Raw genomic sequence first — 72089 nt, forward strand, 5'->3', positions numbered from 1 at the left:
TCTTCGGCCCTCCAGACCTCTCGATCATACCACCAAGCATTGGGTCCCCTTGACCTGCTTGGATTTGCACCTGGGTTCCACGATCTGCTAAAATTTCTCTGCCTAGCCTCAAGCTAGGGCTTTCTCGGTTGAGTAAACATCCTTCACACTCAGTCAACTTGTTAGATCACAACAAGACTTAACTTGAACCTTTGACAACATCAAAACTCAGGTTTGATTCTGGTGCAGCTTGCACCAACACTAGCAACATTAGTGTAACTTCCCCCATCTATAATCATACTGCATACCTTGTCTTTGATGTGGCAACGGGTATGAAATATGTTGTCTCGTTGTTCTTCATCTTCTTCCTTCACTTGCACATTTAGAGCATGCCTAGTGACAAGGGCTTCACCTTCGATGGGATACTCTTCTACATCACTTTTCATCAATGGTGGTATGACATTATCATCTTCGGACTCACTCTCAGTTTCAATATCACCATTTTCTTTCAAAAGCATAATTCTTTTGTTTGGACATTGTGAAGCAATATATCCTCTTTTCAAACATTTAAAGCATTTAATATCTCTATTTCTTGAAGATTGGATAGGTTTTTTACCTTTGACCAATGGAGAACCAGCATCTTTATTCTTCAAAAACTCAGTCTTACTCGTTGATACAAATTTATCATCTCTTTTGTTCCAACTAGATTTCCAAGTGGATGAATTTTGACCATGTTTGATTGAACCCTTCCTTTTGAGTTGCCTTTCAACTTTCATGGACATATGCACCATATCTTCCAGCTCCACATAATGTCACAACTCCACTACATTTGTAATTTCTGAATTCAAACCTTGTAAAAATCTTACCATTGCTTCTCGGTCATCTTCCACATTGGCTCGAATCATGGCAATCTCCATCTCCTTATGATATTCCTCCACAGTTTTGGATCCTTGGGTTAGACTTTGTAGTTGTTGGTACAAATCTCGATAGTAATGTGATGGCACGGACCTCTTTCTCATAATATATTTCATCTTTTCCCAAGTGCCAAGGGGTCTCTCATTGTTTCTTCTCCTGCTTAGAATAATTTGATCCCACCAAATAATAGCATAATCAATAAATTCAACAGCAGCTAGTTTTACCTTCTTCTCTTCAGAGTAGTTGTGATAATCAAACACTAATTCAACTTTCTTTTTCCACTCCAAATATACGTCTAGATCGCTTTTGCCTTGAAATGAAGGAATCTTCATCTTGATATTTCCCAAGTTTCTATCAACATAATCATTCATTCTTTCTCTTCTACCACCAATTCTAGCATGACCAAATCTGCCACTAGAAACTCTATCATCAATGTCCTCCGATACGCCATCATCATCATCATTGTTGTCATCACGGTTATATTGCCTTGAATTTCGTGTAGGAACTCTACCAGCTTGGCTATTTTGCAATCCCGAAATTACAACATCTTGTCTCTCTAATCTATCGAGAATTTGATTGAATCTGATTTTCATGCATTCCAAGTGTTGTCTCAAGGCTCGTTGTTCAAGTGGTTCTCTCGGGCTTGCTTCCTTTCCACTTGTCGCCATTAATGCAATCGATTGACACCCAATCACTCAACTCACTAATGTTAGCTCTTTAAAGAACTTAGAATTGTGACAATTTCCCTATAAGCGTTCGTTGACTAATTTAAACTCCCAAGGGTATTAGGATAAAAGATAGGAATTGATATAAAAATACAAATTGCAGTATTGAAAACTGATATTAAGGACTGAAAGAAAATTTGCTAGAATTAAATCTTGGCAGAACTTAAAAGGAAAATACGGAATTGGAAATGCAAGTATACTAGGTAAGACTTTAAACGAGATGCGAAGTAAACTAGGCAAACTTTAAAGAAAATATGGAATTGGAAAACGCAAGTATAGTAGGCAAGACTTGAAAGAAAAAACGGAATTGGAAAACGCAAGTATACTAGGCAAGACTTTAAAGAAAATATGGAATTGGAAAACATAAGTATAGTAGGCAAGGCTTGAAAGAAAAAACGAAATTGGAAAACACAAGTATACTAGGCAAGACTTTAAAGGAGATGCGGAATATATTAGACAAGACTTTAAATAAAAATACGGAATTGGAAAATACAAGTATACTAGACAAGACTTTAAAAAAAATGCAGAATTGAAAAATACAAATATAAAAATAACAATTCTTTATACTTACCTTCTTTTTTTTTCTTTCATTTTTTTAATTTTCATCCTTTTTTTTTTGCTGAAAATATGTTTTTTTTCTTTTTTTTTTTAATTTCAATCTTTTTTTTGCTGAAAATATTTGTTTTTTTAATTGCAGCCTCTTTTTTTTGTTTTTTTACTGAAAATAATTTTTTAAAATTTTGACCCTTTTTTTATAGCAACAAGACGACTAAAAACTCACTAAGATTGAGATGATAATGATAAGTAGATAATGTTGAACAAAATAAACAAAGATTCAAGCACAACAGAAAAAGGATAACGAAATCAATTTAGAAAAATCAAAGCTCTGATACGAAATGATGTGAATCCAAATAGAAAGATATCTAAAAAACCCACAACGAATGAAAGAAGAAAGAAAGAAAAAACTAAATCGATAAGTTTGATGAAAAGAACCTCGACCCAATGCTTAAGAAAGCATGAACCTTGGTATAGAAGATGGTAGACGCCACAACCTTGGAATGGAGGTTGATAAGTTTTCGAACGCCACAAGGAAATGTCTTGATAAGTTCTAATTCAATGAAAAACCAACAAGTGAGAGCCTCACCGTGCTTTAGATTGAAAAATATATCAAAGATACATGTGTGGTCGTCACCCCCTTTATTTATAACTATAAGGTAACCAAAAATGCCTAAAAGGCCAAAAGAAAGTTCATTTAGTAAAGGCCTATATAGACTACTTATCCATTTTAAACTTATGGCTTTATTATAAACCAAATAAAAGTAAAAAATTGAGTCTAAATTGGACCTACATATCCCTACTACATAGTGGCCAAAAAGGCGAATACGCTCGCCCCCAGCGCCCCCGCCAACCCGTCCCTGCTACATAGACATGAGACTTAAGTGCTAATTAAGCTCATCTGAGGTTTGAACTAGGTTGACTATGTCGAATAACTTACTCTTGGTCAAACCTTCTTTAATGGTAGCTTTGACCTTCACATCTTCAATTACTACATTAAGTGCTTCCTTCATCTTTCTAGTCTTAGCCCTTATAATTGAACCTCCATTAATACATAATAGATCATCATTAATATCTAGAGTGGGTTGATCATAATTCATATCATTAACTTATTGTTCTTTTTATTTGACTCCATCAAATAGCTACAAACTCTCTTGATATTTTGGTGTTTTGTTGTTAATAAGTTGTGTTGAGATCTTGAAATGTATGGAGTGGAGATGTTTTTTTGAGTATAAATATAAATCCTTGGTGGCCTGTAATCTTAATATGAGGGCTATGGACCCTTTTCATATATGAAATTTCTTTTTAAATTTAAAAAAAAACTTTTTAAAAGAAGTTTAGAATTAAATATTGTATTTAAAATTACAACGTCCAACTTTTATACAGTACGTAATTAATCAATCTATAGACATAGATAATGATAAAAAAAATAACTTTTGAATTAAAAGTTATAAGAAAAGATTTACATGAGAAGATCTACTGCGTATAGCATATAATATTATATATTGAGAGATTTAACATTAATTTCAATGGAACTGGATTCCTCGGAGGACTTAATTAGTTATTCTAATAGAAAGGGCTCATATTATTGTTGCCAAATAGTTATACATATTAATATTTATCACTAGTCTCCCCTTTATTGTTATTATTTGAGTTAATGCATCTTTCATAATTCAATCGTAATAGAAACTAATCGTATTTCCTGAAGTTCATTACAAATTATTATTAACTGAAAAAAGAAAAAGCACAACTCATATGTTATAATTCACTACAACAATTAAAAAGCTATACAAAGTCGAAATTATTTGAAATTGTTATGCAAGACGAATACGTTAATATTATGCAGATATTATTAGAATACTAATAGAAACTAAACTAGACTGCAGTTTGGTGAAGTTTATACCGCAGATTTAAATTATTAGTGTTGCCAACTCCATTCCATAAGTTTAAAAAAAAAACAAAAAAAAAATCTATTTGTAAAGATAAGCCTGGGATTATAGCATATTTTATTAACCGGACACACTCACCAAGTGAGAATGAGTCCAAAGAATAATTTCAGCCAAGCATACTACAAATATCAAGAGATTGTACGTTCACAAATTCTGGAATTTGAACAAGTCATCAAAAATAATTAGCAGCATGCAAATCACCAGATGATTATACAATTGAAAATACAGTCCATGCGTCCATTACCCAGAATTCAAGTATTTAACTATAAACGCTCTGAAAAAGAACCTCAAGGCAAGTTTTCTATGCAAAGAAGAAAATTTTGATGAAAAGTGCTAAAGCAAATTGCAACACCACGGCGCTGACAACAAGAAGCATCATATTACTCCCCTCGGTAGAAATCTTCAGGTTCAGATAGATGAACCAAGACGATGCAGAACCAGCGAGACTAATAATGATCCATCTAAAGATCTCCCAAGGAACAAGCAAGAACAACTAGTGGATAGTTCAAAAGAAACTCGTATCACTTATACACTAGAGCTTTGAAAAGGAAAACCATCAAAAATTGCAAAAGAATAACAGTATAGTTATGTAATGCATTGAGATCCACCAAAATTGCACTTCAAACAAATGTCAGTTGTTAAAGACATGCTTTGCCCAAGAAAACATTAGTGTACATTCAATCAGATTCTAAGTGCGTAGCTATTGTCATTACTCTGAGCATGCAAAACAGGTATATTAGCAGGCCTTTGTAGGTCTTCTATCAATCAAACGATATCAGAACATTATTATCTTACATTTACACAATCATATCCTAATTTTCCTACTATAGCAAAGATTTCCAATGACAAGAAATTATCAGGTGGAGAATGGTTTAGCAAACTGAAGTGGCTTTGTCGCAGTCGATGTAAAAAGTATATGAAGTATTGTTCCATAAGATTTGGTTGGTGCTAGAGATGCAATAGATTGCTAGATGAAAAAATCCACAAAATGGAAACAATAAATTAGTGGTTGATAAAAGACCAAGATTCTTTCTTCGTTAGTTGCAGATCACACATTCATCATACATTCTCATAAGATAAAGAGAGGATAGCAATCAATAAACAAAAGCATTAAAGAAGATAATGGTTGAGCAAATATCAGCCAAGTATGACACTTGAATTAACACCATGAAAAGAAGCTCTATAGTCCATGCGAAGAAAGAGAGATGTTGTTTTAACATGGATTTTCACAAATTTTGATACACAACAGTATAGTAAATGAAAAAAAAAGAAACGACATCATCTTTACTTGCTTCAATAAGATGATTAATAAGAAGTCTAACCTTAATACTAGGGCTTGGCTGTTTCATGTCAAACCAAAGCAATATACAGTAGGAACAATGAAAGATAAATTCAATTGTATGGATATGGAGAAAAGAAAGAATATCTTACTGAAGTGGGTATAAAGATGAACAAAGAGTAGCCCCACAAACACCAGAGACGCACTAGGCTTGCAGTAACTCCAAAGTACTGAAGCAAGAAGTAGAATGCAACTGGCACAACAACTTCATACCCATATATCACACATGCAGCCCAGTTTATATAATTGACATCAAATTCCCAATCAGCATCTTGTTCACTTTTTTTATGAATTAGATAACTGGCATAGTTTCCCAGGGCAGCAAGAATGAAGACCAATGTAGTAGAAATCCAAACAGGGCCATACCTGAAGTATTAGTTGCATGGTGAAACCATATACAACTCTCATAGCATATAATATAGAACAAAGCCAATATGCTAAAGAAAAGATATATTTGTCAGATTGCTTTGGACAAAGAGTGCAATATTACGTATTAAAAAAAACCATTATTGCATGAATATTGAATTTGTTAATTCTAGATTCCATAATGCAAACCAAGAAATTATTTTCTAAAAGTTTTAAAATTTATGTTACATTAGTAGGTTCTCCACTTTAACAAATATGAATGGAAGTTCCAAGTAGGTAAATGTTGTATTTAGACAGTATAAAAAAATGTATAAAGGTTCAAGTTACTTTGGATTTTTTTTTTTCCTTATTTGTAAATTGATTTATTTCATAAATCCTAAATGAAAATTTCCAACTTGGCAATTGTTCTATTTAGGAGCTTAGAAAGTGTTGGTACAGGTAAAAATAATTAAGTCTTTTTCCTAATTTGCTAATTGATTTATTTCATAATTTTAATGAAACCTTTAAGTATACAGGAAAATTAATTATATCCTTAATTGTTTTTTGGAAATGGATTGATAGAAATTTTTATATGGAAATGGATCTGCAGTGTTGTTGATCCATCAGTTGAGACGGTTAGTGTAGGGGCTCGTGTGTTGTGAATGTTTAAGTTAGAAAATTTAAATTATTAAAAGCTAAATCGTTGTTTTCTAAGGCAAGGGTGAATCAGTGATGAAAGGAAAACGGGGAGAAAAAAACAATGGTTCATGCGAGTTTTATTCAAGGCTAAGCAAAGATTTTCTAGGGGAAAAAAAATACTAGAGGGGTTCTAATTTAAATTATGGGCCAGATTGGGGTATGGGTTTATTAGTGATGCTTGGGGCCCAAATAAAGGAAGAAGAGGTTAGTGCCCTAGGGGGAGAGGATGTGTGTGTGTGTGTTGGGGCAAGAGCCGATGGTGGCCGATTTTTGCTGGGGAGAGCTCGACGGCGACGCAACTCCCCTAGGTGTGAGAACTCCCAAAGGTAAGGCAAGTAGCTTCCCTTATAGTTAGGGGTGAGTGGTTTTGGTAGGCTAGCAGCAAGTGTCGGCTACCATCTCTGCTTCAGTTTTGGAAATGTCGTTTGGTTTTCGGTGGATTTCTTTGCTCCTTTGCTTGGTTTTGATTCATCGGATTGGATTTGGGCATTGGCTAATTGATTATGTTTTCTCGCATTGTCTTCTGGAGGAATTCTGTTTGCTAATTGATGTTGGACAGAGGGGTTATTGGTGTTGAACAGAGGGGTTCGGATTTGATGAAATTCTTGGTTTCTCAAGCTAGTTGTGATAGTGGACAGATTCAGGAGGTTGTAAATGGTTTCAACATTGTTCATGTTCGTGTGAAAGTTCGGTATTGTTCTTGAAACAGTTTTAGGTGGGGTGTTCTGCATTCGGTTTTGCTCTGGTGATGGTTTCAGTTCTTAGACTAGATTTTGGGTGGTAAGTGTTATTGTTTTGTGTTAAGTTCTTGCTCTTTGTGACAGTGCTAAACTCTCGGATCAGTATGATGGAGTATACTTGTTCTATTTCGTGCTTTATCTCTTGGTGTTGATTTCAGAATTTGGACAAAGGAAAAAGGGGTGATTCAGTTCGTAGTGTGTGACCCTTGAGTGGATGTAGGATTTCTGTTTCTTTCTGAACTGATTTGGAAATGGGGGTTAGATTCATGATATTGTGCTTTACCTTTTTCTTTTGTCGTAGATTTGGGGCAGTTTTGATAGAATCCGAACATGTGTTGCTTAAGTAAATTGTTCCTCCATTATTTTCTTAAGATACTTAGATTGAATATGCATTGCTTGCAATTCCAAATGGATCACTGTATGAATGTGTATATGAACTATGCATAATTAAGTATGTGTTTAGATATGTTTCAAATCATGTTTTCTCCAAATGGTTAGCGAGCGCTCAAGGGAGGGTCCTTCTAAATATGAATGATAAAGAAATGTAGAATGGCTACAGATAGATGATTTATGCTCTCCTAGGAGGTGCCTCCCAACCAATCATGAACAATGACCAAATGAATGTGCTCTAATAGAGATTACCACTATTACATCATGTTTATCTTTTTATGCTATATTGAAGTTTCCTTTAGTGGAATCTACTTGGGTCCGTGGACTCACAATGTAAATGATACGGGTGGGAAAGATGGCATCGAGGATATGATAGGGAACATAGAGGTGGAGTAGCTGAGGAGATGAGGTGAAATGTACGACATACTGTACGGGGATCCTTAGTACTTGTATACTATTCAGACTATTGAATTGTCATGTGGATTTAAGTTGGAAACTATTTGTTTGATTAATTTAGCAAGAGTTCATAACTGTCATTAGAACAGTATATGCCTGGGCTTGTGGTTTAATAGTGATGCAAGTTTTTTTTTTTTTGAGGTAATTGTGGTGTTACATATTTTGGTGTCCTGGGTAAGGAATATGGGCTATTTCAGTTGGTATCAAAACGATCGTTCCCAAGGGACAGGGTGTGGATGCAATCTCATCAAAGACTCGGATACTTCCACCTTCAAGTCTGTAAGATTTATCTACCCAAATTATAAACATGAATTTAACTATGTTTATGAATATACGTGAGGCAATGATATAAATATTTTGGATATATAGGGTATAGCGGCTAGAAGAAACAACGACAAGGTTGGGGGTTAGAATAACCAGTTCTTGGTTGGACTTACTGCGCTCTTGCAAGAACAGAGTCAAATTCACGGGAACAGATTCAACAACTACTAAGAGAGAGAGCAAAGCTAGGTATTATACCTGATAGAATGATTAGGAGATATAGTATTTCCTTACTCTCAGGGGAGGAATTGCACAGCAATAGTATAGTAAAGAACTGTAAAAAGCTAATGCAAAACCATACTGTGTATGCAAAATTTATTGTCCTAAGTATGATAGAATTTGATGTGATCTTAGCGATGGACTGGTTGACTCAATATGAGGCTATCATCGATTGCAAACGACAGAATGTTAAGTTGAAATTACCAAGTAATGAGTCCATTGTTTTCAAGGCTACCTCAAAACCGAATTTACCATGTATCATTACAGCGTGTAAAGTCTAACGTATGAGTAAAGGGTGTGAGTGCTTCCTGGCCAACATCTCAGTTGACTCGAAATCACATAGACCAAGTCTGAGCGAAGTAGAAGTGGCTCGGGATTTTCCAAAGGTATTTCTAGATGACGTTTCGAGATTGCCTCCAGTCAGGGAAGTGAAATTTGGGATTGAGCTAATATCGGGAGTTACTCCAATGTCTAAAGCACCGTATATATTGACACCTACAAAGATGAAGGAATTGAAAGGGTAGCTACAGGAGCTACTTAATAAGGGTTTTATCCAACCGAGTGCGTCCCCGTGAGGAGCACCGGTGTTGTTTGTCCGCAAAAAAATGGGACAATGTGTCGGTGCATCGACTACCGAGAGCTAAATCGAGTCATAGTTAAGAATAAGTACCCTCTGCCCAAGATTGATAATTTGTTCGACCAAGGAGCAGCGGTATTCTCAAAAATTGACATACGAATAGGTTACCATCAGTTGAAGGTGAAAGATGAGGGCGTCCCTAAAACCGCATTAGAACTCGTTATGGCCACTACGAGTTTCTGGTTATGCCATTTGGGCTGACCAATGCTCCGACAGAATGATAAGGCAATTGCCTATGCTACCGTACATGAGCAAAACTATCCCACACATGATCTAGAACTAGCGACAGTTGTCTTTGCTTTAAAAATTTACAGGTATTACCTTTATGGCGAACGTTGCAAGATCTTCACTGACCACAAAAACTTAAAATATTTCTTCACATAAAAGGAATTGAATATGAAGCAGAGTAGATGGCTAGAGTTGGTAAAGGACTATGATTGTGACATTAACTACCATTCAAGTAAGACTAATGTAGTGGCAGACGCTCTAAGTCGCAAGTCTGCGACGTTGTCATAGTTGACAACCCAGCAACAATTGATTCAGAATTTCAACGGATGAGTCTGGAAGTGTTAAGACCAAATGAGCAGATTGGTTTGTCAACATTGGCAATTACATCGAACCTACTTGACCAAATCTGGATGGGACAAGCATCAGATCAGCAACTGATAGAATAGAAACGCATAGATGAAGCTAAAGGTAGTGTTACCTACACGACTGTTGATGGAATTGTGTGATACAAGGGTCGTACATGGATGCCTAAGGTAGGTTCGCTCAGAGAAGACATTATGATTGAGGCACATACCACTCTGTACTCCGTTCACCAAAGTAAGAAAATATACAGAGATATGCAGCTATTGTATTGGTGGCCGAGCATAAAGAAGGACATAGTCAAATTAGTTCATGAGTGCCTTGTCAGCAGATGAAGGTCGAACATCAGAGGTCAGCTGAACTACTAAAACCGCTTCTAATTCCTACCTGGAAGTGGGAAGATATCGCTATGAATTTTGTGAATAGACTAACAAAGGGGATCAAATGTCATATGGGTTATTGTGGATAGACTAACAAAATCGGCACACTTTCTACCGATAAACACAACCTTCACTATGATACAATATGCAGAAATATATATACAAGAGATTATTCGACTACATGGAATTCCAACCCAAATCGTGTCCGATTGAGATCTAAAATTTACCTCTAGATTCTAAGAAAGTTTGCACCGTTGTTTAGGTACGAAGCTTACTTTTAGTACTGCGTTCCACCCCCAGACGAATGGTCAATCCGAACGAGTCAATCAAATCCTTGAGGATATGCTCCAAGCTTATGTGACCTGACTTTTAGGGAAGTTGGGAGTCAAAATTGCTCCTAGTGGAGTTTACTTACAACAACGGCTATCAAGCTACAATAGGTATAGCTCCGTACGAAGCATTGTACAGGAGGAGATACAGAACTTCGTTACATTAGGATGAGATAAGTGAGAGAGCAGTTCTGGGTCCAGTGGCTAAGATCTGAGACAAAATGCAGACGGGTCAAAGTTGCCAAAAGAGTTATGTTGATTGACGGCGAAGAATATTGGAGTTTGAAGTGGGAGATTATGTTTTCCTTAAGGTGCCACCAATGAAAGGAGTGATGAGATTCGAGAAAAAGGAAAAACCCAGCCCCAAGTACATCGGTCCATTTGAGATTCTAGACCGGATTGGAACTCGAGCATACCGAGTTGCCCTACCACTTAATCTATCGGGAGTTCACAATGTGTTCCACATTTCCATGCTTAGGAAGTATATCCCTAACCTTGCTCATGTGATTTGCCATGAACCGGTTCAATGGACGCCAAATCTGTCGTATGAGGAAACGGCGATTCAAATCCTGAACAGACAAATCCGAAAATTAAGGAACAGAGCAATCAAAATGGTTACCCCGAGGCGGACATGCGCAACCGTTACCCCGAGCAATTTGGTAAGTCCAAAATTTCGAGGACGAAATTCTTTCAAGGAGAGGAGAGTTGTAAGGGCTTGCATGCTGTAAATGTTTAAGTTAGGAAATTTAAATTATTAAAAGCCAAGTCATTGTTTTCTAAGGCAATGATGAATCAATGACGAAAGGTAAAAAAAAGAAACAATGGTTCATTCGTGTTTTATTCAAGGCTAAGCAAAGATTTTCTAGGAAAAAAAATACTAGAGGGGTTCTAATTTAAATTATGGGCCAGATTGGTGTCTGGATTTATTAGTGATACTTGAGGCCCAAATAAAGGAAAAAGGGGTTAGTGCCCTAAAGGGAGAGGAAGTGGGGAAAGGAGAGGGTGGTATCTGCAGGGGCAAGAGCCGACGGTAGACGATTTTTGTTGGGGAGAGCTCGAAGGCGACGCACCTCCTCCAGGCGTGAGGATTCTCAACGGCAAGGCAAGTAGCTTCCCTTGTAATTAGGGGTGGGTGTTTTTGATAGGCTAGCAGCAAGTGTCGGCTGTCATCTCTGCTTCTGCGCAAGGTTCGTTCAATTTCTGCTTCAGTTTTAGAAATGTCGTTTGGTTTTCGGTGAATTTCTTTGCTCATTGCTTGATTTTGATTCATCGGAATGGATTTGGGCGTTGGCTAATTGATTATGTTTTCTCGCGTTGTCTTCCATAGGATTTCTGTTTGCTGATTGGTGTTGGACAGAGGGGTTCGGATTTGAAGAAATTCCTGGTTTCTCAAGCTAGTTGGGATGCAGTGGACAGATTCAGGAGGTTGTAAATGGTTTCAACATTGTTCATGTTCCTGTGAAAGTTCGGTATTGTTCTTGAAACAGTTTAGGTGGGGTGTTCTGCATTCGGTTTTGTTCTAGTGATGGTTTCGGTTCTTGGACCAGATTTTGGGTGAAAGTGTTATTGTTTTGTGTTAAGTTCTTGCTCTTTATGACAGTGTTGAACTCTCAGATCAGATACAATGGAGTATTCTTGTTCTATTTCGTGCTTTATCTCTTGGTGATGAATTCAGAATTTGGACAAAGGAAAAAGGGGTGATTCGGTTCATAGTGTGTATGACCCCTGAGTTGATGTAAGATTTCTATTTCTTTCTGAACTGATTTGGAAATGGGGGTTGGGTTCATGAAACTATGCTTTACCTTTTTCTTTTGTCGTAGATTTAGGGCGGGTTTTGATAGAATCCGAGCATGTGTTGCTAAAGTAAATTGTTCCTCCATTATTTTCTTAAGATACTTAGATTGAATATGCATTGCTTGTAATTCCAAAAAGATCGTTGTATGAATGTCAGTATATGAACTACGCATGTTTAGATATGTTTCAAATCGTGTTTTCCCCAAATGGTTAGCTAGATGAATATGGACATGAGTGGTAATCATACAAGATGGGTGTCCTCGGATGAACTTCAAGGAAGACCCTTCTAAATATGAATGATAAAGAAATGTATAATGGCTACAGGAAGATGATTTATGCTCTCCTAGGAGGTGCCTCCCAACCGATCATAAACAAAGACCAAATGAATGTGCTCTAATAGAAGTTACCAATATTGCATCATGTTTATCTTTTCATGCTATATTGAAGTTTCCTTTATTGTGAATGTAAAACCATGCCCAAAGTTGTTAGTATTTAATTCTTTTTAAGTTAATATTACCTTGAAATAGGGATAAGTCCTAGCTCCATATTCCCTAGTTTTGTTTCTTTTTGTTGTGCTCTCGTGTTGCCATTCCTATTAAGTATCTACTGGTGGAATCTACTTGTTGGGTTCGTAGACTCACAATGTAAATGATACAGGTGGAAAAGATGGCACCGAGGATATGATAGGGAACGTGGAGGTGAAGTAGTTGAGGAGATGACGTGAAATGCACGACACACTGTCCAAGGGTCCTTAGTGCTTATTCTATTTAGACTTTTGAATTGTAATGTGGATTTGAGTTAGAAACTATTTGTTTGATTACTTTAGCAAGAATTCATAAAAACGTCATTAGAATAGTATATGCCCAGGATTGTGGTTCAATTGTGATGCAAGTTATTTTTTTTTAGGTAATTATGGTTTTACATATTTTGGTGTCTGGCTAAGGAATATGGGTTGTTTCAGTTAGTCATCTCGACAATGAGTGAATGACTCAAATCGGTGGAGCTCGATATGGCGACGTGGATCTTTGTCCCGTTTATACTCTCGACACACCCTTTCAGTTATCGAGGTACCTCTTCGAGTTGGTATCGTCATTACCAATTTAATCTTATTGGTTATCTGAATTATCCCTTCGGTTATCAACACATCCCTTCGGGTAAGTTTATCCTATAGATAAGAGTATTAAGGTCGAGACGAAGATGATATTGCTCCATTCAGGTGCTTCTGATATATCAATATTCGTCTCCCAAGATACGACTTACGTCTCGAAATAGGAGCACTCCAAATTTCAAACTTTGTCGAACAATTGAAGCCTTGAAACTCGTAAGAGGAGAGAGAAGAGAACTCAAAAAGAAAATTCAAAACTTGAGAATTGAGTGATTTGAATCAATGGAATGGGGTTTCTATTATAGGGATAAAGAGTTACTCCCAAGAGGTGAAAGATTTCTTCCAAAAGGTGAAAAGACATAGATGTATCTTTTCACTTAAACATTTTCAAATATCATTCATGAATTCAATTGATTAATTTGATTAATTACTACTTAATTTATTGTAAATATTAATTAAATCAATTAATTAAAATCATAATTATGATTAATCTTTTAACCAATCAATTAATCAATCAATGAAATTAATTAAAATTCACACATCTCAGTAGTTCTGTATATTTGAGTTAGCGTTCATGTAATCTCATCCATGAATCTAACTTGTATACGAGTCAAACTTTCGTCCGATCATATCGGACCAACCCTTCACTAGACATTAATTTCTCATTCACTTGTGAAATTGATTTACGAGGGTCTACTCACGAAATAACCATTTTATCCCTATTAATTTATTGGTCATCAAAATCAATCTTTCAACAATCCCTTCCATGAATGAAAATTATGAATAAATTTCAAGTCCAAACAAGAGCTTCATCGAAAGACTATCGCATCAGGAAAAATAGTTGTGGCTTTGAACCTTCTGTAGTGGAATACGATCGGATTTACTTGGCTGTCCAATGAACTATATCTTGAATTGTTTCGTCGTTGGTGCAAACCAAGACAATCATATCCACACAATAGCTTTTACCGGTTCTCTATCTTGTCTGTTTTGGCCATGGACAAAGCTTGGAATTCATAACTGTTTCATTGAAATAGCTCGTCTTCACACTTATATGAAATATAGGAATCAATAAAAAAAATTTATTCATCTTTTACTCATTTTACAAGTTGCACCTTTTGTCTTAAAAAATGAGTTGGAGTAATTACTCCTAGGTACCTCGAATTTTGTAGCTTAGTTGTCCCTTTTAAACCATGATCTTGGAATCTCCGATCAACATGGTTAGGTTACCACTACTCGATTTAAATATTGAATTTTAGACTTATTCCCCTAAACATGCAGAATAATTGATCTCTCAATAGGCCTTTTTTTAACTAGATCCGCACAATTCTTCATATTCAATGAAAACTTCACCACTAGAGATCTACTACTTTAATGGTATTAAGTCATTTCAAAACTAACCATTTTACACTAGTGCTCTTTTCATAATTTTCTTATATACCATAATGTATCATATATATTGGCACATATCGATGTATTTTATGTAATTAATTCTTTAGGCTCTCAATTTGGATATTTATACTTTACCCAAATACCCCCACATTTATTAGTTCACCCCACATTTATAGACTCCATTGGAAGGTTCAATGTATCATATATATTGTCACATATCAATGCATTTTATACAATTAATTCTTTGGGCCCTCAATTTAGGTATTTATACCTTACCCAAATATCCCCACATTTGGAAGGTTCCTACCTTTCAATAACTTATAAAGATTTTTCATTTTTATCTCATTAGGACTTGTAGTTTGTTGAGAGGACAACTTCCCCCATAATTTTAGGATAAACCCAAAACTTATCAACATACCCTTTCTCATCTTCTCAATGTTTAGCCACAAGATTGTTGAATTGAGGTGAATGGGATATAATCAATTATTGAATGTTGTTTTTTCTCGAAAAACATTCCTTAAACAATATTCTGCATTCTCTCCCTCAATCATCATAAATAATCTTGCTTAGTAGATTTTTTTCAACCACATTTTTAGTGCTTTTAAACCATTTAAAGGATTTCAATTTTACTTAAAAGCAAGTCTCCATAACTCCAATCTTCTGATTTCACCAAGTTAAAACTATAGTTTTCTATTTAGGATGATTTACTAAGATTGCACTTGTTCTAAAAAAGCGTTCAATTTAGAAAATATACATCACTTGGTCTTCCAATTTCACCGAGTTAGAGCAATGCTGACCAAGATTGCAATTATTCTTTAAGAGACTCAATTCAAAAAGTATATATCTCTTGGTCTTTCAATCTTATCGAGTCAAAACTGTGGTCGTTTGATTGGAATGCTGATCAGGATTATATTTACTCTTCGAGGGATGGTCTTCCAATCTCATCAAGTCATAGCTATAGTCATCTAATTGGAGTAATGCCCATGATTGCATTTAATCTTCAAGAGACATGACTCAATTTCTTAGTCAATTGGAACACATGATGCAATCCTTCTAACTCATCTATTTTGACCTCCATTTAGATCTCATTGAGTTAAACTCAAATCTAGCTTTTTGCCAAGTGAACTTGATCTTCTATTTGAAGACTTTCATTAGCCCTCTTTTTAGATAGTTTAAACTCATTATCCTCAACTTTATGATTTTAGTCAAATGACCCCCACAAAGCCTTAATCATCATTGTTACATTATACCCATGGTATAATTTTATTCTCCATCCTTTTAAGGCGTGATTCTCACATAGGAAAAATTTATTCTTCCTTGTCAATAACTCTCCCATCGCTTAAAGTTTACTTTTAGATGCACTAGGACATCTTTTGATAGTCACCTTAAAACGTACATTTTTTTCAAGTAATACACTATAACACTCCGATCAAACGACCACGGCTTTGGCTTAACGAGATTGAAAGACCAAGGAATATATATTTCTTAAATCGAGTGTTTATCGAAGAGTAATAAAATCCCGATCAACAATCCAATCAGGCGAGCACAACTTTGACTCAAGGAGATTGGAAGATCAATAGATGTATACTTCTTGAATCGAGTGTCTCTCGAAGAACACATGATCAACACTCCGATCAAACGACCACAGTTTTGGCTCGATGAGATTGGAAGACCAATGGATGTATACTTCTTGGGTCGATTGTCTCTTAAAGAGTAATACAATCCTAGTCAGCACTCCAATCAGACAACCGCAGCTTTGGCTCAACGAGATTGGAAGACCAAGGATGTATACTCCTTGAGTCGAGTGTCTCTCGAAGAGTAAATACAATCCAAGTCAACACTCCGAACATACGACCACAATTTTGGCTCAATGAGATTAGAAGACCAAGGAATATATACTTCTTGAGTCGAGTGTCAATTGAATAGTAATGCAATCCTGATCAACACTTCAATCAGACGATCGTAGTTCTAGCTTGATAACATTGGAAGACTAAGTGATGCATATTTTCTAGATTGAGTACATTTGAGAACAAGTGCAATCTTAGTCATCTTCCTGATTAGACAACCACAGTTTTAACTTAGTGAAATCAAAATATTGGAGTTATGGAGGCTTGCTTTTAAATAAGATTGAAGCATTTGAAGTGTTTTAAAAATACTAGAAATGTGGTTGGAAAAATCAACTAAGCAAGATCATCTAGGAGAGAATGCAAGATAATACTCAAGAAATGTTTCTGGAGGAAGAACAACATTCAATAATCGATTATATCGTATTCATCTCAATTCAACAATGGTGCTTACACATTGAGAAGATGATAAAGGTTATATTGATAAGTTTAGGATTTATCTTAAAATTATGGGATGAAATTATCCTCTCAGCAAACAAATAAGCCCTAATGAGAAAGAATGAAAAATCTTAATAAGGCATTAAAAGGTCAGGAACCTTCCAATGGAGCCTATAAATGTGGGGGTATTAGATATAAATACCCAAATTGAGAGCTTAAAGTATTAATTGTATAAAATACGTCGATATGTGTCAATATATATGACACATTATGGCATATAAAAAATAATGAGAAAGGCACTAGTATAACATGGTAAATCTTGAAATGACTTAATACCATTAAAGCAGTAAAATACCATTAAAGCAGCAGATCTCTAGTAGTGAAATTTCCATTGAATACAGAGAAGTATACGGATTCGCTAGTTAAAAAAGGCCTACCGAGATATCAGATTGCATGAGGGCAATGAGTCTAAAACTCAACATTTAAATCGAATAGTAGTAACCCAACCATGTTGACTAGAGATCTCAAGATCATGGTTCAAAAGGGACAACTAAGCTACAAGATTCGAGACACCTATGAGTAATTACTCCAACTCATTCGTGGAGACAAAAGGTACAACCTGTAAAATGAGTAAACGATGAACAAAGTTCTTACTGATTCCTATATTATATCGCAAAGGGAATAATAGGGTATTACGGGATACTCTTAATAGAAGATCACCTGTATATGTGTGAAAATGAGTCGCTTCAATGAAACACTTATGAATCCCAAACTTTGTCCATGGCCAAAACAGACACAATAGTAAATCGGCAAAAGCCTAGAGGGCTATTGTGTGGATATGATTGTCTTGATTTACACCAACAGTTGAACGATTCAAGGCATAGTTCATTGGACAACCAAGTAAATCCGATCGTATTCCACTACAGAAAGTTCAAAACCACAAGCTACCCCTCCTTATACGAGTCTTCCAATGAAACCCTTGTTTGAGACTTAAAACTTATTCATAATTTACATTTATGTGAGGAATTGTTGGAAAATTAGTTTTGGTAACCAATAAATTAAATAGGGATAAGACGGCTATTTTACGAGTAGACCATCTTAAACTAATTTCTCGAATAAATGAGAAATTAATGTTTAGTGAAGGTTTAATATGATATGATTCGACAAAAGTTTTGATTAACACACGAGTTAAGTTTATAGATGCAACTACATAAACGCTAATTCGAGTATACATGAATGTCAATCTATATGGAACTATTAAGAGGTATACATGAATGTCAATCAAAATACTCAAAACTCAAGTTGTGAATTCTCCTCTTAAGTTATCCTCTCTCTCCTCTCTCAAGAGTTTTAAGGATTTGAAAGTTTGACAGAACTTGAAATTTGGAGTGCTCCTATTTAGAGACGCAAATCGTTGTATCTTGGGAGACGATTGCCAATAAACTGTAAACACTTAGGCGGGATAATATTTTAAGGAAAGAAAGTCTAGCCTTCACCTCGACCTTAATATTCTTATTTGTAGGGGTAACTTTACCCACAGGAGGTCTCGATATCCGAAGGGATAACTCGACGACCGACGAGATTAAGTCGGTAACAATAATACCGAGAAGGGTAGTCTATTACCCAAAAGGGTGTCTTTATATCCGAAAGGGTATGTCGAGAGTTTAAATGGCACAAGGTCAACATCGCTATACCAAGCTCCACTGATTAGAGTCATCGACTCATCGTCAAGATTACTAACCAGCCCCAACAATTAGATCGACGCTAAGTAGATCTATTTCCATATAAACACTTCGAACAATTGTCAAAATTTTTTATATATAGATGGATCTGCTGTGTTGATCCAATAGTTGGGCCCGGTTAGTCATCTTGATGATGAGTCAATGACTTGAACCAGTGGAGATCGATATGACGACATGGACCTTGTTCCATTTATACGCTCGACGCATCCTTTCAGTTATTGAGACACCCTTTCTGATAATAGACGTACCCTTCTTGGTATCGTCATTACCAACTTAATCTCGTCGGTCGTCGAGTTATCTCTTCGGATATTAACACACCCCTTTCGGGTAAGCTTATCCCTACGGATAAAAGTATTAAGTTCGAGGTGAAGGTTAGACCTTCTTTTCTTTAAACGATATTATCCCATTCAAGTGCTTACGGTTTATCAACAATCGTCTCCCAAGATACAATGGCTTGCGTCTCGAAATAGGGGCACTTTAAATTTCGAGCCCGGTCGAACTTTCGAAGCCTTAAAACTCTTAAGAGTGGAGAGAGAAAAAAAAGAAGAGAATTCACAATTGAGTGAATGAGTGTTTGAATCGAAGGAATGGTGTTTCTTTTATAGGGATGAAGGGTACTCCCAGAGGTGAAAGGTTCGTTTCCAAGAGGTGAAAAGACATGAGTGTATCTTTTCACTTAAACTTTATCAATTACCATTAATTTACATGATTAATTCACAACTTGAGAATTAAGATCGATTGAGATGGAAGGAATGAGATTTTTTTTTTAGGGATGAAGGGTTACTCCCAAGAGGTGAAAGGTTTCATGAGGTTAACCGATCTGGTATGGCCTTTTAACTTAATCCTAATTCTCCATATTCAAATTTCACTACTAGGGATCTCTATTGTAATGGTATTAAGTCATTTCAAGACTTACCATTTTATACTAGTGTCCTCCTCATAATTTCTTAGATATCATAATGTCTCATATATATTAGCACATATCAATGCATTTTATGTAATTAATTGTTTGAGCCCAAATTTAGGTATTTATACCCCCACATTTGTTGATTCACTCCCACATTTATAGGCTTCATTGGAAGGTTCGTAACCTTTCAATACCTTATAGAGATTTTTTTTTATTTTTATCTCACTAGGGCTTGTGGTTTGTCGAGAGGACAACTTCTCTCATAATTTTCAGGATAAATCCAAAATTTATCAACATATCTTTTATCACTAGTGTTGAATTGAGGTCAATGTCATATAGTTGATTATTAAATGTTGTTCTTCCTCAAGAAACATTGCTTAAGTAATATCATGCATTCTCTCCCTCAATCACCATAAATGAACTTTCTTTGTTGATTTTTCCAATCACATTTCAATTGTTTTTAAAACACTTCAAGGACCTAATCTTGCTTAAAAGCAAGTCACCATAACTCTCATCTTCTGACTTCACCAAGTTAAAAACTATGGTTGTCTAATCAAGATGATGACCAGATTGCACTTGTTTTTAAAAGTGTTCAATGTAGAAAATATGTATCGCTTTAGTCTTACAATTTCATCGAGCTAGAGCTACGATCGTCTGATTAGAGTGTTGATCAGGATTGCATTAAATCTTCAAGAGACGAATGATTCAAGAAGTTTAGATCCTTCAGTCTTTCAATCTCATTGAGCCAAACTTTGATCGAAGTGCTAACCAGGATTGTTTTTACTCTTCGACACTCGACTCAAGAAGTATACATCCTTTGGTCTTCCAGTCTCGTCGAGCCAAACTGTAGTCGTCTAATTGGAGTGCTGACCAAGATTGTATTATTCTTCGAGAGGACTCAAGAAGTATACATCCCTTAGTCTTTCAATCTCGTCGAGTCAAACTATGGTCGTCTAATCAAAGTGCTAACCAGGATAGTATTTACTCTTCGAGAGACACTCGACTCAAAAAGTATACATCCCTTAATCTTCCACAATCTCATCAAGTCAAAACTTTGGTCGTTTAATCAAAGTGCTGACCAGGATGGTATTTACTCTTCGAAAAACACTCGACTCAAGAAGTATACATCCCTTGGTCTTCCAATCTCGTCGAGCTGAAGCTGCGGTCGTTTGATTGAAGTGTTGATCAGGATTGTATTACTCTTCAAGAGACACTCAACTCAAGAAGTATACATCCCTTGGTCATCCAATTTTGTCGAGTCATAGTTGTTGTCGTCTAATTGAAGTGTTGACCATGATTGCATTTATTCTTCTAGAGACAATTGACTCAATTTCTTAGTCAATTGTAACACATATAATACAATCCTTCTAACTCATTTATTTTGACCTCCACTTAGGTTTCATTATATTAGACTCAAATCTAGCTTTTGGCCAAGTGGCATTGATCTTTTATCTGAAATCTTTCATTAGCCCTCTTTTTGGATAGTTTAAACTCATATCCAATTTTAGTCAAATAACCCCCATAAAGCCTTGACCATTATTGTTACCGATGGTATAATTTTATCATCCAGCTTTTTAAGGCATGGTTCTCACATAAGAAAATTCATTTCTTCCTTGCCAATAACTCTCATCACTTAAGGTTCACTTTTAAATGCGCTAAAACATCTTTTGATAGTAACCTTAAAAGGAACATTTTCTTCAAATAATACAATATCTTTTACTATCATCACTTGAAAACGATTACGGAGAAATTCTCCGATTTCTCTCCATTAAAAGTGGGACCCAAGGTCATCATAACCGTCAATATCGTCTTAAGATTGTCAGAAATTTTTATATGTAGATGGATATGTGGTGTTGATCCAACAATTGGCTCAGATTAGTCATCTCGACAATGAGTCGATGGCTCGAACCAGTGGAGCTCGATATGGCGATGTTTACCTTGTCCCATTTATACTCTCGACACATCCTTTTAGTTATTGAGACACCCTTTCGGGTAATAGACGTACCCTGACATGGATCTTGTCCTATTTATACTCTCGACGCATCCTTTCAATTATCGAGACACCCTTTCGGGTAATAGACGTATCCTTCTTGGTATTGTCATTACCGACTTAATCTTGTCGATCGTCAAGTTATCTATTCGAATATCGACACACCCCCTTTAAGTAAACTTATCCTTACGGATAAGAGTATTAAGTTCAAGGTGAATGCTAGACCTTCTTTCCTTAAGACAATATTGTCCTGCCCAGGTGCTTACGATTTATCAGCAATCGTCTTCCAAGATACGACTTGTGTCTCGAAATAGGAATACTCCAAATTTTGAGCCCTTAAGAAACCTTGAAACTCTTAAGAAATGAGAGAGAGGAGAGAACTCAAGAAGAGAATTTACAACTTGAGAATTGAATATACTGAATCAAAGAAATAAGATTTATTTTATTGGAATGAATGACCAAGAGATGAAAGGTTTCTTCTAAAAGGTGAAAATACATGGAATGTATCTTTTCACTTAAACATTTTCAATTATCATTAAATAATTCAATTCATTAAGTTGATTAATTATTTACTTAATTCATTGTAAATATTAACCAATCAATCAATTAATTAATATCACAATCATGATTAATCTTTTAATCAATCAATTAATCAATCAACGAAATTAATTATAATTTCATACCCCAATAATTCCGTATACTCGAGTTAATATTCATGTAATTTCATCCATGAATTCAACTCTCTGCGAGTCAAACATCCATCTTATCATATTAAATCATCCCTTCATTAGATATTAATTTTTTATTCACTCGAGAAATTAGTTTACGTCGGTCTACTCATGAAAGAGTCATCTTATCGCTATTAATTTATTGGTCACCAAAATCAATTTTCTAACAATTAGTGTCATGAATTTTTTATATGTAGATGGATATGTAAAGTTGATCCAACAATTAGGTCCGATTAGTCATCTCGACGATGAGTCGATGACTTGAACCGGTGGAGCTTGGTATGGCAACGTGGACTTTGTCCCATTTATACTCTCGACACATCCTTTCGATTATTGAGACTCCCTTTCGGATAATAGACATATCCTTCTTGGTATCATCATTACCGACTTAATCTCGTCAGTAGTTATCTATTCTGTAAAGCCCGAAAAATTCCAGAATTTGTTTTAGAAATATAGTATGATTTTTCTGGAATTTTTAGATATTTTTCCGGAATTTTCCGAGTAGCGGAAGCAGCAAAAATAATTGGAACCGTAAAATAGCTTAGGCGGGAATCGAACCCGAGACCTATGGTTTACGGATAAGTTTAGTAACCGGTGAACCCAGCAGGGCCGTGCTGAAAGGAAGGAGAACCAAATATATTTATATTAGAGTTGGGTTCATTAAACCACTTAAAATAAATATAAACTTAAGTTGGGATTTGGGTTATTTTATATTGGCTTTACCGTGACCTATTCCTCACCCTAGCCCTCACGCCGACTCCTCCTTCTCCTCTCCCTCACGCACGGTACACCAAGCCCCAAGGGCCAAGGGAACATCTCCCGGCGACGACTCCAACACAAAAAGGGTCCTTCTCCGCGAGAGGAACGCGAGGACGGAGCGGACAGTTTTGGAAACACCTAGCGAATAGAATCGTAAGAAAACCTTACGATTGAGGTAAGAAACCCCTCACCTGCAGTATAATTGCTCTCGCTTGTTAGTTTTGGCGTTAGTTCAATAATTCTACAGTTCTCGGTTTTAGGGTGTGTTTTTAGCGCACACCAAGCATTCGGTAGAATGCCCAGTTCAGAAGGATGCACCGATAGGCGTCCTAACAGCATGTAAAATATATTAGAAACATTTTATTCAGTTGGTTATCAGTTATCACAGCTATATGGATCAGATATCCATTGGGTAGGCTCCCACAGTAGCCTCTAGGTTCAGATAACCTAGCTCTAGGTTCAGATAACCTAGAACAGCAAAGTAAAATAAAACAGTATTCAGTATTTTACTTTTATTCAGTTGGCACTGTACTTGGATCAGATATCCATGGGCTGGACTCCCACAGTCGTCCCTAGGTTCAGATAACCTAGTAACCCTACTGGATTCGGAACTTGCAATCCCGGGTCTCGTAGGGATGCGCGCGTACAGTTGCCAGGGCCCAACAGCATGTTTAGTATTTTCATCTATTATATGTATAGTTTTCAAATTTGAAACCAGTGATGAGAACACAAATTTAGCGTTCAGTTCAGTTCAGGTTCAGTTTACATGATTTGAGTTCGTGTACAGATTTAGATATATGCATGACTAGTTCAGTTCATGCTCAGTTTATAAATGTGCCATGTTCAGTTTATATGTTATGTCATGCTTTGTGTGATACCATGCCATGCCATGCTTGCATGCTCAGTTTAGTTTCAAACTGCATGTTTTAAAAACATAATCGCATCGTTGCATGTTTTTGTGAGGTAGATGGTTTCTTACTAAGCTTATTGGCTTACAGATACTACTTTTCTTATACTGCAGATACCGGTAAAAGAAAAGTGGATTAGCGGAGGCTGGAGGGCGATGCTACGATGATGTGTGTGTGCAAGGGGTCTGGAATAAAGATCCTTGGGATCTATACGTTTTTATTTCAGTTTAGCACTTATCATGTCTAGTTTGATACTTAGTCTTGTTACTAATTGTTCTAGCTTAGTAACTATGTTTTGTTAGCTTATCATGTTTAGAACATTAGTACTTATATGCTAGAATGTATCTTCATTGTTTTAGAACTATTGTGTGATGTTTTGGCACGCCAAAGTGCTGAAATCAGAACTCTCGAGTGAAATCAGACACTGATCGGTGCCCGGACCGATCGAAGTCAGCCCATCGGATCGGCCACCACCGATCCGGAGATAAGATGCTATCAGATCCTCCGGATCGGCCACCGACCGATCCACCGATAGAGCTCGGAGGAAATTTCAGTATGGATCGGTCACCGACCGATCCAGATCGAACAAGATGGCATCGGCCTGAGTGCACCGGATCGGTCTGCGGACCGATCCAGACACCTGGATCGGTCTGCCGACCGATCCACCGGTCCGCAGACCGATCCAGCAGGGCACAGAATCGCAGTAAGATTGATCGATCCGTGGATCGATCAGCAGCTAGCTGGGAAGTTAGTTTGAGTTCCTAGCTCAGATGGGAGGTCAAGCATTCTCCTTAGCACATGTACACCAACCGGAAAGGGTCTTGAATCCTTCCTTATAACAGCATGGGTGCATCAGTTATCAGATTAATAGAGTCAGTTAGTGAAATTTTTATTTTACCTAGTTTTCCGCACGGTACGGCACAGTAGTTCCAGTAGTTAATGTAGCGATCCGGCTCACAGCCTAGTACCCAGGAGTTGGGTCGTTACAGAGTGGTATCAGAGCCAAGTTCCATACTTCCTACACACACATCAGCATTGTACCTGCAGCTTCCAAGTAAGAACATCTCTCACTCAGTTTTGTTTTCAGCTTTCATATCAGTTATATGTGCTTTCATGTTTGCTCGCATGTTGGTAGTTAATTAATTCATGTTTACAGTGATAGTATTTAACATGTTACCAGTAGTTAACTATAACATGATAGCCTAGTTATATATATATGTTCTTTGCTATTTAGAAAATGGTACGAGGACGTCCAGCTAAGAAAGCAGCAGCGGCTGAGCCCCAGCATGAGGCAGGCAGTTCAGTGCCTCCCCCAGACCTTACAACATTAGTGGCTCAGCTACAACTAACCAGCAGACTACTCCCCCATTCACTCCAGTACCGAACCTCACGACTCCAGTAATCACAGAGGTTGTACCAGCTCAGCCTGCAGTACCAGTCCCAGTAGCCCCAGTAGCAAGGGCTAAGAGAGAAGCTTACCTTATCCGGTGGCAGAGAATTAAACCCGAGAACTTCTCAGGCACCAGCGAACCATGGGATGCTCAGGCATGGTTTAAAACACTGGAAAGCACGATGGAGCTTCTAGACTGGCCAGAGCACGAAAAGGTGAAGTGTGCCTCCTTCTGTTTAACAGGAGACGCACGCATGTGGTGGGAGCGGATTAAAGCGAAGTGGCCAGTAAACCAGATGACATGGGCCAACTTTGAGAAAGAATTCTTCGAGGAATTCTTTCACATGCAAGTCACGAACCGACACTATGACGAGTTTACAGAGTTTCGTCAGGGCAACCTATCAGTTCAGGAGGCCGTGAAGAAATTCAACAGGTTAGCCCGTCTGTGTCCAGAACTAGTCAGCTCAGAGAAGGAACGAGTACGCTTGATGCTGAAGATGCTCAGACCAGAGATCGCAATGAATGTGGCTGGTGGTGTTCATAGGCCACAAACCACAGAGGAGTTGGTGAGTAGTGCTCTGATCACCGAGCACTATCAGCACAGCATCACCCAGCAGAAGCAGGTTTCCACATAACCCAAGGGACAAGCTGGCTCAGGTACTCAGCAGAAACAACAAGGGCATAGCTCCAACTGGAAGGGGAAACGCAAGGCAAGCAGTGACCCAAAAGGAGGACCAGCTGGAAAACATTCCAGACATCCCAGGTGTGCTACTTGTGGGAAACATCATCCAGGAGTTTGCCGCAAGGGTACGCGAGGTTGTTTTGAATGTGATGTGAAGGCACATGGCTAGCAAGGTTCGAACAAGAAATTTCCTCTCACCGATACAAAGATGGAGCTCAACCACTACACCGATGTATCTTTGTCTTAGATGGTCCACAGATCCAGATTAGAAGCCCCACGCTACCACGAATGCCGGATTTTCTCACCGACCGAGAGGACGAGCAAATGCCTCGGCAGCTTGTCACAGTCGATCAATATTTTTCAAGATAATGCAACTGTCTTATTCGACATCGGGCAACCCACTCTTATGTATCCGTGGCATTCACGAGAAACTAGCAACACCTCCGTATACTCAATAGTCGCCGACAACGCTACCCTCAGAGACATTATGGCGCCTACGTGGCTCAGAGCATCACCATTATAGCGATGGAGCTTTTGGTGATCCGATAGTGCTAGAAATGATCGACTACGATGTCATCTTTGGAATGGATTTTTCGATCGACACATAGAGTGCCGTAAAGTCATATTCCAACCTCAAGCAGAGTACTGAGTACACGGAAGCCAAAGAGGAAAGCGAAGTTTCTCTCAAGATGAAAGCACAACAACTATTGGATTCAGGAGGGATTTTTAGCAAATGTAGTCAACACCACCAGACAAGAACCAAATATCGAGGTTCGAGTCATGACTACCAAATAGCCTTCCCGAAGAGCTACCAGCTTAGCACGCATGTGAGATTGAATTGAGATGAGCTCATTCCCGGCACAAATCCAATTTCCAAGGCACCGTACCGCATGGCTCCAGCAGAACTGAAGGAACTTCAGGAGCAATTACAGGAGCTTCTTGACAAGGGTTTCATACGCCCTAGTCACTCACCATGGGGAGCACCTGTGTTGTTCGTGAAGAAGAAGGATGGAAGCATGCGCTTATGCATAGACTACCGTGCTTTGAACCAGGTCACAATTAAAAACAGGTACCCTCTTCCCAGGATATCACCAGGTTAAAGTCAAGGAAGGTGATATACCTAAAACAGCCTTCAGGACTAGATACGGACATTATGAGTTCGTAGTCATGCCTTTCGGCGTGACAAATGCCCCAGCTACATTCATGGACCTCATGAACAGAGTATTCAGAGAATACTTAGACAAGTTTGTCATCGTGTTCATCGATGACATTCTTATCTATTCAGGCACTCAGGAGGACCATGCAGAGCATCTGAAGACAGTTTTGCAGATCCTTCACAGAATCAGTTGTACGCCAAATTCACGAAATGTGAATTTTGGCTAGACCATGTAGCCTTTCTAGGTCACATCATCTCCAAGGATGGTGTTATGGTAGATCCCAAGAAGAAGCTGTAAGTAACTGGAAGAGACCCAGAACGCCGGTGAAATCGAAGCTTTCGGATTAGCGAGCTACACAGAAATTCAGAGGACTTCTCCAGATAGCCTCCCACGCTCTCACCGGAAGAACAAGAAATTTCAGGATGAGGATCAAAATTTCAATAACTAAAACGGAGATTGACCGGTGCTCTATTTTAGCTATACCAAAACATGCATAACTTCGACATCTATAGCGACGCCTAAATTGGGATTAGAGCAGACTGGCAGCAGGCAAGGTGATCGCCATGCCTCCGCAACTCAAGGATTATGAGAGGAACTATCCTACTCACGACCTTGAGCTTGCATGGTGTTCGCCTCAAGATTCGAGACATTATCCATGACGGAGCTCAGCAGAGTGTATGATCATCAAAGTCTGAAGTATTTCTTTACTCGAAGGATCTGAATATGATGGTTAGAGCTGATCAAAGATTATGACATAGATATCCTCTACTATCCAGGGAAAGCTAATAAGCAGACGCACTTAGCAGGAAGTCTAGTGCTACCTTATTATCTTTAGCACTATGTCACCACCCCGAGGAAGGAGATTACAACTTTAGTCTCGAAATTTTAGTCGGGCACTTTCCACAATGTCCTTAGCATCTACCTCCTTGATGATATCCAGACACCAAGAGCAGGATCCCGAAATCCGAAAATCAAGCAAGGTTAGCGTAATCGAAGTGGAGAGTTGAGTGTCCGCCAGGGTAGTGTATCGGTGATGACTTTGTGTTCCGATCGGGAGGAACTACGAGCGATTCTAGACGAGGCTCACGGACTCCTACGCGATGATCCGGTTCCACCAAATGTATCGAGATCTAAAGAAACGATTTGGTGGCTCGACGAGCGAGATATCGCCAGACACAGATCTCGCCTAACTCGAAGGGTTAAGGCGAACATCACGGAGGAGTTCTGCGATCCAGATTCCGAGAATGGAAGTGGAGGATATCTCTATGGACTTCATAGTGGGTTACCCGGAACCACGAATGGTTTTGATGCCATTTGGGTAATAGTCGACTAAATCCCCACTTCTTAGCTATCGAATATCCTATTCCATGGAGCAACTAGCTCACCTGATCTCAAGGAGATAGTCAGTTGGATGGAGTCCCACGAACCATTATATCGCATGAGACAAGAGATTTACATCACACGGAAGTGTGTGCGATCACTATGGGCACCCGCTAAAATTCAAGATGACCTTCCATCCTCGCATGGACGGTCGACGGAGCGAGTGAATCGTGCTCAAGATACGCCCGAGCTTCAGGCCCTAGATTTGAGGAAGTTGTGCAAATATCCGAGTCTAGCAGAATTTGCATACAACAGCTATCGAGCCACCTATCGGCACGGCACCTTATGAGGCACTATCATGAGGTGCATCACCAACTGGTACGAGAGTGGTGAATGTAGGAGCTAGAGCTTGCATGATCTAGTAGCAGATACCACACCAGCTATACAGCAGAGCCAGAGGATAGAGACAAGACAGAGCCGTCAGAAGAGCTATCCGATACACGACGCAGACCCCTAGAGTTTTCAATTGGGGATACAGTTTTCCTCAGAGAGTCATGCGTTTTGGGAAGAAGGGCAAGCTAGCTCCCAGATATGTGGGACCCTACCTTATCACGAAGAGAGTGGGAAAGGTAGCATATGAGCTAGAGCTACCTCAGGAGATGTCACCCGTCCACAACGTATTTCATGTCTCCATGCTGAAGAAGCATATTCCAGACGCCACCCAGGTGATTGAGCCCCAGTTGGTACAGGTCCGTGATGATCTCAGCTATGACAGTCGGCCTATTCAGATAATAGACCGAGCAGTAAAGAAATTACGGAACAAGGAAGTGCCATTAGTCAAAGTCAGTTGGCAAAATCACACAGCAGCAGAGGTGACTTGGGAGACAAAGGCCAGCATGAGACAGAAGTACCCAGAATTGTTTTAAGTTCGGGACGAACTTTTATAAGGTATGGGGGATTGTAATATGATTTTTTTGGAATTTTTAGATATTTTTCCGGAATTTTCCGAGTAGCGGAAGCAGCAAAAATAATTGGAACCGTAAAATAGCTTAGGCGGGAATCGAACCCGAGACCTATGGTTTACGGATAAGTTTAGTAACCGGTGAACCCAGCAGGGCCGTGCTGAAAGGAAGGAGAACCAAATATATTTATATTAGAGTTGGGTTCATTAAACCACTTAAAATAAATATAAACTTAAGTTGGGATTTGGGTTATTTTATATTGGTTTTACCGTGACCTATTCCTCACCCTAGCCCTCACGCCGACTCCTCCTTCTCCTCTCCCTCACGCACGGTACACCAAGCCCCAAGGGCCAAGGGAACATCTCCCGGCGACGACTCCAACACAAAAAGGGTCCTTCTCCGCGAGAGGAACGCGAGGACGGAAGCGGTTCGTCGAGCGGACAGTTTTCCGGAAACACCTAGCGAATAGAATCGTAAGAAAACCTTACGATTGAGGTAAGAAACCCCTCACCTGCAGTATAATTGCTCTCGCTTGTTAGTTTTGGCGTTAGTTCAGTAATTTTACAGTTCTCAGTTTTAGGGTGTGTTTTTAATGCACACCAAGCATTCGATAGAATACCCAGTTCAGGAGGCACCAATAGGCGTCCTAACAGCATGTAAAATATATTAGAAACATTTTATTCATTGGTTATCAGTTATCACAGCTATATAGATCAGATATCCATTGGGTAGGCTCCACAAAGAGCCTCTAGGTTCAGATAACCTAGCTTTAGGTTCGATAACCTAGAAAGTAAAATAAAACAGATTCAAGATTTTACTTTTTATTCAACCGTGACTTGGATCAGATATCCATGGGTTGGACTCCCACAGTCGTCCCTAGGTTGAGATAACCTAGTAACCCTGAATTGACTTGCAATCCGGTCTCGTAGGGATGCGCAAGACAATAAGTACAATTATCGTGGCCCAACAAGATGTTTAGTATTTTCATCTATTATATGTATAGTTTTCAAATTTGAAACCAGTGATGAGAACACAAATTTAGCGTTCATTCAGTTCAGGTTCTTTATATGATTTGAGTTCATGTACAGATTTAGATATATGCATGACTAGTTCAGTTTCAGTTTAAAATATGTTCGGTTTATATGTTATGCCATGCTTTGTGTGATACCATGCCATGCCATGCTTGCATGCTCAGTTTAGTTTCAAATCGCATGTTTTAAAAACATAATCGCATCGTTGCATGTTTTTTGAGGTAGATGGTTTCTTACTAAGCTTGGCTTATAGATACTACTTTTCTTATACCTGCAGATACCGTAAAAGAAAAGTGGATTAACGGAGGTTGGAGGGCGTGCTACGATGATGTGTGTGCAAGGGCCGGAATAAAGATCCTTGGGATCTATACGTTTTATTTCAGTTTAGCACTTATCATGTCTAGTTTGATACTTAGTCTTGTTACTAATTGTTCTAGCTTAGTAACTATGTTTTGTTAGCTTATCATGTTTAGAACATTAGTACTTATATGCTAGAATGTATCTTCATTGTTTTAGAACTATTGTGTGATGTTTTGGCACGCCAAAGTGCTGATATCAGAACTCTCGAGTGAAATCGAGACATCGATCGGTGCCTGCACCGATCGTGGTTCGGCCCATCGATCGGCCACCGACCGATCCAATGAGATATAAGATGCTATCAGATCCTCCGGATCGGTCACCGACCGATCCACCGATACAAACCTCGGAGGAAATTTCAGTGCATGGATCGGTCACCACCGATCCAAAGATCAACAGAGGCATCTCGGCGCCTCCAGTGCTCGGATCGGTCTGCGGACCGATCCAGAGATCTGGATCGGTCTGCAGACCGATCCGCTGGATCGATTGGGACGCGGCTGCATCGCGCGATAAGATTGATCGATCCGTGGATCGATCAGCAGCTAGCTGGGAAGTTAGTTTGAGTTCCTAGCTCAGATGGGAGGTCAAGCATTCTCCTTAGCACATGTACACCAACCGGAAAGGGTCTTGAATCCTTCCTTATAACAGCATGGGTGCATCAGTTATCAGATTAATAGAGTCAGTTAGTGAAATTTTTATTTTACCTAGTTTTCCGCACGGTACGGCACAGTAGTTCCAGTAGTTAATGTAGCGATCCGGCTCACAGCCTAGTACCCAGGAGTTGGGTCGTTACATATTCGGATATCAACACACCCCCTTCAAGTAAGCTTATCCCAACGGATAAGAGTATTAAGTTCAAGGTAAAGGCTAGACTTTCTTTCTTAAGACGATATAGTCCTCCCAGGTGCTTACGATTTATAGGCATTCGTTTCCCAAGATACAACTGTTGATACCCAAAGGTAGTTTTGATATAATCAAATAAGTTAAGTTAGGTCCTATTGTATTTAACCATGTGTATAAGTGTGCAAGAACTTAGGAGCACAGGATGTCGAGCAAAAGACGCAGCTAGCAAGAAGGCAGGCACGGGAGAGAGCCGACGGGCTCAGTGCATCTGAGGGACGAGGTGCTGTGGAAGAGTACGCGGGCGGACGAGAAGGAGGCGGGCAACATTTCCGAGGAACGAGAAGTTAGAGCGGAAACTTGCTCGAGAAGGCCGAAAGTTGGGTTCAGGTGAGTCCTATTCTGGATGGCCGAAATCACCCAAGCTAACGGAGGTGGAGCGGAAGACCCGGACCGATGCGAGCGGAACCAAAGGAGGTCGGGACCAAAAATTAGCAAAGGGCTGATTTTTGGCCCCGGGGCGGCCAGACCTGGTCGAGGTGCCCGAACTAGGGGTGCCCGGACGAGTCTAGGAGCCCGGAACCCGATTCTTAACCATTTCGACGTAGCATTTGAACATTGCGTCGGGGATAGAATTCTATCCCATTCCAGGCGCCGAGAACCCTTCAGGTGCCCCGAGCAGCTCTGCTCCTATAAGCTAACAACAATAAGAATTACAAAGTAACAACACTTGTGCTTAAGTTTGTCTGAGTTTAGCTTTCTGATTCTGTGCGTTCATTACTGTAAGAGGCTTCTCCATCCAAAGGAGATTTTTAGTGTGCTTTTTCATATGCCTTGGATTAACAACCTCCCCGGTTGTAATCAAGTAAATCTGTTGAGCCTCGTCTTTTTAGTTTATTATTATTTCTATGTTTATGCAAGTGTTTTAATTAAGTTATAAGTTCGAGAAAAGTCTTTTTATTTTGTTTTTGTCTAGGGGCTATTCACCCCCTCTAGTCGGCCGCCAAGGGTCCTAACAAGTGGTATCAGAGTCAAGTTCGCTTCAGGAGAACTAACCGTCAAACGAAGGACGCGAGATGGTCGGACCAAGCATCTACCCACCAAAGTTCGAGGGGAAGTTTGCGAGTTGGAAAAAGCGAATGGAAGTATTTTTTAAAACCGATTTTGAATTGCTTTTAATAATGAAGTTCGGTTTTGTAGCACTCAAAGATAAGAATAGCAGTGGACGAAAAAAGAGCAGGCCGACTTTGTGGCAAACGGCAAAGCAGTTCCATCTACTGAGTGTCCTACTGTCACAAAAAGTCAACCGGATCGGCGCCTACAACTCAGCAAAGGAGCTTTGGGAGAAGTTCCTTGAACTACACGAAGGGGCGCCCGAAGCTAAGCTCGCGAGACGGGATCTGCTAAGGAATCAACTGAGTAACATAAAATTGGAAGCAAAAGAAACTATTGCACATCTTCACTCGAGAATGAAGGAACTAATCACCGGCCTCACGAATCTCAGAGAAAAGGTAAGCAACCGAGATTCGCTAAGGTACGCGCTTAATGCATTTCCTAGAACTACCGAGTGCGCATCATTAGTAGATGCTTACTATATATCTAAAGATTTAGAATCTGTCACCTTAGAAGAAATGTTTTCAACATTTGAAGTCAATGAAACGAGATGTGCAGATTCGAAGGAGCCGAAGCACAATATTGCCCTCAAGACAAAGATGGATGATCTAGATTCAGAATCCTCTCTCGATGACGATGATGAAACGGCAATGATGGTAAGGCGATTTAAAAAATTATTTAAATCTAGAAAAACTAACCATCTACAGGGTAGAAAGAAAATCAAATGCTACCACTACAATGAAGAAGGGCACGTTAAAGATAACTGCCCTAAGTCGAAGAACAAGGACAAGGGCAAGAACAAGAAGCATGTCCAATCTAATAAGTACAAAATGCTAAAGGCGACGTGGGACGAAACGTCGTCCGAATCGGAAATTGAAGTCATCGCCGAACTTGCGTTAGTGGCAAGTCATGAAGAAGACGAAAACGAAGCAAGCTCGTCCGAAATGAACATCAAAAGCATCGATGAAGGAGGAGCGACATCGGAAGAAAGCAGAGTTCAGGGGGAGTACGGACAACGGAATCGACAATGTAAGTCAGGTACGATCTCTGCCTCTCGATAAATTATTCAAGTTTGTTAAATTATTGTCAAAGGATTGTTATAAGCTAGAAAAAGAAAACCAAGAGTTAAAATTAATTCCAGCCAAATCTTGTCCATCAAAAGAATTTGACAAAATAAAATTAGAAAATGATAATTTGCAAAAAGAAATAAAGAACTTAAAAAATCATACATGCTTATATAATACAAGTATTAGAAAATTTAATGATCTAAATTAATACCTTAATTACCATAAGGGACAAATTAAGAAAATTTCTCAGAAATATATTCCTAAAAGATTTTTAATCAACCCAGTTGGAAGGAACCTATATTAGGTTCCAAAATCATTCTTCGATTAAAACTTTAAAGTTAGGGCTTTCAGAGAATAGATTAAATATTTGATTTCCTTAAGATGGTTTGTCTAAAAAGTGGTTGTTACTACAATAACCAAGAAGACCTAGTGTCTCGCCATAGCATGGAAGTCAATTAATAAAATAAAATGTTTAATTGACTAACTGATAAAGCATTTAATTATAATTAATGCTTTAAATAGTTATTCAAATATTTTTTTACAAAACTTAAATTTTCTAAAATTACTACAAGTTTTTTTTAAGTGATATCTAAGTTATTTTCAAAGTTTTCAAAAACATGATAAGTTTTTCAAAATGTTAGAAAATTAGAATTTTTTTAAAAACTTTCTTATTTTTGAAAAGTTACCCTTAAATTTTTTTTTAGGTACTCCATTTTTTTATGTGATCAGAGGTTAAGAAGGGAAGATTAAGTCTACGGGAAAATAGTTTAAAACTTTTTTCAATTTTTGCACTTTATTGCAAAATTAATTTCTTTTACTTTATGTTGGTTTATCCTAACTTAACTTGGGTTGTTCACATCAAAAAAAAAGAGGTTGTTGGTACCCCAAGGTAGTTTTGATGTGATCAAACAAGTTAAATAGGTTCTGTTATATTTAACTTTGTGTCTAAATGTGCAGGAACTTAGGAGCACAGGATGTCGAGCAAAAGACGCAACTAGTGAGAAGGCATGGGAGAGAGCCGACGGGCTCGGTGCGTCTAAGGGACGAGGTGCTGCGGAAGAGTACGCGGGCGGATGAGAAGAAGGCGTGCGATGTTTTCGAGTAACGAGAAGCCAGAGCGGAAGCTTGCTCGAGAAGGCTAGAAGTTGGGTTCGGGTGAGCCCTATTCCGGATAGCCGAAATCACCCAAGCTAGCGGAGTCAGAGCGAAAGACCCAGACTGATGCGAGAGGAACCAAAGAAGGAGGTCGGGACCACAAATCAGCAAAGGGTTGACTTTTGGCCCCGGGGCGCCCGGACTAAGGGCGCCCAGACCTGGTCGGGTCGCCCGAACCAGTCCAGGGCACCCAGACTAGGGGCCCCGAACCAGTCCGGGGCGCCGGACTCCGGCCGCCCGGAACTCCATTCTTAGCCATTTCGACGTGTCGTTTGAACGTTGCGTCGGAAATAGAATTTTATCTCATTCCAGGCGCTTGGAACCCTTCTAGACGCCCCGAGCAGGGCTATATAAGCAGCCCTGCTCCCAGAAGCTAACAACAACAAGAATTACAAAGTAACAATACTTGTGCTTGAGTTTGTCTGAGTTTAACTTTCTGATTCTGTGTGTTCATTGTTGTACAAGGCTTCTCCGTCCAAAGGAGATTTTTAGTGCGCTTTTTCATATGTCTTGGATTAACAACTTCCTCGATTGTAACCAAATAAATCTGTTGAGTTTCGTCTTTTTGGTTTATTATTATTTCCATGTTTATCCAAATGTTTTAATTAAGTTATAAGTTCAAGAAAAGTCTTTTTGTTTTATTTTTATGTAGGAGTTATTCACCCCCCTCTAGTCGACCGCCAAGGGTCCTAACAACAACGACTTGCATCTTGAAATAGGAGCACTCCAAATTTCAAACATGTCAAACTTTCGAAGCCTTGAAACTCTTAAGAGAGGAGAGAAAAGAACCCAAGAGAAGAATTCACAACTTGAGAATGGAGTGAATTGAATCAAAGAAATAGGGTTCCTATTATAGGGATGAAGTGTTACTCCTAACCGGTAAAAGGTTTCTTCCAAAGGTGAAAAGACATGGGTATGTCTTTTCACTTAAAGCATTTCAATTATCACTAATTAATTCAATTGATTAATCTGATTAATTATTTACTTAATCAATTGTAAATATTAATTAATTAATTAATTAATATCACAATCATGATTAATCTTTTAAATAATCAATTAATCAACTAATGAAATTAATTATAATTTCACACATCTCAATGGTTCCTCATATTCGAGTTAGCGTTCATGTAATCTTATCCATGAATTCAACTCGTGTGCGAGTTAAACTTCCGTCTGATCATATCAGACCAATCTTTGATTAGATATTAATTTCTCATTCACTCGAGAAATTAGTTTACGACGACCTACTCACAAAATAATCGTCTTATCCCTATTAATTTATTGGTCACCAAAACCAATTTTCCAACCATCCCCACATGAATGGAAATTATGGATAAGTTTCAAGTCTCAAACAAGAGTTCCATTGGAAGATTATCACATCAAGAGAGGTAGCTTATGACTTTGAACCCTCCGTAGTAGAATATGATAGGATTTACTAGCCCAATGAACTATGCCTTAAATTGTTTAGCCGTTGGTGTAAACCAAGATAAACATATCCACACAATAACCCCTAGGTTTTTACCGATTCTTTATCGTGTTCGTCTTGGCCATGGACAAAACTTGGGATTCATAATTGTTTCATTGAAGAGTATCCTGATACCCTATTATACCTTTGCAGTATAATATAGGAATCATTAAGAACTTTTGTTCACCATGTACTCATTTTACAGGTTACACATTTTGTCTTAAGGAAGGAGTTGGAGTAATTACCCTAGGTGCCTCTAATCTTGCAGCTTAGTTGTCCTTTTTGAACTATAATCTTGAGATCTTTGGTTAACATGGTTGGATTACCACTACTCGATTTAAATGTTGACTTTTAAACTCATTCCCTTAAACATACAGTATAATTTGATCTCTCAGTAGACCTTTTTTAACTAGTAGATCCGCACAATTCTCTATATTCAATAGAAATTTCACCACTAGAGATCTACTATTATAATAATGTATTAAGTCATTTCAAGACTTACCATTTTACACTAATGTCCTCATAATTTCTTAGATATCATAATATTTCATATATATTTCATATATATTGGCACAGATTGATGCATTTTATGCAATTAATTCTTTGAGCCCCAATTGGGTATATATACCCCATATTTATTGATTCACCCACACATTTATAGGCTTTATTAGAATGTTTGTAACCTTTCAATGCCTTATAGAAATTTTTTTTCATTTTTATCTCACTAAGGTTTGTGGTTTGTCGAGAGGATAACTTCTCCCATAATTTTCAAGATAAATCCAAAACTTATCAACATATCTTTTATCACCATTGTTGAATTAAGGTGAATATGATATAGTCGATTATTGAATGTTGCACTTCCTCAAGAAAGATTCCTTGAGCAATACCCTGTATTCTCTCCCTTGATCACCATAAATGATCTCCCTTAGTCGATTTTTCCAACCACATTTCTAGTATTTTTAAAACACTTCAAAGGCCTAAATCTTGCTTAAAAGCAAGTCTCCATAGCTCCAATCTTCTGATTTCACCAAGCTAAAAATTATGGTTGTCTAATCAGGATGATGACCAAATTGCACTTGTTTTTAAAAGTGTTCAATCTAAAAAATATGCATCACTTAGTCTTCCAATTTCATCGAGCTAGAGCTACCATTATCTGATTCGAGTGTTGACCAAATTGCATTTACTCTTCAAGAGATACTCGACTCAAGAAGTATATATCCTTTAGTCTTTCAATCTCATCGAGTCAAATTGTGGTCTTCTGATCAAAGTGCTGACTAAAATTATTTTTACTATTCGAGAGATACTCGACTCAAGAAGTATACATCCCTTGGTCAAGCCATAGTTGGGATCGTCTGATTGGAGTACTCACTAAGATTATATTACTCTTCGAAAGGCACTCAACTCAAGAAGTATACATCCTTTTGTCTTCGAATCTCATCGAACCAAAGTTGTGGTTTACTCTTCGAGAGGCACTCGACTCAAGAAGTATGCATCCCTTGGTCTTCCAATCTCGTCGAACCAAAACTGCGGTCGTTTGATTGGAGTACTAACCAGGATTGTATTACTCTCAAAGACAATCAACTCAAGAAGTATATATCCCTTGGTCTTTCAATCTCATCAAGTCATAGCTAATTGGAGTGTTGACCATGATTGCATTTATTCTTCTAGAGACACTTGACTCAATTTCTTAGTCAATTGCAACGCATGTGATGCAATACTTCTAACTCATTTATTTTAACCTCCACTTAGATTTCAATGAGTTAAACTCAATTCTAGCTTTTGGCCAAGTGGGCTTAATCTTTTATCTAAACTCACTATCCTTAACTTTATAATTTTAATCAAATAACCCCTACAAAACCTTGACCATTAGTGTTACATTTTACCCATGGTATAATTTGTCATCCAACCGTTTAAGGAGTGGTTCAAAAAATTCTATTCTTACTTGCTAATAACTCTCCCATCACTTAAGGTTCACTTTTGGATGCGCTAAAACATCTTTTGATAGTAATCTTAAAAGGTACATTTTCTTCAAGTAATACAGTGTCTTTTATATCATCGCTTGAAGAAAATTACGAAAAATTTCTCCAATTTCTCTCCCGTATAAATGGGACCCACGATCGTCATAACCGTCACTATCATCTCCGATCGCCTAATCGCCACCGCCCATTCTATTCACGGGTTCACACCGACCGCCAACCTTCCAACTCCCGCGTCTCAACTGCAACAAGCAACCATCGACTGTCGCGAGCAGTCATCATTCGATCAAGCAGCTACTGACGTCTCTTATTTGCTTCGGCCACGAGCATTGACGACTTTCTCCGACCTTCCCTGTTGTTGCCCTCTTCACCCGTGACCAGCCACCTACCCTGATCTCAGTTGCGAGTAGTAGCTTGCCTCACCATGAGCACTTGTCATCAACCACAGCCACCGGCTCTCTGTTGCCTACTGCCATTACTGGAGAGGAATGGAATTTGGGTAAGGTGAACCGTAATTGATTAATCTAATAATTTCGGATTGATTAAGATTATGTGAATTGGTTGGGTTAAATCTTGATTAACTGGAAGAGCAAGGGGAAGAGGATAACACTATGTTGATTTGGGGGTTAATTAATTTGGATTTCTGCAGCCCTCTCACAGATCCGGCCACTATCTTCCAGCTATGAACCCCTCCAGTCGTGAGCCACCGGCAATCACCTTGAGTTTGGGTGAGTTTTGGGAATAATCCATGGTTGTAAACCCTAATTTAATTAGGTTATGGTGTGACTAGGGTTAATTGTTGGATTAAACCTAATCTAGTCAATAAGATGGATTAATTAGGGTTGATAACAGGATTAACCCTAATTTGATTTAGTTATTTATTCCTATATAATTAGCTAAATAACACGTGTTGATGTAGGACTCTGATCCAAAGATGGTCATCTTGACGTGGAATTTATTTAGAACAATCTACATATAAAGGTGAGTATTTCTTCCTTGACCTCGATAGTTCATTTATCTTAGTGCATATATATAATTGACTGATTAGGTTGCTTTACCTTTATTCTACTCATATTTTATCGGAGTTCGATACTTACATACTTGATCTTAGAGATAATCTGTTTATTATCTATATAGTCTAATCTTTGAATATTCTTACTCTGTAGCGTACACACATGTATGGTGTGTACTATAGAAGTTATCATGCTGATTATGTATATGTTAGTGTGCACACATGTATAGGTGTTGCTACTTATTGTATATGTTGTTAATAGACACATGTTAGATCTCTATATATATATAGAGAGATATATATGTAGTTAATAGATCATATTTCTAATATACCCATGTTGTATGTGCACATGTATCTGGCATGTTTTATTAGAAGTATCTTGTTGATTATACCTATGTTGTGTGTGCACACGTGTCTATTGTGTGTGCACATGTATAGTGTGTATTATTGGAGATATCATGTTGAGTATACTTATGTTGTATGTGCACACGTGTCCGATATGTTTTATTGGAAGTATCTTGTTGATTATACTCATGTTGTGTGTGCACACGTGTCTAGTATGTATTATTGGAGCTATCATGTTAATTATACCTACGTTGTAGGGTGCATACGTGTATGTTGTGTACATGTCTAGTGTGTGCTACTTGTTATGTTTGTTGTTTAGTATACATCAATTGGTGTGCACACGTGTCTGGTGTACTATGGGAAGTATCATGTTGATTATATCTATGTTGTAGTGTACACATGTATCTGGTGTGTACTATAGGTGTTGCTACTTACTGTATATGTTGTCTGGTAGACACCTGTTGGACCTTTTCATACATATAGATATATGTGATTGATAGATCATGTTTCTAGATAAACCTAGATCTATCATACTATGTATGATAGCATAACATTGCATAGAGTTTATATACTCTTGTTGATGCAACTAGTTACTAGGTAAGTAACACTACTCGGTGTCATTGTATGTATACATGTCAATTAAGTCTCCTATGAGTGGTTAATGATATGTCTCCACTATGATGTTGAGAGGGTTGTGTGATATGTTCGCTATATTATTATCCTCGAGTTGTTATAGCCTGGGCTACTCACGAGGTATCCATGGTAAAGTGATCTCCCACAACCCGTAGCTAAATAGCTGCATCCTGTCTGTCCATAGGTTATCTGTGGTAGAGTAAACTTGCACAGACAAGGACCCTAACATTTCAAATTGCCCACGGGTTATCTGTGATAGAGTGATCTCCCGCAGTCCCTAGCTAGATAGCTTGATGTCTTGGTTATTTGTATTGCTTATGGTGGAGCATTGCTCCCACGTATGATGTATTGCTTGTGGGGAAGCGTTGCTCTCACATATGTTGTATTGCTTGTGGTGGAGTGTTGCCCTCACATATGATGGTTTGCTTGTGGTGGAGCGTTGGCACCGCAGAATGATATTTCTAGTGGTGGAGCTTTGCTCCCACACATGATGATCTATTACTGTTATATGTACTGACACAGGCTTAGGCTTTGCGGTACCATATTGATCATTATCTGGCTCTGCTCATTGCATTATTTATAGTTGATGCATGTTACGTATGGTTGCCGTGTTACCCAGGTGTTACAAGCAGATCTATTGTTGATCCCTAATGATTTATTGATCATTATACCGTGTGTGTTAGACCGGTACTGGTATGTGCATTTATTATGTCATATATAATCATATTCTTATTTCCCTACTACACTATATACTTTAATCTCCTTACACATTTATCCATGCACTATCATTTATCTATTACCCGCGGAGTCACCTAGACTCACCACCTCTTTTACTATTTTCCATTTCCGGGTAACAGATAGATGATGGAGGAGTCGCTTGGAGGATCCTAGCTTCTAGTCTCACATCACACTGAGATCATTTTTTTATGCTATTTCTTACTGCACTACTTGCATTTTTGTTTTTCGGACTTGGTATGTAATAATTTACCTTGCTCTTGGATTTAAGTCTTGTGGCTACTTTTATTCGGTTATGTGTTGTGGTTGTGTAAGTCGTGCTAGCATACAGTCAATTATTCAGTTCATATCTGCGTGATTTGCCTTTATACTGACAGTGTGGGTTGTATATTATTATCTTCCGCTTGTTTATTTTCAGTCGTGTAAGTTGTAATTATTATACTTGTACAGTCTTGTGGCAATGTGTTCAGAATTCATAGGTTGTCATAAGGGGGAGATGCTGCCCGGGCAGGGACTCCTTGGGGATGTGACAGATATGGTTATAGGCATGTTAAGGTAGAAGCGCTTAAGATCTTATTTGCGATAGATGAAGAAAACTAGGAAAAAAAGATTAAAAATTTTAAAGGAAAAAAAAGGATGGTGAACTGTTTTATTTACCGACATTTCCTTTGACAAAAGGAAAGAGGTTAGCAAAATTTACAGAACTTAATTTGTTAAAATTAGAAAGGCAAACATAAATTAACAATAGATTTAAAAAGGGCAATAATTAAAAAATTTTACTTCATCTATGATGAGAAACTCCACCATCTACCACTAAAGAGGTAGATAATAGGTGTAAGCTCGTTGAAGATAAACTTAAGACACTATGAACCAGAGTGGAAGTCTAAATCTAGAGTGGAACTATTCCACCTATGACAATGAGTTTTATATTATTGTTCAAGCTTATAGACATTCGCATTAACCCCCTACCCCATGAGTTCATCCTCGCACTAAATTTTGTTTAATCTCAATGTCACACATGTTAGGTGGGCTAAGTTCCTCAAAGAATACACTATTTGTGCAATCATGCTCTAGAATGTATTTAAATGTGGTTTGGGTTATGATGTTTAAGCAATATTTAAGTTAGGCTATATGGTATCTCATATATATGTCAAGTGTGTACAAGTTTGACATAAGTTGCACATACATTAATGGAAGTACAGGAAGGCTCTTATCATTATGAAAGTCCATGAAGGCTCTTAGCATAATGGAAGTCCAGTAAGAATCTGGGCACAGAAGAGTTACGTGGACACTTAGCATGAAGGGAGTCCCAACAGGTTCAAGTGGACTAGATGCTAGGCACAACAAGGAAGTCCTAAAGACAAGAAGCTACTTAGAATGGAGGAAGTCCTGGTGGTTTGGAAAACCTCTTGGCACCAAGGTTAACTCCACAAGAAGGGTTAGTACATTGAGAAACAAAGAAACCTAGAAAGCAAGCACAAACATAACCTTGCAAGCGGCTTAACAGAATGTGTCAATCAGCTAGAGTGCAATCGCCTAAAATCCTTCTATAGGTTTCGGCCAAAAGGGACAGTAGATTGTTAGTCATCCATCAACTCCTAATAGTCAACAAATGGTCCAGCAGTACCAACTCAAATTACCATTAGAATTGAAAATTGAATCAAGAAATTGTCAAAGCATGTCACTAGTCATCTGATAATGACCTATCAATCAACTAAGCACTGAAAAGGTTGTTTCAGGGAAAGAAAAAATTAATGATTTAGTTATAAATAAGGGTACAAGGTAGCTCAAGAAGTCATAAGCGAAAGCCCTGAAGTTGAATCTCTAACTCAATAAATGCACAAATCTTTCAACTTTATTTTCTTTGTAAAAGCACTCTTGTAAAGAAACTTTTGTGCTTCCTTGTTAGAGATTGTGTTAGATGATTTCTCCACCTTTAGCGGTTGAATAAGAAGAGAAAGAACTTGTATTTCTTATTTTGGTTCTTGCCTTGCCACATTTTATTTTTTTGTTGGATAACTTGTTCTTGCAGAGCAATTTCAATTGGGTATTCAACCTTCTACCTCTCCTGTGATCCGCAGATGCAAAACATTAAATAGGAGTGGATTATAAAACCGCAGATGCAATAAGTCATGTTGTCTCCACACACTGTATACCATGATCACAATAATGATCAAATTCAACCATGTCAAAGATGACTACACTGCTTGTTCTCACTTTGGGATAATTTTTTAAAATGTTCAAAATGGATACTATCAAAATTTAGTTGATTTTTTTGATAAAAATGATTACATATTTAGGGGCACACGTTTATATATTTTTAGAACGACTTTCTTATTTGAAAAATATGCACTAGCTAGACATTTTGAAAAGGATAAAGCCATAACCCTTGTTATATTGGTTTTACTGGCCCTCACTACAATGAGATATACATGGGTTGCATTACAATATAGGCAAAATATAGGCTTTTACACACCACAGTGCTCCCCAGAAGCTTTAGAAAGATGCAATAGAGTAAACTAATGGTAAACTAATTTTTAGGGTTACCTGGAACCAATCAAAGCCACAATTCTTTTTACTAGTGGTAAACTATTTTTTAAAAATAACATATTTCATTCCATACAATAAAACCAACAATACATCACAAATAACCAACTTGTACTCCAAAGTTATTAGGTTGCGTTGATTGACCATGTCTATAGTTTCAGATAAAGATGTAAAATTTGTCAATTGTTACTAGAAAGCCCTATGGAAATTATTTGAAATTCAACTTAAGTGTTTATCTACTTTCCACCCACCCACAGATTGATGGACAGACTAGGGTTGTCCACCACAATATAAGGAACTTATTGAGTTGTTGAGTGGGCAAAAATCTAAATATTTGATATCTAATGATACCACTTGCCAAATTTACTTACAATAATTCGATCCACCAATTTTATTCGATTTGAGAATGTGTATGGGTCGAAAGCTCATCAACTCATTGACCTTATTCCCTTGTCTACTACTTCCCATTTCAACTAAATGTTTTGTTGAGAGATCCATGCTCATGTCAAGAGGAAATTTGCATTTAATGGGACTTGTAAAATTCCAGATAATATACATTGTAAACTTACTCCAAAAAGCTTCATACTTACTCCAATGATCGTTGAGCATAATCCATTATTAATGTTACGGAGTTACAAGTATAAAGGACAGCCCGATGTACGAAGCTCCCGCCAATGCGAGATTCCAAGAGAGGGTCTATTGTATGCATCATTACCCTGCTTTGCAAGAGGTTGTTTCCGAGACTCAAACCATGACTTATAGGTCACATACTAATAACGTTACCATTGCGCAAAGGCTCTCCTTCCACGGAGTTACAAGTATATCATGGGACATTCAAGAATGTTGAAGACTTACAACCATATCGTGGACATTCAAGTCTTCCTCTGGTACAAGTCACATTTGGACAATGTCAACTCCAACGCTCTCATTTATGCCACAACCCTCTAATCAGATCAAGCACAATATGAATTCTCAAATGGTAATATTGCTAGATCGAAGGACTTACAAATAAATACCTAGTTCATGGAAAAGGAATTTTGAAAATTGACGGCTCTTGTATCATCATAGAAGAGCTTCGATGAATTTCCCGTGGAACATCCGCTCAATCTAGTTGAGAGGTGTCTTTACTTGGCACTTATATGCAACACCATTGGACTTGATTTTGATAGTTTCATTACCTCACAAGATCTACTTGGTGGAGAAGAATAATGCATAAAAAGAAAATAAAGTTGATGGTAAGATTAGCACATTGACAATTAGCTGAAACAACTTGGAGAATAATTTAAAATCAGCACATTTACAAATAAATTTTAAATTTAATTTTATAATTTAAGGATTATCGCATTTCTCTTTTACTAAATAATTAGGGATAATTGAATTTCCAATTTGACTTTTATGTTATTTCCTTATTTGGATTATTTCATTTCTTGTTTGCATTAAAGTCCATGTATTTGTCAATAATTAATTTTTTACTTACTTTTTTGTGTGTGAGTTTCCTCTATGTGAAGTTTGCTCTCTTGTTTCTTCATTATGCTACATCAATAGTGTCTTCGTGCTACATCATTTCATGCAAGCAATCTTCAATAAACACTAAGCTTGGACATAGTCAAAAATAACTAGTAAAGTAGGAAAAAAATTTAAGAAAGAAATAACAAACATGACAATGGTTTTCACCATTTTACATTAGTTTATTTTTGCATTATTGTTTTGGCTAATCCAGGCACAAATACTCAAACCTGAGAGTTGATGCCTTAAAGTGTTTCTTAAGTTGTACCTGACCAGGTCATTCAATTCCTCTTTCTTTTTAGAACAAGTGTATGTTCCAAGTAACAACTCTCTGAGGTTAGTTACATGGATCTTAACCAACTATTAACCTTTATGCAAGGCTATAGACTATTAAGAATTTTGGTTATTATAACAGTTAAATTGGAAATTATAGTGTGTCAAATAACTATAAGTTAGGTATATTTTAAATAATAAACATATGCTCTACATGATCTACAAGTTAATCAAGAAGCATAGAAGGAAGACTCACAGATCAGGATTACCATCGATCTTCCTTGAAAAGTCATTCAAAGGATACACAGAACTAATGATTCTGTCAACCACAACATCAGTGTCAACGTTGAAATATGAGGTGAATGATGAAATACTCAATAGTCCTTTCCAATTGTTTGTGGCTTGTTCGTCTCCAACTGCATAGATGATAAACTATGAGCAGAGCCGCAAGGAAACGAGCAAATGCATAAGGCAGAAACACATAGGTCAATACAAAGTATTACAATACCAGAGCTCCAGTGAATAGACTAGCATGTTGAAACTGATAACATACACTATATAAACACATCAAAACTACTCTGTAGGATAGTATCTGGAATGGTTAATATTACATATTTGAAGAACATGAAATGCTAGCCTCCAATCATCAACACTCATTCTGCCATAAGCAAAGAAATAATTGAGCAAAGAATCTAATTCAATTATCATTGCTCATCCAACATAAAAACCTGAATAACTGCCATTAGTTTATACAACCTAACTTCAGGCATTTTATGAATACGATGTATATTGTTGATAATTCTGTGAACTATTGTGGCTATGTATCTGTGGATCACAAGGTAGGAAAAAAAAATCCATATCCATGAGCCACCAAAAAAGAATCGATGAACTAGTAAACAGAGTGGAAGAATGAGGCAAATTAATTTTACATGCATACCATATGGACTCTCAGGTGACAAATAACCTCCGTTGGGAGGTGGAAAGATATGCAAGTTTGCAGGTGAGGCTGAAAAGAGGACCAACAAAATATGAGTAAAAGAAATTATATTTTGAAATGAAAGTGAAACACAAAAGGGAAGTTCGGATTCCATGTTCTCTAGTAAGAAGAAGAAATAAATTACCAGATGGGATCGCACTGACATTGGGCTTTTCATCAGCAACCACAGCCTGGAACAAGAAACTTGCGTGATTATGTATCCAGCTACAGAAAAAGAATGCAAAAGGAGATAAAACAGAAAGGAGAAAAAAAAAAAAATCTTGCGAGCCTAGAGAGTCCTCAACTAGAAGCTCAAAGATGCAAGTGCGAAAGTCTACAAACACGAGGAAACTCTTGCAGCTAGATCAGAGACGAATCAGCAGAAAAATCTAACAAAATTAGGAAGAAAAGCAAATAGGAAAAAAAAATATCGGCATGCTCGAATAAAGATCTGATGTCTGATATCAGCAATAGTTCGGGGCAAAAGAAGAAATAAATAATAAACCAACGTAGAAATCATAAGACAGGCCATTAGAATGGGAATAGAAAAAAGTGGAAGGCGTACGGGAACGGAGCCGAGTAGGTGGCTTGTTGGAAGGCTGGTGTATCCGTCTTCCATAAGGAGTAGCCTCAGCAGCAACACGAGGAGAAGAGGAGGGAAAGAGAGACCATAAGCAGCTAAACGATCAAAATCTCCGATTCTTTCTAGCTTTATTCGGTTGTCCGATTGCCTCTCCTTCTCAGCTCGAGGAACCCTAACAATCTTTTCGTCGTCTCAGCTACGTTTTGAAGTCTCTCAAGCCAGTGAGTGAAAGGAACAGCGAGCTCGGATCCATTGACCCCGAAGCAAGCTCCGAACTTGATATGCATGCTAACGGGTCTAAAATTTATTAGACCCCGGACAACTGATAAAACACTTCGAAAAATAATGAAATAATTTAAATTTAAATTTAAATTTAAACTTCATAAATATTCTCAAACTTAATTTTTTTTCTCAGTATGCATAAGCTCAGTTTTAATTCTTGATAAATGAACCAAAAAAGATAGTGGCAGTCATCTACCTCTACGATTAATTAAATAAAATTTAAATACCTAAATTATAAAAAAAAAATTAAATCATTCTATATGATCCTACATGGATCCTAGACATCTTACACAGTTAATTCTATAGTCATATGTAAAAAGGTAAATTAAAAAATCAGGTAAGTCACTATATGAGAAGATATTTTACTTCGCTGGAATAAAATTTAATTTTTATCGTTAAAATTAGTGAAGGAATTTTATTGCCATCACTAGATTTAGTGACTGTAATTTTAGCTCCGTTGCTAAATCTAGCTACAGATATTTATTTCCGCTAATTTAGCAATAGAAATAAAACATTGTAGCTAATTTAGTGACGGAAATAAAACATCTATTGCTAAGTTAAGGACGGATATAAAATATTCATCGCTAATTTAAGATAAAATTCAACGATCGATTTTTTTATTTCTACCATTAATTTATGTTATAATTTTAGCAGAAATCCTTTAATTTTACAATTTAAATCTTTTTTACATTCAAATTTCAAATGATACAATATTACATATCCAATTCATGATACATTCATAAACAATTCAAAAGCATCCATAAACAATTCATAAACAGGATAAAACACATCCACAAATAATTCAACAAATAATTCATAAATCATCCACGATACATTTAAAAATAATTACATTATTCATTTAAAGCATCATGTATTGATCTAAAATAATTTCATCACAAAACCCTAAATACATCACATCCTACTTAAAATCAACACATCTAAATGCAACATATTATCATCGAATCCTATAACAAGTATAATACAATAAGTTATTAAAAAACAAGGGAAAAACTTCTCATATATGAAAAAACATGTGCATATGGTAAGCCAAAAGTTAAAATAAATATATATAAGGGCAAAACTACTTATCAAAAAAATATATAAACTCATAAACATAAGTTAGACATATTTTTTAAATAATATATCATAATACAAATTTGAATATCTGCTAATGATAATAGAATATACATTTACCTACATTGTTCTTGGGAAGAAGTCAACAAACAAAATTTGAGATGCGTATAGGATTAAAATTAATATAACTAGTGATAAACAAAAAAAAAACTACAACCATGAGCTACTTATCAACATTCAGTAGTATTCAAATGTAACGACCCGCCTTCTACTAACTAAGCTGTAAGGTCGGATCGTCACATTATGTTGTGCTAAACTATTCCCTGACCATCATTAAACCTAATTACGGAACTATACTATTTAAAATTTTGTTAAACTATTATCATTTCTTTATTCTATATGTGCTAGAGGGTGTAATCTAAGCTGTTGTTAATATATTTTACATCCCTCATGGTCAAGGAGCTGGACTAAAGGTTTTCCGGCTGATTTCAGGCCTCCCAATCGATCCACATATCGATTGGAAGGGTCGAATCGATCCGGTGATCGATTCAGCAGGCTACTGTATGTGGGACTTAGGTTGGATCGATCCAGTGATCGATCCAGCATGCTACTGTGCTCGGGGCAATATTCTGGATCGATCGGCTGATCGATCCAGACTGGCCAATCGATCCAGTGATCGATCCCAGGCTTCCTGTTCGCGACAGGAGGCGTCCGGATCGATCGGTTGATCAATCCAGGAGCTTACTGTTCGCGGTACGAACTTCTCAATCGATCGGCTGATCGATTGAGAAGCCTCCAATCGATCGGCCGATCGATTGGGGTTTCTGATTTCGTACAGAAGTCTGATTTCAGCACTGATTCGTGCCTCAATCACACATACAAGTTCTAATATGACTAGAACACAATCTAGCATCACATAACTAATGTTCTAAGCATGGTAGAGTGCATAATTTACTAGTTCATGGCATTTAACATACTAAGGTGCGGAATAATAAAATGTTAACAAGTTCTAATGTTCAAAACAAAACTCGCTGAAATTCCCTAAGATCTTTGTTCCAAGTTCCGTCCACACACATCTTCATCACTGCATTGACCTCCAGCCTCCACTAGTCCATCTTCCCTTTACCTTTATCTGCAGTATAAGGAAAATAGTATCTGTAAGCTTGAGAGCTTAGTAAGAAACCATCTACCTCACAAAACATGCATACAATGCAAATTATGCTTTTAAAACATGATATTTGAAATACATACTGAATATGCTAAGCATGACATGGCATACAACACATAGAAACAAAACTGATCATGGCAATAAAACTAATTATAAACTATCATGTTGTATCAACGCAAAGCTAAACTGATACCATGGTTGAGCTAAGCTAATACTAATCTGATGCTGAAGCTGTACTGAGTTCACATAACTATTTTGTGATGTTTGAAACTATATTCATAATAGATTAAAATATATAATCATGTTGCTGTCTGGGCCCGGCAACTGTACTTGATGTGCGCGCATCCCTAACTAAACCCGAGGTTGCAAATTCCGAATCTAGTAGGGTTTACTAGGTTAGCTGAACCTAGGGACGACTATGGGAGCCCAACCCAATGGATATCTAATTCAGTACAGTGCCACTGAGAAAGTAAAATACTGAACATAGCTAATTATTACTTGTCTTGCTCATTCTAGGTTATCTGAACCTAGAGGCGACTGTGGGAGCTCACCCATTGGACATCTAGTCCTATAAGAGCTGTAGAAAGACTAACTAAGCTGTGCAAACGCTTCTATTGCATTTGTCTAAGCTAATAAAATGCCTAAGTTGCATTTTAACTGTGCTAACAATTTAATCGAACACTTGGTATGCGCTAATTCGCATCGTTTGTGCCGAAAATCTACATACTACTAAACTGAAACATAAAATTCATACGGAAGCTACTTATACTACAGGTGAGGGGTTTCTTACCTCGTGCTCGAAGTTTCTTACGATTCTAATCGTTAGATTTTCTGGAGAAGACGATCCTTTCGACGATCTTCTTGCGTCTTTACGTTCCTCTCGCGGAGGGGAGCGTCCTCGTATCCAAGGTGTCGCTGGAAGGTCCTCCTATGGCCCTAGGGACGAAATCCCTAGGTGTGCTTGTGGTTGGCGCCGAGAGAAGGAGGAGGGGAAGTGGGCGGCGGTGAGGGTTTGAGGGAGAGGAAAAGTTACGTTAAAAAAATAACTCTTCACCTATTAATTCCCTATTTATATTAAGTGGGTAATTCCGCCCAAATCCAATATAAATTTAATTGTTTCCCTTTCCTTTCAGCACGGCCCTGCTGGGTTCACCTGGTTACTAAGGTTCACCATAAGTCGTAGAACCCAATAGGTCTCGGGTTCAATTCCCGCGTAGACTATTTCCGTTTTCTATTTATTTTTGCTACTTCCGCTACTCTAAAAATTCTGTAAAAATATCCTAAAATTTCAGAAAAATCATAAAATATTTTTAAAATAATTTTGAAAATTTCGGGCGTTACATCAAATCTTGAGTTTTATGTGAGTCAAAATCATGTGGCATTGGGAAAAAAGAATGACTCATTAATGGAAAGTGAGAGAAGAATTCTTGCATTTACTACTCTTCTAAAGTCTTGACCTGATCTACCATTGACTGTTCACTACTAACCCGAGACTGCTCTAATGACATGACCTGATCCTTCAATTTTCTTATATTAAGGTTTCCACTCGAGTAGATGAAGAATTGGGACGACCCCTTAGCCTAGGATCCATTACACGATCATATGTGACTTTTGTATAGGAGTCAACGTCCAAGAGGGAGTTCTTTTTTCCTTCCATCAATAAAATCATAATATATATCATTTAGTACATCGTCTGATAGAATTTGTAACTCATCTCCCTCAATATTAAGCTAAGATGCTTCTGCAACAACAACTACATCAATGATTTCATTCTATGTAAAAAAATATTATTAATATCTAATATACAATTAATAAACTAGTAATTGTCAAATGTGAGTGGTAATAAAGTTTATATTCTTACATCTATGACCTTTGATTGAGCATCGAAAAGTGTCATCCTTTTTTTTATTGCGAAATACCTTCCAACAAATGGGAGGTCTCTATAAAGTATCAGTTTGCATGCACAATTTTTTTTATAAAATAAAATAAGTTCATTAATAAATAAAAAATTCTAGTATAACTTTATAGTAAACTTACCAAATCTATTGCATTCTCTACAATAGATTGTGATCTAGCCATATACTTTGTGGATCAAGTGCATGGGCCAATGAGCTCAGTATTTTTATTCTTTCAAGTAATCAATGGATTTTACTATCATTTTTCTACAACCCAAGTGTTTTTTTTCATACATCCCAAATCTCATCTGATATATGGGATGACCTTGTTTCATTCCTTCTTCACTTGTATAATAAGTACTTGTATAGTTTTGCATAATAATTATTCTATGTTTCTTTAAATTGCGTCTCATGTCGTTGCTCCCAAATATATTTTTTTCTATAATAATATCAAGAAAAATCGTATAAAAGTATATTATATAGTATCAATAATATTCAAATTATTTACTAAAAATTTTTAATAATAAAAATCTTTAAGATCTTGGTCTATATGTCTCTATATAGAATCAGAAGTGTACTAATACTCTTTAAATTTTTTGCTTATACAAGCAGCTACATTATGACCATCAGGAGTAAAATTGTATAAAAAACTATCATTTATCAAAATAATAAATAAAATATTAGATACATTGAAATTACTAATAACATTAATACTTATCAATCCCTAACAATTCTCAAAATAATCTAGCCAACTGCAATATCCAACATGATTATATCTGCAAAATAATATTATAACACATATACATACCAAATAATAATTAAATCAAAACTTATATGGTAGAACTAGTAAGATTTATATGTAAAAAGCAAGTATATCTTAAAACTTAATCATCATTATAATCTGAATCATTAACATTAATAGTTTGTAAGTCTTCATCACTATATACTATTAATACATTAAGCTCCTCACGACTAGATATATCTCCATCATCTATTTTCTCATAAGTGGCATTTACATTTTCAAGTAATTAAGATGTGAATTAAATTTGTGAATCAACTAAATGTATCTCTACTTCCTCATTTTGAAATGCCTTATGGTTTTAGGCCATGATGGAGTTCGACATTTCTATGGTCAAGCGAGGCTTCATTCAATAAACTGTTAACCATTCACTAGATCTTCTTCTCTTCATCGGGTATTAAAAATAAAAAACTTGACCAGCTCATACAGTGAAAATGAAAAATTCAAACTTGTTGAATCTCTTGTTTACATGAACTTCAACTAAATTATAGTTTGAATGTATTCTACTACCTATTCTTAGAGTCGGATCATACCATGAACATTTGAATAACACACACCTTTTTATGGGTAAAGTATGATATTCAACCTTAATAATTTTGTTAAGTCTACCATAATAATCAAATTCAGTATTAGTGTTATTGATAGATTATTTATGCAAACACCTAAATTATAGGTCAGTTTGTGTGAATCACATTGTTCCATGTGAAATTTGAAGTCATTAATATAGTAACCAGAGTACACTCTTATATTATGGAGATGTCCTAATGTAAGATCCATTATCCTTTTATCTTGCACATTTGATATTCTATTCGCGTTCACCTAGAAAAGTAGTTATGATATAAATTATGGATTATATAATATACTTGAAGAAAATAATTTAGTTTTACATAAATTCGAAACCAGAATGCAAATTCCCTCTCTAACTTTTCTCTACCTCACTTACACCTATTGATACATTTTATAGTTGTAGTTGTTATTCATACAAGTTGTCAATTAAGGTAATTTTAGGATATATGATTTAACAAACTAACATAAGGGGATAAATGTTTGAATATAGAAGTTAACTCACTTTATGTAGGGTTTGATTTCATCATAATTCAGGAGTATGAATTTTCTTGCTCCATTATCATTAGATGATGATTCCTATTGGGCAATAGGGTTAGATGATGAAATAATTGAAGGTCCAATTGGCTTAAACAAATAAGGTTCTCCATGACTATATCAGATGTAGAAATTTGGAACAAAACTATTTCTACCTAGATGTATTTTAAAATTGTATTTCACGGTATCCTCATTATGGAAAATTTTATTTCTACATTTGTAATAATTACACAAACAAAGTAATTTGTCACCATTCATATAGTTGGGATGACGCTTAATAAAATTCACAAACTCTTCAACTCCATCAAAATATTTTTCAGTAATAAATCAATTTTCTAATCTATTGTACATCCCAGCTTTATTAATATACATTCTAACCTAATTAGAAATAAATTACAACATTATTAAATGTGTAAAATTAAATATGCATATAGTTTAAACTTAATCTTAAGTAAATCATTAAAACTTAATACAAAGAATAACACTTAAACTTAAACTAAACATTAATTTTGAGCCTCAAAAGAAGCGTAGTAGCATTGAAAGAGAAGATAGCAAATGAGCTAGAGATAAAAGCTTAAAAATGGTGTTGCCTCCACTCCACTACTAAAAGAGGTAAGAGCTCAAAAAATACAATATACCTGAAGATAACAAAAAAAACTACCAAAAATTAGCTAAAATCAATCATATTACATAATGTCTTAAATACAACAATGAAACTCTTTCAATATACCACTCATCAAATTTAGTAAATCTTCGATCAATAGTCTTAGCCAACTCATGTAACATAATATGAATCTATTTGATATTTCTATAGAGTCTTATTGTTGGATTTTTCGGGTCGCGAAAATCGCTTTTTCGCGTCGCGAAAACCCAGAAACTCCCTAGCCAACGGATCCGTGCAAAGAAAAAAATTTCAAAAAACTACGAGTACGAGTTTACCTAGATCTACACTTAGATCTACATGGAGAAAATCTTATACCTTCGATGCGTGCCCTTCGCGAGTCCCGCTTGTCCAAGGAGATGCCGAATCTCTAGTTGTCAAAGTAGACAACTCTCTAGAAGTATCCACACGAACAAGATGTGTTCTCTAACACACAAGGATAGAGAAGAGAATACCACAAGTGTGCTAGTGCTCTCGGATGGGATTGGAAGAAGAAGAAAGGAAAAGAAGAGAACACACTCCTCTAAAATCTCTATATGACTTTCACTAACCTTTCTTCTTGGATTAGATTCACTCTCCTTTCTTCTCCCTTGCTTGAAACCCATGACCAAGAGAAGAGAAGGAGCAAGAAGAGAGCTTAGGAGGAGGAAGATGACTTGAATGAGAGTTACTCACCAAAAGAAAAACTTCTCTTTTTCCATCAAGTGGTGTAACCCCCTTCACATTAATCACAATTAATGTGGAGGCCATTAAAGAGAATAGTTGTAACTTCCATGAGGTGGCACATGTGATGATGTGGCACATCATCATTAGTTCTCCTAATGCCAAGTCACAAATGATGTGGCATAAAGTCAAGTCAAACTTGACTCTTCCTCTTCCTCTCAAGTCAAGTCAAACTTGACTTAATCTCTTTCATGGTTGATCTAATCCAACCATTTAATTCAAGCCAATTTAATATAATGAATCTAATTCATTTAATTAAATTGATTCAATGAGTCATAATCTAAATTAGACTCATTGAACACATGAATCAACTTGAGTCCAACTCAGTTATCCCAATTAGGATTACTCTTAATCCAATTTGATTCATCACATGAATCTAATCTTCTTGGTTCATCATATGAACATAATCTCCATCCACTTGTTCTTTGTGTGTGACCCAATAGGTTCTTGTAACGTTGGCAATGCCCCTAAACCCATTTAGGACCATAAGTAATGAGCGGTATCTAGCAATACATCATTACTACCCAATGTTACAAGAATGTTGAGATCCAACATCACCTTGTGACTACTAATTGTGACTCCTCACCAAATATGACAAGTGTCCTTCTATCCTAGACATCTAGATTGATCAATGTGAGGCATAGACTGTGTCATCCTCTGATCAATCTAAATCCTGAACTCCAAGTAGACTCACTAAATCAAATGAGCTCAATATCTCATATTGACTCATTTGGGCATGGCCATGCACTTCGTGGTCTCACTCTATCAAGAATATCGATGTCTCTCCCGTCATATAGGAGGGATAGATCTCATCTGCATCACTCACATCTCTCCGCATAATTTGTTACATACCCAGTAATCGCCTTTATAGTCCACCCAGTTACGGGTGACGTTTGACGAAACCAAAGTACATAACTCCTTATGTAGGAAACCATAGTGACTTCAGGTCTAAGGACTAGTAGTCATACTAATAACCACATGAGAAAGTATATGACACTCATATAACGATGCATGATACTTTCTCATGGCGGGTCATTCAGTATACATTCTCTAATGCATACCCATGTGTCAACTTGATATCTCTATATCTATGACTTGTGAGATCAAGTCATCGAGTTGACCTACATGCTAGTCTTATTGCATTAACATTGTCCCTGAATGTTAATACTCGACTAGGAATGATTAAGAGTAGTGTTCCCTATATCATCTCACTATCGATTCAACCAATCGATTGATATAGGTAAGAACCTTCTACTCAAGGACGTTATTATACTTAGTTTATTTGGCACCAATACAAGTAAGTAATGTTAGAATCGATGGACGCGGCTAGAGAGGGGGGGTGTGAATAGCCGCCCCAAATCGTTCCTTTCTTTCTACAAATCAAGGTTAGCGCAGCGGAAATAAACAATAGAAATGACAACGGAGAATAGGAAACCTCAAACTCGTCGATGTAACGAGGTTCGGAGGTGATACTCCTACTCCTCGGCGTGTCCGTAAGGTGGATGAGCCCTATCAATCCGTCGGTGGATGAGTCTCCGGAGAACCGGCTAATAAATACTCCTTGTGGGTGGAGAAACCTCGCCACAATAGCTTGCAACAGCAATATGGAAATACAAAGAAGAGCAAGAACAAAATACACAATGAATGTACAAATACTCGCTTGCCTTCTCGTCGACTGAAGTCCCGGATAAAGCACCAACTTCACGGATGAATGCCAACAAGCAACTCAGTCAAAGAAGCTCACCCGAAGCTTCGGAGCTCAACAAAGCTCAAGAGCACAGCTTTCAGAAGAACAGCAGCTCAGTTCAGAGGAGGAAGAAGAAGGAAGTAGTAACTTACATTTGTAGAAGCCCTCAGCCTCTTTTATACCTGCATCCACCTGCGAAGAAGAAGCCAGAAGACAGAAGACCGTTGTGAGCCAACGGATAGTTCTGGACCGATCAGGCTGAAGCCTGATCGGTCCACACTGTCCCTGATCGGTCTTGCCTTCTGATCGTTGTTTCCTGATCGGTCTGCAGACCGATCAGATAACACTCAGTAGGCTACTGTTTGGTTACTGATCGGTCATCAGACCGATCCAGATACCCAGTGTATCACTGGATCGATCCACTGATCGATCCAGAGTTTGGTTTTTGCCCAAACCAAGTCTCAAACCTTCCAAACCAACATCCGGTCAACCTTGACCTGTTGGTACAACATGCTTAGCATCCGGTCACTCCCTTGACCTGCTAAGACTCCCCACCAAGTGTCCGGTCAATCCCTTTGACCCACTTGGACTTTTCTCTTCGTGTCAAGTATCCGGTCACTCCCTTGACCTACTTGACCTTCTCAACACCAGATGTCCGATCACCCTTGATCCATCTGGATTTTCCCTTGCTCGGCTTCACTCACCAGGACTTTCACCTAGCTTCACTCACCAGAATTTTCACCTGGCTTCACTCACTAGGATTTTCACCTGGCTTCACTCACCAGGATTTCCAATCTGCCCGGCTTCACTCACCAGGACTTTCCAACTGCCTGGCTTCACTCACCAGGACTTTCCCACTGCCTGGCTTCACTCACCAGGACTTTCACCTAGCTTCACTCACTAGGGTTTTCACAACTGCCTGGCTTCACTCACCAGGATTTTCCCACTGCCTGGCTTCACTCACCAGGACTTATCCGTCTGCCTGGCTTCACTCACCAGGACTTTCCACATCCGGTCTAGAGAACAAGCTACCGAGCCCTCTCTGACCACAGTTCGGAGAACGAGCTACCGAGCCCTCTCCGACTTCCATCCGGTCCAGAGAACGAGCTCCCGAGCCCTCTCTGACCACAGTCCGGAGAACGAGCTACCGAGCCCTCTCCGACTTCCCATGTGCCAAGCTTCCATACTTGGACTTCTCCGTGCCAAGGCTCCATACTTGGACTTTTCCCGTGTCAAGCTCCCTGCTTAGACTTTTCACCATGCCAAACTCCCTGCTTGGACTTTTCCCATGCCAAGCTCCCTGCTTAGACTTTTCCCGTGCCAAGCTCCCTGCTTGGACTTTTCCGAGTCAGGTCAACTCACCTCGGGTCAACCAGGTCAACCTTGACCACGGGTTGCACCCACAATCTCCCAAGCTTGTATCCTTGTAAAACATCAAGATACAACTTTTCTGTTCACGTCAAACATTGTCAAACATAACTCGTCAAACATTAAAACACAACTCGAGTTAAGTCAACTCGAGTCTGGTCAACCAGGTCAACCTTGACCTAAGGTTGCACCAACAATCTCCCCCTTTTTGATGTTTGACAAAACCCATAATCAAACCCATAATCAAGTTAGGTTAACCCGATAACCTAACTTAGGTTTTCCAATGTTCTTCCCTGAACATTCTCTATTCTCCTCAAACTTACACTCTCCCCTTTTGACACACATCAAAAAGAGTGAATCAAGGTCAAGAGTTTCTTTCTAATGAAGGTCCCATACCTTTCATTGAAACCCTTAATTTCCCCCTTGATACTAAGATCAACAATTAACTTAGTGATAATCCCATATCACTCAAGTCTTTAGGAGTAAAAACTCCCCCTAAAAGTCAACTCCCCCTTGAGTAATAGGTAAAACTCCCCCTAAAGATCAACTCCCCCTTGACCATTGCACCAACAATGTCTTGGAGAGTTTCAAACCTTTAGAACTCTAAAACACCACTTCCATAGCTGCAATTTTAGACAAACAGTCGAAATTCAGCAGGTTGGCACGCCCTGATTGGTCACCAGACCGATCAGGCTCCCTCTGGATCGGTCCAGTGACCGATCCACAACTGCCTGGACCGATCAGACTCCCTTCTGATCGGTCCACAACCTCTGATATCAGTTCTGAATTTCCTTCTGAAATTCAGAAACCCCTACAAAATTTCAGAAAATTCCAGAAATTATAAAACTTTGAGGCTACATTCCTCATAACATATACTATCAAGGAAAAATAGTTTTCTATGAAAATATCTTCCATTTTTCAATCTTGATACAAAGTTCAAAAGACTTTGAAATAACTCAAAGTTAAGTCATCTTTGTATCAACTTGTTCAATGATGAAGGCTATTACTAGAAAAGCTTCATCAAGGTTTTTCAAATCAATTTTGAAATGATTTTAAACCATTTAATTTAGGACCACAATCTTTGGGCTAAATGTACATGACTTGTACATAAGCTTTCCCTATGATCCCCAATTTTGAATTAGGCTCATCTAGGTACAAGAACTATGCACCTTGTTCCTAACTCATCATCCTAATATCTCACACACATCTAAGGTGTATCAAACACATCCAAGTCAATTTTGATGTGAGATATGAGTTTAGGTTATCTTAGGCTAAGGTCTCATGCATTTTCTAAACATCAATTTGATCTCCATATCAAATTGTGTTTTAGTCCTTAAATCAATTTCATTGATTATAAATGCAAGAGAAGAGATGATGACATGACATATAATGATATCATAAATGAAACATGTGCTAATGTCATGATGTCATGGCATAAAGTGTGAAACTTAAATAAAGCATGACATTTAAACTAACCTAAGCATTATCATGACATTTTAAATGATCATAAAATAAATATGATGTCATGACATGACATATGACAAACAATATATGACAAATAGCACATAAAGGTATAGAAAATACCTAATTCTAGCCTTAGTTGTCATTTTTGATAATTTTGATCATTTTGCCATAAATTCTATATTCCTAAGTGTAATAGACCTAAAATCATATCCTCAAGACTTTTAGATCACTATGTGCCAACTAGATTGACTCTAGAAAATTCCTCAAATGTGGTTGGCACATCCTAATTATCTTAGGAATAATTTTCACTTTCATTTTCAAGGCTTGATTACACCTTGAAAATTCCTAAAGTGCCACCTTTTGCCATGATTAGGTTAACTACCTATTCAAGTAAGGTTGACACACCCTAACTAATCTAGCGTGATGAAATCACGCTCCTAGGAACCCAATACCTATTGGAGCTCATTGGGTTCACTAAGTATTCACTAGGGATGACTTCCCTAGCAACCCTTCTAATGACCCTCCTAGGCTTTGAAGTCTTGGTCATTTGGGACTCATCAAGATCAACTCTAGGGGTGACTCCCCTTGTGACCTTGGTGATGGTCTTCCTTACCCTAGATTTTGTTCCATAATTGAATGGAACATTATGATAATTGGGCTTGACTACTTGGGACTTAGGTTTGTGACCCAAACCTCTCATGTCCTTGGGCTTTGGTTTTTGCCCCTTAGACCCTATATTTGACTTTTCCAAATTTTTAAGGGTCTTTTCTAACATGTCAAGTCTTGACCTCAAGACTTGATTTTCCTTCTTTAATACCTCAAGACTTGATTTGTCATTTTTCTTTGAGGCATTCCTAGGCATGTGTCTAGTTGATTTGGAATTCCTACCTAGGTTTTCCTTAGCCTTAGATGGGTTAATTCTAGGGTTGGCTTTCCTAGTGTTATCCTTATCTAGGCTCACATGTTTGGCACCTAAGCATGTGTATCGATTTCTAATGTTATCATGCTTACCATTATTAACAATAGCAATAAGGCTACTAGCATGTGTCTTATTATTATTGCAATAATGTGCCTTAGAGATTACCTTAGGGTTTGCCTTAACTCCCCCTATCGATGTGCTCGGTCTCTTGTCCTTGTGAGATTGCCTCCCCCTCGGACATTGACTCCTATATTGCCCCTTTCGCTTGCATTGGAAGCACACCACGTGCTCCTTGCCCTTGCGTGTTGGGACTCCGGCTTCCTTGATCTTTGGCGCCGGTGGAGTCTTTCTAACCCTCTTTGGACATTTACTCTTGTAATATCCAAATTCCCTACACTCAAAGCATAATATATGCAATTTACTAGAACTTAAATTGCTTGAGTTACCTAGGGTTGAGGTGGGATGTAAGCTCTCTCCTTCATCCCTTCCGGAGGTAGAAGCTTCTTCTCCTTGCTCCGAACTTGAAGAGGAACTCTCCTCCTCTTCTTCTTTAGATGTTGAGTAGCCCTCAACTTTTAAATCCATCCCTCCATGATGTGAACTCCTTGGCTCACTTGACTCCTCTTCATGACTTGAAGTGGAGTTCTCCTCATGGAACTTTGCCAAGTTATTCCACAACTCCTTGGCATCGTTATATCCACCTATCCTACACAAAACATCATTAGGTAAAGAAAATTCAATGATTTTCGTTACCTCATCATTGATGGTTGATTGGTGGATTTGCTCCTTCGTCCACTTCTTCTTCTCCAAAAGTTCTCCTTCTTTATCCAATGGAGGAGTAAAACCTAATTGCACACACCTCCAATTTTCTAGGTTAGTCATAAGAAAGTACTTCATTCTTACATTCCAAAACGTGAAGTCGTCGCGATCGTAGAAAGGTGGAATTGTGACGTCTTCTCCAAATAACTCCATTATCTAGCTCGTGCTCCCTCGGGTGTTGATCCAACGAAGAGCGACCTCGCTCTGATACCACTTGTTAGGATCGATGGACGCGGCTAGAGAGGGGGGGGTGTGAATAGCCGCCCCAAATCGTTCGTTTCTTTCTACAAATCAAGGTTAGCGCAGCGGAAATAAACAATAGAAACGACAACGGAGAATAGCAAACCTCAAACTTGTCGATGTAACGAGGTTCGGAGGTGATACTCCTACTCCTCGGCGTGTCCGTAAGGTGGACGAGCCCTATCAATCCGTCGGTGGATGAGTCCCCGGAGAACCGGCTAATAAATACTCCTTGTGGGTGGAGAAACCTCGCCACAATAGCTTGCAACAACAATATGGAAATATAAAGAAGAGCAAGAACAAAATACACAATGAATGTACAAATACTCGCTTGCCTTCTCGTCGACTAAAGTCCCGGATGAAGCACCAACTTCACGGACGAATGCCAACAAGCAACTCAGTCAAAGAAGCTCACCCGAAGCTTCGGAGCTCAGCAAAGCTCAAGAGCACAGCTTTCAGAAGAACAGCAGCTCAGTTCAGAGGAGGAAGAAGAAGAAGTAAACTACATCAGAGAAGTACCCTCTTTTATACCTGCATCCACCTGCGAAGAAGAAGCCAGAAGAAAGCAGAAGACAGAAGACCATTGTGAGCCAACGGATAGTTCTGGACCGATCAGGCTTCAGCCTGATCGGTCCAGGGCACCTCTGATCGGTCCAGGGACCGATCAGCATGCATGTCCCTTCCTTTTCTCCCGAACTTCTTGCCTTCTGATCGTTGTTTCCTGATCGGTCAGCAGACCGATCAGATAACACTCAGTAGGCTACTGTTTGGTTACTGATCGGTCACCAGACCGATCCAGATACCCAGTGTATCACTAGATCGATCCACTGATCGATCCAGAGCTTGGTTTTTGCCCAAACCAAGTCTCAAACCTTCCAAACCAACATCCGGTCAACCTTGACCTGTTGGTACATCATGCTTAGCATCCGGTCACTCCCTTGACCTGCTAAGACTCCCCACCAAGTGTCCGGTCAATCCCTTTGACCCACTTGGACTTTTCTCTTCGTGTCAAGTATCCGGTCACTCCCTAGACCTACTTGACCTTCTCAACACCAGATGTTCGATCACCCTTGATCCATCTGGATTTTCCCTTGCCCGGCTTCACTCACCAGGACTTTCACCTAGCTTCACTCACTAGGGTTTTCACCTGGCTTCACTCACCAGGATTTCCAATCTGCCCGGCTTCACTCACCAGGACTTTCCAACTGCCTGGCTTCACTCACCAGGACTTTCCCACTGCCTGGCTTCACTCACCAGGACTTTCACCTAGCTTCACTCACTAGGGTTTTCACAACTGCCTGACTTCACTCACCAGGACTTTCCCACTGCCTGACTTCACTCACCAGGACTTTCCCACTGCCTGGCTTCACTCACCAGGACTTATCCGTCTGCCTGGCTTCACTCACCAGGACTTTCCATATCTGGTCCAGAGAACAAGCTACCGAACCCTCTCTGACCACAGTTCGGAGAACGAGCTACCGAGCCCTCTTCGACTTCCATCCGGTCCAGAGAATGAGCTCCTGAGCCCTCTCTGACCATAGTCCGGAGAACGAGCTACCGAGCCCTCTCCGACTTCCCATGTACCAAGCTTCCATACTTGGACTTCTCCGTGCCAAGTCTCCATACTTGGACTTTTCCCGTGCCAAGCTCCCTGCTTGGACTTTTCACCATGCCAAACTCCCTGCTTGGACTTTTCCCATGCCAAGCTCCCTGCTTGGACTTTTCCCGTGCCAAGCTCCCTGCTTGGACTCTTCCGAGTCAGGTCAACTCACCTCGGGTCAACCAGGTCAACCTTGACCACGGGTTGCACCCACAATCTCCCAAGTTTGTATCCTTGTAAAACATCAAGATACAACTTTTCTGTTCACGTCAAACATTGTCAAACATAACTCGTCAAACATCAAAACACAACTCGAGTTAAGTCAACTCGAGTCTGGTCAACTAGGTCAACCTTGACCTAAGGTTGCACCAACAAGTATAATAACCAAAAACCAAATGCCTTTATTTATATAGAATATGATACAACAAGTCCATAATACAATCATCAAATGATTGGCTCTAGGGCTCTAGCTAACAATCTCCCACTAGCACTAGTGCCAATCAGTGTAGGCTCTAAGCCCCAATGACCTAGTGTAACCATCATGCTTCCTCTGTGCCAAAGCCTTGGTCAAGGGATCTACGATGTTAGCCTCTGTGGGTACTCTGCAAATCTTCACATCTCCTCTCTCGATAATCTCTCGAATGAGATGGAAGCGCCGTAGTATGTGTTTGGTCCGCTGGTGTGAGCGAGGTTCCTTCGCATGTGCTATAGCTCTATTGTTGTCACAATAGAGCTCAATAGGGTCAACAATGCTAGGAACCACCCCAAGTTCAGTGACGAACTTGCGAATCCAAACTGCCTCCTTTGCTGCCTCTAATATACAACCTCTGTCGTAGAATCAGCTACTGTGTCCTGCTTCGAACTGTTCCAGCTCACAGCACCACCATTTATGTAAAGCACGAACCCTGACTGCGATCGATAATCATCCTGGTCGGTCTGGAAGCTAGCATCACTGTAACCCTTTACAGCTAGCTCATCATCGCCTCCATATATCAAGAAATATTCTTTAGTCCTTCTTAAGTACTTAAGAATATTCTTGACCGCTATCCAGTGACTTTCACCTGGATCTGACTGGTATCTGCTCGTCATGCTCAAAGCATACGAGACATCAGGTCGAGTACATAGCATGACGTACATGATAGATCCTATGGCTGAAGCATAAGGGATCTGATCCATGCGGTCTCTCTCCTCTCTAGAAGAGGGGCCCTGAGTCTTCGAAAGACACACGCCATGTGATATCGACAGAAATCCCTTCTTGGAGTTCTGCATGGCAAACCGAAGGAGTACCTTATCAATATATGTACTCTGACTTAGGCCAAGCAATCTCTTAGATCTATCTCTATAGATCTGTATGCCTAGCATGCGGGATGCCTCACCTAAGTCCTTCATTGAGAAGCAACTCTCTAGCCAGGTCTTGACAGACTGAAGCATAAGGATGTCCTTCCCAATGAGTAGTATGTCATCCACATACAATATGAGGAAGACAACTATGTCCCCTACAACCTTCTTGTAGACACAAGGTTCATCTTCATTCTTGATGAAACCAAACTGTTTGATTGCATCATCGAATCGAAGATTCCAGCTCCGAGAAGCTTGCTTTAGTCCATAAATGGACCTATGCAGCTTGCATACTCTGCTAGTATGCTTTGGATCTACAAAATTCTCAGGTTGTGTCATGTACACATGCTCGAGTAGGTTTCCATTCAGAAACATGATTTTTACATCCATCTGCCAGATCTTATAATCGTGGTAAGCTGCAATAGCAAGCATGATCCGAATGGACTTAAACATCGCTACTGGTGAAAAGGTTTCATCATAGTCAATACCATGAATCTGCTTGAAACCTTTAGCTACCAAGCGACCCTTATAGATAAGTCCATACATGTCAGTCTTTCTCTTAAAGACCCACTTACACCCTATGGGTTTTACCCCTTCAGGTGGATCAACCAAAGTTCATACTTGGTTGGTGTACATGGATTCCATTTCGGATCTCATGGCTTCTAGCCATTTCTCAGAATCTGGTCTCATCACAACTTCCTGATATGTGGTAGGCTCATCCTCTATGAGCATAACGTCATCATGGTCAGACAAGAGAAATGAGTATCTCTCAGGTTGACGACGTACCCTATCAGACCTGCGAAGAGGTAGGTCTACTTGAACTGGTTGTTGTTCCTCAACTCCTTGTGGAACAACATCATCCACAACACTTTGTGGTTCCAGTTCAACTTTCATCGAGGCTTCAGTGCTAGGATCCGCATCTTGAACTTCTTCAAGATCGAATGTACTCCCACTAGTCTTTCTAGAAACAAAGTCCCTTTTTAGAAAGACTCCAGTCTTTACCACAACTATCTTGTACTAACTGGGAATGTAGAAGTAATATCCCTTAGATTCCTTGGGATATCCTATAAAGTAGCACTTGTCGGATTTGAGTCCTAATTTATCTGAGACTTGACGTCTAACGTAAGCCTCACAACCCCAAATCCTCATGAAAGATACTTGGGCATCTCTCCCAGTCCATATCCTATATGATGTCTTTATCACGGCCTTAGATGGAATTCGGTTGAGTATAAAAGCTGCCGTGTCTAGAGCATAGCCCCAAAGGAATGTCGGAAGAACTGTGTGACTCATCATAGATCGTACCATATCTAATAGGGTACGATTTCTCCTTTCGGATACACCATTCCACTGTGGTGTTCCAGGAGGAGTGAGTTGGGATAGAATCCCACACTCAGCTAGGTAGTCACGAAACTCATGGCTAAGGTATTCTCCACCTCGATCTGATCGAAGTATCTTAATACTCTTACCAAGCTGGTTTTGTACTTCATTCTTGAATTCTTTGAACTTTTCAAAGGATTCAGACTTATGTGTCATCAAGTACACATAACCATATCTACTGAAGTCATCAGTAAATGTGATGAAGTGCCTATAACCGCCTCTAGCCACGACATTGAAAGGGCCACATACATCACTTTGTATAAGTCCTAACAAATCAGTCGCTCTTTCGCTGTGCCTACTAATGGATGTCTTGGTCATCTTGCCTAGTAGGCATGACTCGCACGTCTCATAAGATTCAAAATCAAATGAGTCCAGCAAACCATCCTTATGGAGCTGGGATAAGCACTTGTCATTTATATGACCTAAGCGACAATGCCAGAGATAGGTTTGGTTCAGATCATTTGACTTGAACCTCTTGATATTTATGTTATAAATAGGGCTTTCAAGATCTATAATATAGAATCCGTTTATCAGAGGTGCACTACAATAGAACATATCGTTTAAATTGACAGAACAACATTTGTTTTTTATTGTAAACGAGAAACCTTTCTTGTCCAAACAAGAAACTGATATAATGTTCTTAGTTAATGCAGGCACATAACAACAATCATCTAATTCTAGTACAAGCCCAGAGGGCAGAGATAGATGATAAGTTCCTACAGCAACAGCAGCAACCCGTGCTCCATTGCCTACTCGTAGGTCTATCTCATCCTTTGTCAATGCCCTGCTATTTCTCAGCGCTTGTACATTAGTACAAATGTGCGAAGCACAACCGGTATCTAATACCCACGATGAAGAAATAGAGAGGTTAACTTCTATAACATGTATACCTGAAGTAGAAATCTTATTTCTCTTCTTCTTAAGATCTTCCAGGTATTCTTTGGAGTTCCTCTTCCAGTGCCTTACTTGTCCTTGATATAGGTGACAAAGATGTTCAACCATATCGTAAGCGCCCATCAACTCATGTTACTTCTGAAGCTCAGAGTTCATGGTCGCGAGCATAAGACATGACACATCTAATGCGTCATCTTGATGCTTCTTGTAAGCATCTCGGTCTGCTCGCGTGGCAGTGGCAGGAGGAGCCTCCGGAATGGGCTGCTCTAGAACGTACAGTTTACGTTCTTGGGTGAGAATTATTCTCATGTTCCTGTACCAGTCCAGGAAATTTGCTCCGTTGAGCTTGTCCTTCTTAAGGACAGAACGCAGAGAGAAGTTGTTCGTGTTTAACGTCATGGAAATTCTACAACAGAATAAATGCAGAAATAAATATCATATTCTTTTAAATCATTTAATTAGGCCTTTAACTAAATGATGCTCCCACTTAATTCTATAATTCATGTGGGACAAGATCCACATCATACTAACCCTTGAGTTAGCTTTGACTAATACGCCCAAGATTTAGTATGATCGGTAGGTAACGATTACCAATTACATCTCTATGCAACTCTTATTTATTGGATCAAAATCCGCATTTATATTAAAACTCGAGTTAGCTTTGGCTAATACGCCCAAGAGTTAATATAAACGTGATTTTGACCTATCTGCCAACCATTGGATAATGCCTATAGTTAAACTCGATCCAATTGAGTTAACTAGTTACTCAATCTAATTGAGTTGTACTCACCCATGCGTTGATAGGCGGGACCAAGATTGTCCCTCCGTACCCTACTAAGATAGTATGTGTTGCTCTGCTTTGGCAGATTCAACAACAACATGCGATCGAGGTAGTGGTAGGTATCACGACATGGTAGGCATTACGAGTTATCGCGATTTAGATCTAATCTAAACGATGATGTGTATCATATACTCGATAGATCTAATCTAATCGAAGGTTGCATCATGTGCACGACTTAGATCTAATCTAATCGTTAGGCACTAATTAATTACTTAATTAACTAACATGCATCACATACACACAAAAGTAATTAATTAAATAATTTTGTGATTATGTCATGGCCCTACTACGATCTTCTTAAGCCAATGAGAAGATCGGATGGTCAACCTAAGGTCAACAGCTTCTCAAGCGCCTTCCTTTTGACCACCTTGTGTTGCTCGCGCCTTCCTCGTAACTCCGTCTTGAGTGGACCTTCCACCGCTTCAAAATTTACATTACATTTTGAAACTCGAGTTACATTTGAGTCTAAATCTAATTTACAACCAGAATATAAATAGGGAGGCACGACGCGCAGGTCGCGTATCAAATAAAGCACACACAAACACATGACGGCACGCAGGTCGTATTATAAATTATAACACAAATCCAATCATATTGGGTCTTTTTGGGCCATGACTATCACAAAAATAATATATAATTCTAAATTATATATTTTTCATAATTTTCCGTAATTTTTCATAATTTTTACAATTTTTATGAGTAAAATTTTCCCAGCGGTCCCGATTAGCGATTTCGGGCGCAATCGCGGAGCAAATCCCCTTGCGGGGTTAGGGGCAGTACCCCTATCCACGATCTAACCATCGCGAGTTGCTCCTAAGCGATCCTACAGTGCCTTAGCCCGCTGTTCTAAAAAGTTTTGGGTCGAAACATTGCCGTAATGGAAAAATCTTCTCGGTAGTCGAAGCCTACAAGTGTCTAAACACTTGTGCTTCGCTTCTACGAGAAAAATACCCTTTAAAACTATAAAAATCATGAAATTACAGAAATTCACAGAATGTTTATTTTTCATAAAAACCAAAATAAACTCGTACAAGTCTTCGCACGTGGCTCTGATACCACTGTTGGGTTTTTCGGGCCGCGAAAACCCCGAAACTCCCTAGCCAACGGATCCGTGCAAAGAATTTTTTTTGAAAAAGTATGAGTACGAGTTTACCTAGATCTACACTTAGATCTACATGAAGAAAATCTTATACCTTCGATGCGTGCCCTTCGCGAGTCCCGCTTGTCCAAGGAGATGCCGGATCTCTAGTTGTCAAAGTAGACAACTCTCTAGAAGTATCCACACGAACAAGATGTGTTCTCTAACACACAAGGATGGAGAAGAGAACACCACAAGTGTGCTAGTGCTCTCGGATGGGATTGGAAGAAGAAGAAAGGAAAAGAAGAGAACACACTCCTCTAAAATCTCTATGTGACTTTCACTAACCTTTCTTCTTGGATTAGATTCACTCTCCTTTCTTCTCCCTTGCTTGAAACCCACGACCAAGAGAAGAGAAGGAGCAAGAAGAGAGCTTAGGAGGAGGAAGATGACTTGAATGAGAGTTACTCAACAAAAAAAAAAACTTCTCTTTTTCCATCAAGTGGTGTAACCCCCTTCACATTAATCACAATTAATGTGGAGGCTATTAAAGAGAATAGTTGTAACCTCCATGAGGTGGCACATGTGATGATGTGGCACATCATCATTAGCTCTCCTAATGCCAAGTCACAAATGATGTGGCATAAAGTCAAGTCAAACTTGACTCTTCCTCTTCCTCTCAAGTCAAGTCAAACTTGACTTAATCTCTTTCATGGTTGATCTAATCCAACCATTTAATTCAAGCCAATTTAATATAATGAATCTAATTCATTTAATTAAATTGATTCAATGAGTCATAATCTAAATTAGACTCATTGAACACATGAATCAACTTGAGTCCAACTCAGTTATCCCAATTAGGATTACTCTTAATCCAATTTGATTCATCACATGAATCTAATCTTCTTGATTCATCATATGAACCTAATCTCCATCCACTTGTTCTTTGTGTGTGACCTAATAGGTTCTTGTAATGTTGGCAATGCCCCTAAACTCATTTAGGACCATAAGTAATGAGCAGTATCTAGCAATACATCATTACTACCCAATGTTACAAGAATGTTGAGATCCAACATCACCTTGTGACTACTAATTGTGACTCCTCACAAAATATGACAAGTGTCCTTCTATCCTAGACATCTAGATTGATCAATGTGAGGCATAGACCGTGTCATCCTCTGATCAATCTAAATCCTGAACTCCAAGTAGACTCACTAAATCAAATGAGCTCAATATCTCATATTGACTCATTTGGGCATGGCCATGCACTTCGTGGTCCCACTCTATCAAGAATATCGATGTCTCTCCCGTCATATAGGAGGGATAGATCCCATCTACATCACTCACATCCCTCCGCATAATTTGTTACATACCCAGTAATTGCCTTTATAGTCCACCTAGTTACGGGTAACGTTTGACGAAACCAAAGTACATAACTCCTTATGTAGGGAACCATGGTGACTTCAGGTCTAAGGACTAGTAGTCATACTAATAGCCACATGAGAAAGTATATGACACTCATATAACAATCCATGATACTTTCTCATGGCGGGTCATTCAGTGTACATTCTCTAATGCATACCCATGTGTCAACTTGATATCTCTATATCCATGACTTGTGAGATCAAGTCATCGAGTTGACCTACATGCTAGTCTTATTGCATTAACATTGTCCCTGAATGTTAATACTCGACTAGGAATGATTAAGAGTAGTATTCCCTATATCATCTCACTATCGATTTAACTAATCGATTGATATAGGTAAGAACATTCTACTCAAGGACGTTATTATACTTAGTTTATTTGACACCAATACAAGTAAGTATAATAACCAAAAACCAAATGCCTTTATTTATATAGAATATGATACAACAAGTCCATAATACAATCATCAAATGATTGGCTCTAGGGCTCTAGCTAACACTCATGTGGTAAACAAAACAAGCAACAATATATAACACTAACAACAAAGTATTAAGTTTCTAATTATTAATGCAAATGCATTTAGTCATCAAAATAGCTAAAATTGTAATCTATATTGCAAGCTATACTAATGGCACAACTCACTATCATTTTGTTTGCAAAAAGAAATGTTATTGAACTTGTTTGGATGTGCACCATATTTGAATTGTCACGTCAAGCACCATCCCATCAAGACTAGCTCATGGTCAGGGGTAGTTAGAGCTTGCAGCCGACCAAGCTTATGGCTAGGGCTAGCTGAGGCCACAACTGAGCTTATAGTCGGCCAAGCTCAAGGCTAGGGACTGAGGCTGTGATCTTGGCTACAAGCTTGGTCGTAGCCAACCAAGCTCATGGCAAGGGCTAAGGTCATGAGCTTGGCCACGACCAACCAAACTCGTAACAAGGGTTGAGGCTGCGGCCAGCCAAGCTCGTAGCATTAATGTGTGAGCTTGCTCATGGTCACCTAGGCCGAAGCCACACTCGACCACATGACCGACGGGAAGGGGAGAGGAGAGGAGAGGAAAGAAAGTTATTTGTGTGCTAGAGAGAAGATCATGTGCTAGAGAGGATGAAGCCGACGATTAGAGAGAGAGAGGAGAGATCGGTGAGATAGGGAAAAAATTAGGCCGAGAAATCCTAAATTTGCTAAATTAGTGACGAATATTTAATTTCATCGCTAATTTAGTGATGAAAATTAAATCTATCTCTAATTTAGCAAGGGAATTAAATTTTCATTGCTAAATTAGCGGTGGAATTAAATTTCCATTGCTAACTTACCAATGAAAATTTATTTTTGATGCTAATTAAAATAGATTAAATATGATTTTTTTATTAATAACGATTGATATTGCGATGAAATTATAATTCCATTGTTAAATTAGAGACCAAATAAATATTTGCGCCTAATTAGCATCAAAATTATAATTTCATCACTAATTAGCTACCGAAATAATAGTCGGTCTCTAATTAGCAATAAAATTATAATTTTGTCACTAATTCAGTAGCTAATTATGGATTTGCATGTAGTGGCTATAAAATTTGAAGGCACAGTCCTATAGCACTAAGGACATCTAAAATCTTGGTCCCAGGGCAATGATGATGTAATGACAGGACGTCTTCTTAGTTTCTCAGGTATCTAAAAATCAAGTCATAGCTTTAGCAAATTAACTGATAAATTTTCCTTAATTGACGGTTGACCTAAGAACTCTGAGCTTATAAGTCACCCACAGTGAGCACTTCCCGATTTATCCTGATGCATAGTAATAACCTTTCATAGGGTTGGGCCAGTCACCTTAAGATTATGTGGTGTAAACCAAATATATGGTGCTAAATAAAAAAGGGGCATCTAAAATATTGTTAGATCATCTTACAATTTGTGCAAACCAAAAGGACTTTTTTGGTCAAAACTTTTTACCCTTGAAATCCCTCAATTATTTCACATGTAGGTTTTCTCATTCTTCTATAAATCTATATTTGCATTTTTTTTTTAATTTAAGATTATCAC

General features: G+C 38.2%; 1 protein-coding gene across 1 annotated transcript; it reads right to left on the reverse strand.

Annotated features, from left to right (window-relative positions):
- Window positions 1-4298: 4298 nt before the first annotated feature.
- On the reverse strand, window positions 4299-47568 carry LOC121967675 (protein YIPF1 homolog). The gene is made up of 6 exons (XM_042518046.1): window positions 47278-47568; window positions 46858-46903; window positions 46674-46742; window positions 45993-46152; window positions 5555-5828; window positions 4299-4616 (listed from the first exon to the last, which is right to left on the reverse strand). The coding sequence occupies exons 1-6, from the start codon at window positions 47329-47331 to the stop codon at window positions 4425-4427; spliced, it is 795 nt and encodes a 264-aa protein (XP_042373980.1). The 5' UTR covers window positions 47332-47568; the 3' UTR covers window positions 4299-4424.
- Window positions 47569-72089: the final 24521 nt, after the last annotated feature.

Source organism: Zingiber officinale, chromosome 1B (genome assembly GCF_018446385.1).
Source record: "Zingiber officinale cultivar Zhangliang chromosome 1B, Zo_v1.1, whole genome shotgun sequence".
NCBI lineage: Eukaryota > Viridiplantae > Streptophyta > Magnoliopsida > Zingiberales > Zingiberaceae > Zingiber > Zingiber officinale.

Coding starts and splice junctions, on each gene's coding strand:
- LOC121967675 (XM_042518046.1), bottom strand. CDS start 47,331: ATGGAAGACGGATACACCAGCCTTCCAACAAGCCACCTACTCGGCTCC. Junction 5,829..45,992: donor ATCGATGGTAATCCTGATCT/GTGAGTCTTCCT, acceptor CTAATACTTCAG/GTATGGCCCTGTTTGGATTT. Junction 4,617..5,554: donor TCATCTTTATACCCACTTCA/GTAAGATATTCT, acceptor ACTATCCACTAG/TTGTTCTTGCTTGTTCCTTG.